We start from the raw sequence: 60,948 nt of genomic DNA, 5'->3' as shown, positions 1-60,948 counted from the left end.
GCTTGAGTGTCCCCAGGCAGGGCTGGGAGACCAAGAGGGGAACCTCTTCTCCCAGTGCTCGCTTTTGCCCAGGGAGATTCTAATGCAACACACTTCAGAAGGCTTCGGGAGGAGGGGAACTATGACCGTGGAACACACACTGAGAGTGCACAACTTCGGCAACAACCCCGTCCCTTGCGAGGATGGTCAGGAAAGGGAGGAGGAGGAGGCAGCAGCAGCAGCAGGAGGCGGCAGCGGCTGGAAAAAGCAGCTTTCCCCCCTCGGGTCCACTCTTCCCACCCCAACTTCCTCCCCTTCAGAGCTGAAGGACTTTAAAAAGCCGGCAGGAGAGGGAAGGGGTTTTTACCTGGGCTGAGGAGGTCAGCAGAGCAGGTGGCAAGTAAACACAGCCCGACCCCCCTGCAGCGTGAGGTAGAGAGTTGCACCCTAAGATAAAACACCGTTGTAAAGGAGCAGGGGAAGAAAGAAGGTAGCAACAAGAACCAGTGCCTGGGCCAGGGGCACGGCGTCACCTTTGGTATGTGGCAGAGATGGGGGTTAAAGGAAGAGCTCCCTCCCTCCCTCTCTCCTGCCACCTCTCCCGGCCTGAAGGCGAATCTCACTGCCTGGGGACCTCTGCTGCTAAGGAATGTGGCGCGGGGCAACCTGGGGAGGACTGCAGGAGCCCCATGGGAACTGCGCCCTGCTTCTGCCTCCTGTCCCCAAATCAGAGAGCAAATGGTGCCCTTGTGTTCCTCAAAAATAAAAAGGAGAAAAAGAAGCAGCTACGGTGCTGAAGGGCTGCCCTGAGTGACTGCGAGCTTGGCAGTGTCCCATGCTGGTTCAAATATGGACCCACCTGGGCCGCCCGCCCCCCCAGCCTGAAAGAACCCAGGTTGGCCCCCAAGCTGCTGCTGGAAAGAGGAGCAAGAGTCGCTCAGGGGCCCTGGAACGCGCTGCTGCTGCCGTGCAGGCATCAGTGGCGGCTGGAGACCAGCCCTTTGACCTTGGACATCTTCTTGGTTGGCGGCCTCTGCTCTGTGTGCGGGGGGCACTCCCGTTCTGCCAGCTGCTGCTCCATCTCCTGGGCTGAGGAGGAGGCAGTGGCTTTCAGCGTCTTCTTTATGTTTGTGACCTGCAGGGAAGGAGAGAGGCAGAGATAAGGTTTCTTTGCAAGCATGAAAAAGCGGGGCACCCGCATTCCTCTGAAGTGCTAGTGGAGGGCAGAAGTTTTCTTTCCCAAGACGAGGCATAGGAGGGGGCACATCTACCCTGGTGTCAAGGAGTGGCTGGATGAAGAAGAGTGGTGGGAGGCACCAGCCGGGGAACCCCAACCAATATCAGGGAAGTTGAAGTCCCCCATGATTACTATTTCTTTCCTTTTTGAATGTTTGGCTATCTGCTCTAGGAAGGCATCATCCAAGTCTTCAGTTTGCCTTGGCGGTCTATAGCAGACACCCAAAGCAAGGTCACTCCTGTTTCTCTCTCCTACAATTTTTACCCATATACAGGTACTCTCAATCTGCTTTTCATGTTCCAGGTCATGGATTTCTTCACAAGTGTACACATCCTTTTTGCTACTCCTCCTCCCTTCCCGTTTGGTCTATTCCTTTTGAAGAGATTATACCCCTCAATTCCTACATTCCAGTCATGAGTCTCATCTCAGCAGGTTTCATTAATGCCTACCAGGTCATATTTGCTGTCCTGTATTAAAAGCTCCCCCCTTCATGGATCAATGCCTTGTCGTGGCGAAGGGGCTTGAATAACTCGGAGAAGCTATGAGCTATGCCATGCAGGGCCACCCAAGATGGACAGGTCATAGTGGAGAGTTTTGACTAAACGTGATCCACCTGGAGAAGGAACTGGCAAGCCACTCCAGTATCCCTGCCAAGAAAACTCCATGGACAAAGACAACAGGCATATAAAAGTTATGACGCTGGAAGATGAGCCCCTCAGGTCGGAAGGCGTCCAACATGCTACTGAGGAAGAGCGGAGGACAAGTACAAGTAGATTCAGAGCTGATGAAGCGGCTGGGCCAAAGCCGAAAGGATGCTCAGTTGCGGATATGCCTGGAAGCGAAAGGAAAGTCCGATGCTGTAAAGAAAAATATTGCATAGGAACCTGGAATGTAAGAACCATGAGTGGAGGTAAGCTGGATGTGGTCAAAAATGAGATGACAAGAATAAATATTGACATCCTGGGCATCAGTGAACTAAAATGGAAGGGAATGGGCGAATTCAGTTCGGGTGACTATCATATCTACTACTGTGGGCAAGAATCCTGTAGCAGAAATGGAGTGGCCCTCATAGTCAACAAAAGAGTGGCAAAAGCTGTAATGGGATGCAATCTCAAAAATGACAGAATGATCTCGATACGAATCCAAGGCAGACCTTTTAACATCACAGTAATCCAAGTTTATGCACCAACTACCGGTGCTGAAGAAAGTGAAATTGACCAATTCTATGAAGACCTACAACAACTTCTAGAAATGACACCAAAGAAGGATGTTCTTCTCATTACAGGGGATTGGAATGCTAAAGTAGGGAATCAAGAGATAAAAGGAACAACTGGCAAGTTTGGCCTTGGAGTTCAAAATGAAGCAGGGCAAAGGCTAATAGAGTTCTGTCAAGAGAACAAGCTGGTCATCACAAACACTCTCTTCCAACAACACAAGAGACGACTCTACACATGGATATCACCAAATGGGCAGCATCGAAATCAGATTGATTATATTCTCTGCAGCCAAAGATGGAGAAGCTCTATACAGTCAGCAAAAACAAGACCTGGAGCTGACTGTAACTCAGATCATCAGCTTCTTATAGCAAAATTCCAGCTTAAACTGAAGAAAGTAGGAAAAAGCACTGGGCCAGTAAGATACAATCTGAATCAAATCCCTTATGAATACACAGTGGAAGTGAGGAACAGGTTTAAGGATTTAGATTTGGTGGACAGAGTGCCTGAAGAACTATGGATGGAGGCTCGTAACATTATACAGGAGGCAGCAACGAAAACCATCCCAAGGAAAAGGAAATGCAAGAAAGCAAAATGGCTATCCAACGAGGCCTTACAAATAGCGGAGGAGAGGAGGCAAGCAAAATGCAAGGGAGATAGGGAAAGATACAGGAAACTGAATGCAGATTTCCAAAAAACAGCAAGGAGAGACAAGAGGGTCTTCTTAAATGAGCAATGCAAAGAAATAGAGGAAAACAATAGAATGGGGAAAACCAGAGATCTGTTCAAGAAAATTGGAGATATGAAAGGAACATTTTGTACAAAGATTACCATAATCAAGGACAAAAGTGGTAAGGACCTAACAGAAGCAGAAGACATCAAGAAGAGGTGGCAGGAATACACAGAGGAATTATACCAGAAAGATATGGAGGTCTCGTACACCCCAGGTAGTGTGGTTGCTGACCTTGAGCCAGACATCTTGGAGAGTGAAGTCAAATGGGCCTTAGAAAGCACTGCTAATAACAAGGCCAGTGGAAGTGATGATATTCCAGCTGAACTATTTAAAATTTTAAAAGATGATGCTGTTAAGGTGCTACACCCAATATGCCAGCAAGTTTGGAAAACTCAGCAATGGCCAGAGGATTGGAGAAGATCAGTCTACATCCCAATTCCAAAGAAGGGCAGTGCCAAAGAATGCTGCAACTACCGCACAATTGCGCTCATTTCACACGCTAGCAAGGTTATGCTTAAAATTCTACAAGGCAGGCTTAGGCAGTATGTGGACCGAGAACTCCCAGAAGTGCAAGCTGGATTTCGAAAGGGCAGAGGAACCAGAGACCAAATAGCAAACATGCGCTGGATTATGGAGAAAGCTAGAGAGTTCCAGAAAAACGTCTACTTCTGCTTCATTGACTATGCAAAAGCCTTTGACTGTGTCGACCACAGCAAACTATGGCAAGTTCTTAAAGAAATGGGAGTGCCTGATCACCTCATCTGTCTCCTGAGAAATCTCTATGTGGGACAAGAAGCTACAGTTAGAACTGGATATGGAACAACTGAGTGGTTCAAAATTGGGAAAGGAGTACGACAAGGTTGTATATTGTCTCCCTGCTTATTTAACTTATATGCAGAATTCATCATGCGAAAGGCTGGACTAGATGAATCCCAAGCCGGAATTAAGATTGCCGGAAGAAATATCAACAACCTCAGATATGCAGATGACACAACCTTGATGGCAGAAAGCGAGGAGGAATTAAAGAACCTTTTAATGAGGGTGAAAGAGGAGAGCGCAAAATATGGTCTGAAGCTCAACATCAAAAAAACCAAGATCATGGCCACTGGTCCCATCACCTCCTGGCAAATAGAAGGGGAAGAAATGGAGGCAGTGAGAGATTTTACTTTCTTGGGCTCCTTGATCACTGCAGATGGTGACAGCAGTCACGAAATTAAAAGACGCCTGCTTCTTGGGAGAAAAGCAATGACAAACCTAGACAGCATCTTAAAAAGCAGAGACATCACTTTGCCGACAAAGGTCCGTATAGTTAAAGCTATGGTTTTCCCAGTAGTGATGTATGGAAGTGAGAGCTGGACCATAAAGAAGGCTGATCGTCGAAGAATTGATGCTTTTGAATTATGGTGCTGGAGGAGACTCTTGAGAGTCCCATGGACTGCTAGAAGATCAAACCTATCCATTCTTAAGGAAATCAGCCCTGAGTGCTCCCTGGAAGGACAGATCGTGAAGCTGAGGCTCCAATACTTTGGCCACCTCATGAGAAGAGAAGAATCCTTGGAAAAGACCCTGATGTTGGGAAAGATTGAGGGCACTAGGAGAAGGGGACGACAGAGGACGAGATGGTTGGACAGTGTTCTCGAAGCTACGAACATGAGTTTGACCAAACTGCGGGAGGCAGTGCAAGACAGGAGTGCCTGGCGTGCTATGGTCCATGGGGTCACGAAGAGTCGGACACGACTAAACGACTAAACAACAACAACAATTAAAAGCTCCAGTTCATCTTGTTTGTTTCCCATACTCTGTGCATTTGTGTAGAGACAACTGAAACCACGTGTAGAGACAACTGTTCCCTGCAGCCGCTTCCTTCCTGTAGTTTCTTGCCTTTTAGCAGGTTTCTGGAACACCAGCTCAGTTTCCTGTGCATCAATGAAGCTATTACCCCCCAGTGCCAGGTGCTTGTTCCCCCCCCAAAAAAAGATCTAGTTTAAAGCTCTCCTGATCAGATTCTCAAGACTCTTGGCAAACACATTATTGCCAATTGCTGTGAGGTGCGGCCCATCTCTCGCCAGAAGTCCTACATCAAGGAAGCGGAGACCATGATCCAAGAAGCCAAATCCTTCCTGACGACACCACCTGTACAGCCAGTGGTTTACCTCAAGCATTTTCCTCTCTCTTCTTGGGCCACGACCTTCAACAGGAAGGAGTGATGTCTCTTCAGCTCCCTGCCCAGCGTCTCATAATCCCTTGCTATGTGTTGCAGGCTGTGTGTGGCAGTATTATTTGTACCCACATGAATCAGAAAGAAGGGGTAGTAGTCAGTGGGCTTTAGAAGACTTGGCAACTTCTCCGTCACATCATGAATCTTTGCACCTGGAAGACAGCACACCTCCTGTGACATCCCGTTTCCTCCACACACTACTGCCTCTGTTCCCCTCGGTAGTATCATCCTGACTCGTCTCCTCCTCCTCTGGGGAGTAGCAGGAATCATTCTATGGGCTGTGCCTTCCAAAGGCTGCTTGGAGTGTTCTGAGGTCTGCTTCTGTTGTTCTCGAAGTCTTCCCCTCTTGTTTATTGGAGCTTATTTTGAAATTGTTGGGACAAGTTACAAAGCCTGGAAACTTATGGTTTGAGTACTTCCTACTCCTTCCTCCCAGCTCTCTGGGCTGCAATTCCCTATCTCTGGTGTCGTCTCCACAGAAGGTAGCAAGTATGTTATCAGCATACTCATCCAAGGTCAGTAGCCTTAGATCTGATGGGGTTAGATCAAGAACGGAAAAAGGCTCCTCCAAATCCATCTACCCCCGTCTTTCTCCTCGGGGTGGTGGTGGCAATAATCGTTCTGTGCACTGTACCTTTCACAGCCACCTTCTGAGTGTCTTCTGAGGTTGGCAACTGCTCTCCTAGCTCCTCTGTCCCAGAAACGGTGTCCAAGGTGAGAGTACAGAAGCGATTTTGCAACTCTAATGACAAAGTGTGGTTTGTGACTGTCCTACTTCTGTGTGTCGCATTCCTCCAAGGGTTAGACCAGGCATCCCCAAACTCGGCCCTCCAGATGTTTTTGGACTACAATTCCCACTGGTCCTGTTAGCTAGAGATCATGGGAGTTGTAGCCCCAAAACATCTAGAGAGCAGAGTTTGGGGGATGCCTGGGTTAGACCCTTGCTATGGGCAATCTTTCTCCACCCTGGGGGCACCCCATCTATCTTGGTGCAAACAGACTTGGTACACTCTGACCTGTGAATCTTTGCTGACGAAGAATTGTCGAAACAGGGCCTTGTCGTGATTTTTTACTGGAATTTATTTTTATTTGCCTACTATACTGGGATTGATTCCTATTTGAACTCTTCATCTCACAAATAAAACCTTGTGAAGATATATTTGAAATCCATTTTTCTTCTGGCCTGAGTTCTTGCAATTTACTGCTTATTTCTGAACTTTACCAAGAACTCCAATTTCTACTACACCTTCTCTTCCAGCAAGACAACCAGCTTGCACTTGCTACAAGTGTGCTGTTGCTTGTTCTCTGGCAGAATGACAAACATGGCACAGGTGTTACAGGTCACTGCAGCAGCTCCCTCACTCTCCAAGTCTCTGGTCCTACGCACACCACGAGACAGAACTCTTGGCCTCCCCTTTAAACTCCCCCGCTAAACGCCCTTGCAAATGCCCCTGTTTGCGAGCTCTGGTCACGAGCTCCCAGGATCTGCACTGAGCTAAGTTTATCAGGCGATATAGATGGACTGAATGACCAAATAATGTGAAAAATAAAGTGCTGAGAAAGGTTTGAGAGGAAGAACCTAAGAGGAGTGATTACGAATTGTTCCTTTTTAGGCAGTAGCATGCTGCCCTCTAGAGGCCAGAAGACTCACAGGAGCCATCCTGAGAAGAACTGACAAACTTCAGTATTGATTTTGAGCATTAGTTCCCACAAAGCTAAAGTACGGACATCCTCCAGGAGAAGATTCCACAGGAATAGTGAACGTTGCAGAGGAAAAGTCTCAACGTTCTTGCATTTACTCCAGCACGGTTAGAAACGAGGGCTGCTGCTTGCTGCTTGTCCTAGAGAATGGAGAAATTAATGGGGGGGGGGCCATTACCTACCTCTGTCTCTACCTGCTGCTGGGTTCGGTTGTGGTTCTCTTTGTACTGGTTGGCTCTAAGCACCTGCTGCTCAATTCCTAACAGAACTGCTTCGCACCCATCACACCTGTAAACACAATACTTGCGCAGTCAATGTCAGAAAGATGGCAGGAGGTGGGGCTCTGCCTAAACCGAAGAAAGAGTGGGAAAGTTGGGAAACCCTGCTGGGGGCAGCTTACCATTCATGGAGTGTTTTGATGATGTTGCTGATGTCCTTCCTCTGGATGTCCCTGCCAATGCAGAAGTCCACTTCCAGCATCTGGTTGCGCTGGTCCAGCTTCCCCTGGATGATGTCGGTGTAAACGGCCTCGATGATCAGGTCTTCCAGCTCCCGCAGGTTCCGCATCTCCAGGTCATTCAGCAACACCGAGTAAGGAATACACTGGGGGAGAGAAGGGAGCCCAGGTGAGAAGCTGCCACTTGGGGGCACAGACCAGCAGGAACACCCTGGAGCCTAGACCAAAACATGCTTTTGTTTATAGGTGCTCACTGTTTTATAGGATATCTGCCAACTTCACACTTAGAATAATAGAAATGTAGAGTTGGAATGTAGAAATCTCAAGTAAAGCATCCATAACAGATGGCCATCCAACGTCTAGCAGCTGAGATTATTAGAACTTAAGTTTCTTTTTTTAAAATTTTTAATTTTTTTTAGAACTTAAGTTTCTCAAATAACTTTAGCATGTCAAGGAGAGTTGTTGCGTGCATGGAGCAAGGTCTGCTTGTGTAATGGAACTACACCCCCCCCAAAAAAAATCTGTTCTGGAGGGTTAGGGAAAACCCCAAAGCAGGTTTAGGGGGTGAAGGGGAGAAATCTTGTTGCGTGAGCAGGCATCATTCCCCACATACACACCCCCATGCAGAGGTATGTTGAATTCACCCAGAGTATCTGAAGGACAGGGACGAAGGTCAAAAATGCTGGTACTGAGCCATCAGTGGCTAGCATGCAGGGGGGGGTTCCCCCAAAGGCAGAGGACATTTAAGAGGAAGGCCCAAGTTGAAAAGGTTTGAGAGAAACGGAACTAAAAGAACATGGCAGATGTTAGATATAACACAGCAAGGGCACATCATGCTTTACTGGGGAGCACCAGGGATTCAGAGGCAGTTTCCATTTTTACTCATGCGTTGCCAATCGGAAGACAAGCCCCATCCATGAAATGCATGAAGGGTGCGCTCTAATAGCAGTACTTGTGACACTACAGCCAGGCTTAGCCTGTTATTACTTGTTGTAACCTATCTGCCGAAGTCAATGGAAAAACTGCTCCAGTTCTTGCTATTTTCCAGAAATACCGAATGGGATACAGGGCTACTATTAAGAACTAAAGTTGACACAGATACCTAGCCATCCATGAGTTACGCCAGGGAGTTATGATTTGGGAGAGATGGCAAAGGATAAACGATCAAGCCATGTGATAAGTGATCAAAAGAAGCCAAAGTGATTCAGGCATAAATGTTTCAATTCAGCAGCTGCTCTCTCTACTTCCCCCAAAGCCTCCTGAAAGCACCAGGGATTCATGTCCCACAAGTCTATTCTATACCCTTTGCTTCTCAAGATCAACAGATGTCAAAAGTTCCCAAAAGGTTTGCCTTCAAATTGGCTGGTCTTAGGGCCAATACTTTACCTTCATTCTGGAAGCTAAGCTGACAATAGTTAAGTGCTTTAACTTGTTCTTCTGAGCCCCGGTTAGCTCTGGCAGGTTAGTCTTGTTTGCTGTCCAAGAAATCAAATTAAAGAAAAACTTCAGGTTATGTGCTTCAATTGAATTACTCAACCCTGCTGACTCCATTCACACAATTCTGAGCCACATTCTCTGCCACACCAAAGAATGCTCCCACTTCCCTATAGGCACTGGCAAATGGAGAAGCAGGGGGCAGTTATCAGAATACGAATCTCTGTAAAGCAGAGTCTGCATTTCCCAACCTGATAACCATCCTAAATGTTTATAATTGTAACTCCCATCAACTCAAACCAGAATGGCCAATGGTCAATGGAGTCCAAACCATCTAAAGGGGATCAAGTTGAGAAAGGCTGACATGGACTGTCATTTCACTGTATCTATAACCAAAAAGAGAAAACCAGAGCAATGTGGCTTTAACTCTCCTTAAATTGCAAGCAAGTGAAAACCTGCACAAGACAGAACTTTGTTCCAGCATCCACACATTTCTTTCATTTTTCAAAAAAACAAAGTGGTGGAACAAGCAGTAGGACATTGGGTATGAATTGCTTACCAGAATCCATGAATTTTGCACTGATATTACACAAGGTTTCTGAAGTTTCTAATCCCTCCATTGTGCTTCACCAATAAATCCATTTTAGATCACCATTCACGGTATTCCAGTGTTTAAATTACAAAATACCATGAGTAGGATATCCACCCTCACACAACCAATTGCCATAAGTTGGTTTGAGCATGTGAGAAGTGCGCAAGTATTGTGTGTTTTGCAAAGATTATCCCTTTAAACGATCTGATGTAGAATGTATGGCAACTTTAGAAGACTCAGGTGGTAAATTTTCGATGAGAACCAAGTTTAGGCACAACTTATTGACAAGGCAGATTTGGTAACAGGAAAGTTTCAAATCTCATTATTCTTACAATGTCCTTGAAATCTGCAAAGCGGGGGAGCTGGGAGACTTTTGGATAGAGAAGCAATGTGGCACTGGGAACCAGTGCAAGTCACAGCAAATCATTTCAGCTGGACTGATAAAGTAACTTCCTAGTTAACATTTGGAGCCACCCAAGTTCACATGCTCTGCTGGAGGAACTGGACACGGAGGAATGGGTTAATTTCTTTCAGGGGCAGAAATCACTCCAGGTATGAGATAAGTTAACCGGTGCAAGGTCAAGCAAGCCAGTTGTTATGGCAATGGCTCATTAGACAGTGAGCCTTGAGAAGTGAGTCTGTGTTATGTCTTGAATTGCTGGATCATCAGAAATACTTTGTATTTGTATGCATATATCTGCCGAAGTCAAAAACCAACAAGCTGTACGTATATATCAACATCCACTTTTTGGATCTTAAACTGCCTCCATGTGGTGACTGGAACTGGGGGCAACTTCTGCTACGTGGGTATCTCACCTCAGATTCCAAACATGCTCTGCATGCAGAAGATCTGAGGTTCAATTCCTGGCACACCCAGTTAGAAAGATCTCAGACAACAAGGCTTAGAAAGACCTCTGAGGACTTGCTGAACCCATAGTATGATGCATTAATGCAGCTTCACATGTTGCTATGTTTTTAGTGAAGAGCAGAATAAATTAATACTATTTATAAAGTGCCTGAAATGTTACATGCTGTACAATGGAATACTTCAGGGTCAACAGTGAAACTGGAAGGAAGGGTAAAATTAGTAGGAAGGGAAGGTGCAGGGCTCAGAAGAGATCACGAGGGAAGAGCAGAAAGAAGACAGAAAGGGGAGCAGAAATGGATGTGAAGGAAGAGGAAGGAATTGTGATAGAAACTGAACAGGACAACCTGAAGCACAGCTGCTGCTCTGCTCTTGGGCAATTAAAAGATCTGCAGTGCAGAGTAAGGAGTGCACACAATAAATGGTTTTAGAGATGAGCTCCATCTGAAAAGGACAGAAATTTTGTTGGAAGGAACTAAGGCAGACAGATCTGGCAGATTTTGAGATTTTCCATGAACTTGGCCAAGGAAGAAACTGGCGATGCCAGAAGCCAAGGAAGACACAATAGTGTTAAAATGCATTCTAGAATTGCAGCTGCCTCTTACCTATATAGTCCGGGTATGTTCCATAGGCAAAGAGATTCAACAGCTGAAAATAAGCAGCGTTGGGACCTTCAGCAAGCTGCATATGAAGAAAAAAGAAAGGAAGAGACCCATTACAGTAGAGTGCTATTGATCCCATGGCTAGTCAAGTATTAAGACTATTCCAAGGGTTATCAAATTACACTATTGCAAGCTTGCTTAAATCAAGGAGACAGCACTGGTCAAGGCCAGTTGTTTCAGCAATGGAGCTTCCTGTTTTCCAGGTTCAACCTTACATGTGGAAAATGGTACTGCTAAAGCAGCGTTCAGCAAAGTGGGTGCCCTCTAGAGGTTTGGACCACAACTCCCATCATCCCTGACCATTGGCCATGCTGGCTGGAACTGATGAATGATGTAGTCTGTGCTGCTGAAGACCGCCCTAAATAGAACAGATTCCATATTCATTGTTTCACAGAATCTTCTGGCACACAGACTGTGTCAACTTTGCAGGCTGTTGCATGTAAGCCAATATATGACCCAAGTACTTTGGCCAGGAACCCACAGCACCTTCCAATATACCACTTCTTGCCATTTTGTCAGGACCAAGAAACTATGGTTGATGGCTTCAGTACAAGTTAAGATGTTAAGCCATGGTTTGAAGTTGGGTTAATGCCCTGGCTTGTTCTGAAGCCGTAAACCATACAGCAGGCTTACATGTAATGTTAAACCATGATTTAGAACAGGCATCCCCAAACTTCGGCCATCCAGATGTTTTGGACTACAATTCCCATCTTCCCCAACCACTGGTCCTGTTAGCTAGGGATCATGGGAGTTGTAGGCCAAAAATCTGGAGGGTCGAGTTTGGGGATGCCTGATTTAGAACAATGAGCATGAGTTATATTGAGCACAAGAGAAGGCTTGAGCTCCCACACTCCACTCACCCACCTACCCAGTACAACCTGGAAAATTACCTGAGCAGTTTGCTTTCACTTTCCACAAAACTTGGTTTGTCATGACTTACAAACTAGAAATGGCAATTTAATTAAGCAAGCCAGCAGCATAATTTATGGTTTGAAACTCACCAGTCTCCAGGAAATCGGTCACACTCACCTCTTGCACATTTGTTAATTCCAGCAGCTCACCAAAGACATAAACCCCAGGGGCCTCAAGCACTTGGCTGATGAGGGCAGTCAGAGCTGTTCCACTGGTGCCTTTGGCTAATAAAATAAACTGCTCAAGGAGATTACAGGACGGTTTCTGTTCCCCTGCCATTCTAGATGGTTTTACCTTTCAAAGAGAAAAAGGGGATAAATCACTACTCAAGCACTGCTAAGAAATAATATGAGTGTGGCCAAGGTGGCAAATGTGTCTCAGTTTTGCTTCCTGCTAAAAAAAAAAGGTAATCCAACGGAAGTGAGAAGTTTACTAATGCACAAAGCAGCAGCACCTTAACCCCAAACACAACTGCGTACACGCTTGTGGAAGGTTGAGAAACAGTAGCTGAAGAGCATTGCTTTTTAAGGACACAACCTACATTACTCCAGTAGGAGAGTGGGTGAACCCTTGGGAAATATACCTCTAAGTCCAGAGAGCCGTGGAAACAATGCCAGAATTGTCATCAACATAAATGATTTCAGAATTGCTTCCAAATCCTGTTTCTGCATTTCAACTTTTAAAGTACGGCTGTGAACTTTCCCCTTGATTTTACTGTTCCATCTTTCTTTCATATGCTTTGTTTTTTGTTTTGTTTTTACAATCGAAGGGTATGAATTTCATTAAAACAAACAAACAAACAAATATTCGTATGCCCTCAGGGGAAGAGGTGAAAATTCCCTTTTGGGAGCATACAATGCTATCTTGGTTTTCAAATATAATCTGTTCTGGAAGTCCATTTGAGTTCCGAAAACTAGAGGCATTCTAAAACTGAGGTACCACTGTACGTACCGGTATTATAAATATGTGTGTGCATTACATATATGCAACACACACACACATTGTTTTTATTATATACTTTGTGGTTTTATTCTGTGAACCACCCTGAGATCTTTGGATGAAAGGCGAAATACACACTTAATAAACAACAACAATGCATACGCCCCCGCCCACTGCATATATATATATATATATATATATATATATATATATATTATGAAAGGCGGAATACGTGATAAATAACAATAACAATAATGTTGCATACGCCCCCTCCCACTGCATATATATTATAGGTCACACACAGGGGAGGGAAAATGGGAGAAAGGCGTTATTGCTATGCGCTTAACGGGACAGGGCGCTGCAGGGCGTTCTCCGGCAACGAATGACGGGAGGAGGGCCGGTGTGCCTGGGGGGCTCCCTCTCCCCCCGCACCTCCCCCCGCCCGGTGAGGGAGGCCGCCATCGCCTCTGCCGAGGGGGAAACCGGCCCCCCACCCCCACCGACCCAGCGGGGGCCACCCTCCTCCCCACGACCAGCCCCACAATCGCCGCCGCCGCCGCCCTGGCCACGGGGCCGTCTCCCCTGCCGCAGCCCCTACCTGGCAGCCTCCTCCTCGCTCGCTTCCTCCGCCCGTGCCGCACCTCAGGCCGCCATGACAGCGGCAGCGGCGGCGGCGGAGGAGTAGAAGGAGGCGGAGAGGGACCGGCAAGAGCGTCGCGCGCGTGCGCCGCCGCCTCCGCTCCGGCGGGGAACTGCCTCCCCCGCGAACGAAGGTTCCGCCTGGGGAGACTCAGCGCCGCCTCACATTAATAATAATAATAATAATAATAATAATAATAATAATAATAATAATAATAATAATTTTCAGTGTCAAAGCAACAAAAAATACAGAACAAGCGCACGAAACAAACCTCCCCCCACTATATATATATGTGTGTGTATGTATGTATATATGTATATGTATATATGTATACTGTATATGTAAAACTATAGTTATACCCAGCCCCTCTGGGCTGCTTCCATAATATTCATTATGATTATACATATTACTAGCACAGCCATCCCTGCCCGGGCCTCCTACCTTAACACTCTGCCGGAGTTTGCACCTCTTAAGACTGTATTTCAATAAGTAATATTAATGTGGTTTTAATAATAATAATAATAACAATACAGTAATTGGTATATTTATCATGCCACCACCAACCCTCATAAAAAAAAAACAGGCACCAGAGCAGTTCGCAGAAATCTGAAACAACATGCAACAATATATTAAGGAACCCTTCCCATATTACTTTTTAAAGGCTTTTGCACACGATAAAAGCACCTGTGACATAGCACAGATAAACCCAACGGAAGCAAAAATAAGGGGCGCTCAGCATTTGGTGGGGCTTATTCACTGGATAAATAGGTATAGGGTCGCGGCCTAGCAGCGCCATCCCTAACCATGAGTCCTGTTGAATTTCGTGGGGTTTGTTTCCAAATTAAGTGGGGCAAAGCACAGTCCTGTGGGAGGAGGGCATGTTGAAGCCAATAGTAAACTTCCAAGGAAAGGCATGCAACGAATCTTGCTGTGCAAATGCTCTTGGGAGACCCAGCGTGAGGCCTAAGCCCATTCACACCAGTGGATTTAGGAGCATGTTTTAGGGTATGGTTGTTGTTAGAAGAAAACCTTGAGTTACCAGGTTAGAAGCAGCTCCAAATTTCCTGATATTCAAAGACGGGCAGCATCCCATTCTCCCCCTTAACCCCTGTGGCTCAAATCACGGTCTGGTGATGTCCACAATGTTGCCAGCCTTAAAAGGCAGAGGACAGGGCACAACTAGCAGTGGGAAGGTCGAAAAAGAAGCTAAAATGTTGGTTTCAATGTATGGGGGGGGGAAGGGGGAAAACCGCTTCCACTTGTTGCAATGGTTCCTTAGAAATTTGCATTATAGCAATGATGTGCAGCAGGCGTTTCCCCCACTTTGGCTCACGTACAACCGCGTATAGGTGAAGCACCGGGAAATATATCTATTTAAACTGCAAAGCAGCCCCAAAAGAGCAGGAGAACTGCAAAAATGGTGCAAAAAGAGCGGGAAAGCAGCTAGCAATCTCAGGAGCCTTTGCACAGAACTTTCAGAGTGAGAAAGGAGGGTTGGAAGGAGCGATTGTGGAGGTAGTTGGCTGATTTTTGTGGATATTTGGTGGTGACTGGGAGTGGCTGCCGGGACCATATAACACATATAACGTGGGGGCCTTCTCGGTAGTGGCACCCACCCTGTGGAATGCCCTCCCACTAGAGGTCAAAGAGAACAATTACCAGACCTTTAGAAGGCATCTCAAGGCAGCCCTGTTTAGGGAAGCTTTTAATGTTTGATGGATTTCTGTATTTTAGAATTTCTGTTTTTTTGGAAGCCGCCCAGAGTGGCTGGGGGAACCCGGCCAGATGGGCGGGGTATAAATAATAAATTATTATTATTATTATTATAACACTGGTCCTGAAAGATCTACATTGACTCCCAGTATGTTTCCGAGCACAATTCAGAATGTTGGTGCTGACTTTTAAAGCCCTAAATGGTCTCGGCCCAGTATACCTAGAGGAGTGTCTCCACCACCATCATTCAGCCCGGACACTGAGGTCCAGCTCCAAGGGCCTTCTGGTGGTTCCCTCTCAGACCCTCCAAGTGTCCCTATTTTCCAGGGACAGTCCTAGATTTACAGAAGCTGTCCCAATTTCTGATTTGATCCCAGAATGTCCTGTTTTGCTTAGCACAGGGGTCGGCAATGTGCAGCCCACAAAGACCATTTCACCGGCCCACGAGCCGCCCCCGAACCGAGCCGCCCGCCCGGCAAGTCCCCCCTGCGCTGCGCTAAACCGACGCAGCACAGCGCGGGGCTTACCGAGCGGCGCTGAAAATCGTGTCTGCACATGCGCAGATACCGGAAATCGTGTCTCTGCATGCCCAGACACCGAAAATCGCTTCTGCGCAGGTGCAATTTTCATCACCTGGGCATGTGCAGAAGCCATTTCCGGAGCTGTGGACATGCGCAGACGCGATTTCCAGCGTCGTTCTGAGCTGGTCCGGCCCACAGACAATCTCTGTGGGAGTGATCCTATAGGGTGGCAATGACCAGGGCCAGAATAATCCTGGTCAGGCCACGCAGGCCCTAAGTAACCAGAGGGAATCCATTTTATGCAGCCAGTAGAATTCTATCTCTGTTTCAGCACAAGAGCAACATTTTGCACAAAGAGGCATCTAACCACACACAGCACTTCTAAGAAATTCTAGCTAAACCACACTTTGTTCCATCCTGTCTAGCATAAACCACAAGAGCACATCCTGTAGAAGCTTTGTAACTTACATTCTGAGGGGATGGGTGTGGGGAAGTTTTGTTATAAAAGCACTCTGTGTATGCCCATGGGTCGGGCAGAATGAGAAACTCATTCTCACTGCCACAATTTATTGCAATTGTCTGACAATTCTAATAAATGTTTTAATAAATCTGTTTTATAATATGTACAACTGCCTGAGATTTCGTCTGGTCAATTTGGGAAGCCAATCATCCGTATTACATTTCTGGTGTCCTTACAATCCAGCCCATGGCCGGTAAGCCTTGCCAACCCCTGGTTTAGGACATCCCTATTTTCGTCAGAGAAATGTTGGAGAATATGGAATTATCTGATCCCTGAGCCATCTGAAGGCAGCCCTGTATTTTTTAAATTGTTCAATATTTTGTTATATTTTTATATATGTTGGAAACCACCCAGAGTGGCTGGGGCAACCCAGTTAGATGGGTGGGGTATAAATAGTAAAATTATTTATTATAGAATAGGACATTCCTATTTTCATCAGAGAAATGTTGGAGGGTATGCCCTCAGAGCGAGAGGTGAGGTTACAGGGAACCAGGCAGAGGGCCTTCTCAGTAGTGGCGCCCGCACTGTGGCACACCCTCCCAGCAGATGTCAAGGAGATAAACAGCTGTGTGATTTTTAAAAGGCATCTGAAGGCAGCCCTGTTTAGGGAAGTTTTGACTATTTTTCGTTTGGAGCCGCCCAGAGTTGCTGGGGCAACCCAGTCAAATGTGCAGCATATAAATGTTGTTGTTGTTGTTGTTGTTGTTGTTGTTGTTGTTGTTGTTGTTGTTCATAGAATCATAGAGTTGGAAGAGACCACAAGGGCCATCCAGTCCAACCCCCTACCAAGCAGGAAACACCATCAAAGCATTCTTGACATATGCCTGTCAAGCCTCTGCTGAAAGACCTCCAAAGAAGGAGACTCCACCACACTCCTTGGTAGCAAATTCCACTGCCGAACAGCTCTTACTGTCAGGAAGTTCTTCCTAATGTTTAGGTGGAATCTTCTTTCTTGTAGTTTGAATCCATTGCTCCGTGTCCGCTTCTCTGGAGCAGCAGAAAACAACCTTTCTCCCTCCTCTATATGACATCCTTTTATATATTTGAACATGGCTATCATATCACCCCTTAACCTTCTCTTCTCCAGGCTAAACATGCCCAGCTCCCTGAGCCGTTCCAGGCCTTTGACCATTTTGGTTGCCCTCTTCTGGACACGTTCCAGCTTGTCAGTATCCTTCTTGAACTGCAGTGCCCAGAACTGGACACAGTACTCCAGGTGAGGTCTGACCAGAGCAGAATATAGTGGTACTATTACTTCCCTTGATCTAGATCAGGGGTCCCCAAACTACGGCCCCCGGGCCGGATGCGGCCCAATCGGCCTTCCAATCCGGCCCGCGACGACCCCCGCCGCCCGCTGCCGCCGCCCGCTCTCACAGCGCGCGGCGCAGCGACGATCTAAAAAATCGCCGAAAATCCTTTGTGCGCATGCGTATGGGCCTCTCCTGACCCGGAAGAGGTCATTTCTGGTGCACTTCCGGGTCAGGGGAGGCCCATACGCATGCGCACAAGCGATTTTCTCCCCGCACGGGCGCGTGTGCGCATGCGCACGGGCGCGCACTCCCCTGCCCTCCGGCCCACCGCGCGGTCGGCGCGGCGGGCACCGGCCCGCCGCACGGTAAGTCTGGGGACCCCTGATCTAGATGCTATACTTCTATTGATGCAGCCCAGAATTGCATTGGCTTTTTTAGCTGCTGCATCACACTGTTGACTCATGTCAAGTTTGTGGTCTTCCAAGACTCCTAGATCCTTTTCACATGTACTGCTCTCAAGCCAGGTGTCTCCCATCCTGTATTTGTGCCTTTCATTATTATTTTTTTGCCCAAGTGTAGTACTTTACATTTCTCCTTGTTAAAATTCATCTTGTTTGCTTTGGCCCAGTTGTCTAATCTGTTAAGGTCATTTTGAAGTGTGATCCTGTCCTCTGGGGTATTAGCCACCCCTCCCAATTTGGTGTCATCTGCAAACTTGCTCAGGATGCCCTCAAGCCCATCATCGTTGTTGTTGCTGTTGCTGTTGTTGTTGTTGTTGTTGTTGTTGTGCAGCAACCAAAAAGAGCAGTATCAAACTCTTAAGGGCGACTCCTGTCCTATGTTCAGGGAAGATTGATTGCAGAGCCAACAGGGGGTCTGGTGGTGCAGGACAGTATCCCAGCAGGAAAGAAGATTAAGCTCTCCCTTAGTTCATCCTGCACATGGGATTAGGCAGGAGAGAGGGGACCACCTTGTCCTTTTAACTCGGGCAGCAAAGTGTCTTGGCCTGGGCCCTGCCCTGCCTTGATCCCTTTAATTTCAGAGAACAGCTTCTGTCCTATCCTACAGATAAGCACCCTCTGAGGAGTTCCAGGGCTTCTAAGGTTACCTCGCTCAGTAAAAAGATGGATGCTCATCGACCAGCAGTTGCAAGACAAAAACAAGCATTGATAGTCTCTCAGAGATGATATTGAAGTATCTCTGCTTTGTTACAGCTCCCTCAGCTCTTGAAGACTGTCTGCTTTTAATGACCTGCTAACAGGGTAAATGGGTAAAAACATCAGGGGGCCAACAAGCCTGTTTTCTATGTGAGAAATGGAATTCTGGCTTGCTTGAAGGGCAAAAACTCAATATCCTTCAATTTGAATTGTGCCAGGACTTTTTTTTGGTTAAAAAAATAGGTATATTATCATTTTTTATATAAATAAATCAAGTACAAGTGTTGATTGTACAATTCTATAATTCTGTGAAAGAACAAATCAAACGGGGTGTGAGGTACGGCTTGATTCCATGTATATTAGGAGAAATTCACCAATGAATTTTCAGAGAATCATAGAATTGTAGGGTTGGAAGGCACACCAAGGGGCATCTAGTCCAACTCCCTGCAATGCAGGGGGGGAATAAAAGATTAGTTGTGTTGAACTTGTGGAAATGTGAAGAGCTGAAACTTCAGATTGGAAAAAAGAGAAACTGAGAGAAACCCGTGTATGGATTCTCCCATTCCTAAATTGGGTATAGAGGAGAAAACTGTAAGATTAGACCTGAACGCTTATGAGAAGCAAAAAGCACAGCCTGTGATGGTTTCATCGGAACCCGGCTGTATGGCAACAATTTCTGGTGATCATTTCACTCCGGGTTACTACCGTAAGATGGCTTGTATTAACACAAATAAGGTAAGAAAGCACTTCTCCATTTTGCCCCAAAGGAATCTTATTGAACTTCTCAATTTGCTGGTTGACATTTAGCTGCTTTGTCCAAGAGTCTCACTGAACTCACTTCTAAGGAAGGGAGCTTTAGTCCACTGAAGCCTCTTCTATACTGTACAGTACTGTATATAAAACATAAATTTGCTAGCCTGTTCCGATGCCACAGGACTGCTCTTTTTGCTGTCATTGGACACCGCAACCCACAATAAGGTTTCCTTCGGCAAGCCACTCACTACAGTCGCCTCATCTGCAATATGGGGACAATACTGGCAGCCTACTATACAGAACCTTTTAATGAGGGTGAAAGAGGAGAGCGCAAAATATGGTCTGAAGCTCAACATCAAAAAAAAAAACAAGATCATGGCCACTGGTCCCATCACCTCCTGGCAAATAGAAGGGGAAGAAATGAAGGCAGTGAGAGATTTTACTTTCTTAGGCTCCTTGATCACTGCAGATGGTGACAGCAGTCACGAAATTAAAAGACGCCTGCTTCTTCGGAGAAAAGCAATGACAAACCTAGATAGCATCTTAAAAAGCAGAGACATCACCTTGCCTACAAAGGTCCGTATAGTTAAAGCTATGGTTTTCCCAGTAGTGATGTATGGAAGTGAGAGCTGGACCATAAAGAAGGCTGATCGCCAAAGAATTGATGCTTTTGAATTATGGTGCTGGAGGAGACTCTTGAGAGTCCCATGGACTGCAAGAAGATAAAACCTATCCATTCTGAAGGAGATCAGCCCCCAGTGCTCACTGGAAGGACAGATCCTGAAGCTGAGGCTCCAATACTTTGGCCACCTCATGAGAAGAGAAGACTCCCTGGAAAAGACCCTGATGTTGGGAAAGATTGAGGGCACTAGGAGAAGGGGACGACAGAGGACAAGATGGTTGGACAGTGTTCTTGAAGCTACGAACATGAGTTTGACCAAACTGCAGGAGGCAGTGCCAGACAGGAGTGCCTGGCGTGCTCTGGTCCAAGGGGTCACAAAGAGTCGGACACGACTAAACGACTAAACAACACTATACAGGGTTGTTGTTGTAAAGATTCCATCAAAATATATTGGAAAGTGCCTCACTTCAGAAACATTATATAAATGCCAAGTATTATTATACCTGAGTCTTGCGTACAGCCTGATATTTCATCAAAAGCTACCTTACGAAACGGCAGTGATTGCCTGAATGTTTATTCCCATTGCCATTACCTGTTTAAAACAGCAGTTCTCAAAGGGTTTGGTGTGCCAGCCTGCTGTGTCAGGAGAGGATGGCAAGTGCGGAGGGAAAGATTCAAGGACAATCAAAGAAGCATCTAAACATTTAAGAGTGGTATAGTCAAATAAAATGTTTTTTATTTGCAAAATATGTATAGATATTTTTTTCAAAATGAGAGCAAGAGAGCATGAAGCCGTGATATTGAGGACAATCCTAGTTTTGATCCGGAATCACCGTTCGAACAAAGTGCTGGAGAAAACTTGTTCATACCGGTAATTATATTTTGGTAATGATTCATGTTATGATGTAGCTGCATTGCTTTGTATTTTCTGGATTTCCCACGATCATATTAAAAAGCAGTTGTGTTCTATGTTATAAATCAACGACAGATACACACACACACACACACACACACACACACATATATATATATATATATATATATATATATATATATATATATATATATGTATATATATATATATGTATATACACACACACACACACACACACACACACACACTATATATATGTATATAGTGGCAGGAGTAAATTTTTATTCTGAAAAGCATGGCCCAGGGAAAAAGTGTGGGAACCCCTGATTTGAAAGAAAAGGAACCCACACAGGACTGGATCAACACTCTCTCACAACTACCGTAAAGCCACCCCGTGCGTCAGGCGATGAGCGCGTAACGTGTGAAGGATCCCCGCACGTCTAGCGCGACCCGCATCTTCGGAGACGCAGGTCTAGCCGCCAGGGGGTGCTCTTCACCCAAAGGCGGCCACTTTCCCCGCGGGAGGGACGGCGCGCCCGCCTTCCGGCTAAGATTGTCCTGCGGCGACACCCGTCTTCTCCCGCCGCCAGGGGGGCAGTCAGTCAGTCAGGCGTCCCTGCCTTAGCGACCAGCGGCGAGGGAGGCGGGGGCACCGCCGCCGCTAAGCCCGCGGATTGGTCGCCGGCGTTGCCAGCCGCGCGGGAGGGCGGGGGACGAGAGCCGGCGGGCGGCGATTGGCTGGCTGGGCCGGGCCAGCCGGGACCAAACCGGGTTGGTTGGTTGATTGGTCTGTCTGGGTTTAGCGGCGGGCGCAGCGGGGTCCGGGCCGGCGCGCTCTCGCCTCCTTCCGACGCCCCCGCCCAGGTCCGTGAGGGAGCGAGAGCGGGAGCTCAAGGCCGGGCCGGGGGGCGCCCAGCCCAGCCGCGAGGAGCGGGACCATGTCGGGCCAGGAGGAGGAGCGGGCCAAGGAAATCCTGAGGGGGTTCAAGCTGTATCCGGCCTGGCTTGTCGGCGCCCTTGAGGGGCGGGGGACGGGGACGGGGAAGGAGGGTAATTACGGTAGAGAGATTGCGGGGCGCGCGCCAGACGGGCACATACGGTAATGGCTAAATATTATAGGCGATTTTAGCGCGGGGAGGCGAAAAGCAATGCATCCATTAGGACGTGATATTCGGACGGAGCGTCAAGAGTTGTAACTACGGTGTGTGCAGATTCTTGCGTTGGAGGGGGTTGGACTAGATGACCGCTGGGGTCCCAGTCAATTCTGCAGCCCTGTGTCTGGTACGACAAACTGGTGGAGAATGATACCCATAGATGGGGTGGTGTGCTTGCACCTCTAGGCACGGGATGTGCACTTGCAGGATTTATTTGGCTGGGGTGGGGGGAGCGGGATGTGTAAGTGTTCCCTTGTGGGCAAGTATTGGGATGAATGTGCCTTGCCTGTTGGAGGTGTTCAGTGAGTCAGTGGAATACACTTGGGTGTGATTTCAGGCGTTTCTGGCATGGGGAGAGCGCCAGTAGCCGGTTTTGTGTCTTTGGGGGTGTTTGGGAAGGGTCTTGTGTCTGCAGCAAGCCTTCCTCCTTATGTACTCTTTATGGGAAATGTGAAATAGGGACTTTCCTTCTGTTACAGATGATCCTCGGTTTTAGTCTGCTGGAAAGGGGTCTGCGGTAAGTTTCAGAAGCACATTGACATGTCTGTTTGTGGCTTGGCGCCAGCGGGCCCTGGAGCTTGGCAAGTTTGCAAGGCTTCCATATAGGAGAAGAACTGGAGAGCTGGAAAGAGCCAGAAGCTGTGGCTCCGGCCCTATCCCCCTCCATTGCAAGATTTTATAGATGGGAGCCTCTGCGGGATTAACCCACATAATCCAGATCATAGTGTGCCAAGAGCAGGAATGGGTGCATTGCAGGAAAGGGCTTCCAGAGCACTTGAGCAAATGGGCCCAACTCAGCCTGATCTGAGAGGTGGTAATTAGATTACCCAGCAATTTGTCGCTTCAAATGACAGCTGTCTTGGGCTGCGGTTCTAGGTATGATTACTTAAGAGTAAGCTCCATCAAACTCACAGGAATGGACTTCTGAGTAAGTGTGCCTAGGTATGACCTATTAGTAGCTATGGCCACTTCTCTCCCTGCCCTCTGTTTCTTTACCATCCTATACCTATGAGAGAGAGAAATGCAGAAAGCATGCCTACAACATTCTGCATGACCATCAGCTTACTGCCAGAGTTTGCAAAGTGCTGTGCACTTCGTCGCAGGCACACCTTTATCTGCCTCCCACCTAGCACCATATATATATATATAATATGTTCTTATTAAAAGATTTTTCTTGGGCAACAATAGACCATGCACCGTCTCTCTTTTCAAGTCATAGAATCATTCAAGCAGATCAGTCATTTTCAGAGTGAGAGGCTAATGCTACAGGCAGCATGGGTCTGAGGGGAAGAAAGAGGGAAAATTCATTCTTTTACATGGTATATGAACAAAACTTTTGTGTCAGCGTCGCATACACAGGTACCTTATTTTTGCTGGCGATGCGAAAATCCGGAGGGCCCAGAAGAAGGTTATACCCAGTCCTTTTTTCTGGCTGTACAGTGGTACCTCTACTTACGAATTTAATGCATTCTGAACGCACATTCATAAGTCGAAAAAAATTGTAAGTCGAATTCCTTAGGAATGCATTGGGAGAAAAAAATCGTAAGTCGAAGCAACCCTATCTAAAAATTCGTAAGTAGAAAAAATCCTATCCAAACAGCATCCAAGATGGCGGACGGAGCTCCATTCGTAAGTAGAAACATTCGTAAGTTGAGTCATTCGTAAGTAGAGGTACCACTGTACTAGCACCTTCCCCCCCCCATAAAATGTTAAAACTCTTACGCTTACTGTAACAACTTCATGATAAGAGCCAACACCTCCCCCCACCCCCCGAAAAACGGGAGCACTGGTTACGGCTAGCGCCAAGTGTGATATTGGGTATCAAGTAGGTGGGTGCAGCCAAAAGGAGAGAACTGGTGGGCCTGGTTAGGCCTGCAGGCAAAAGCTTCTCCCTTCCTGCTGTCTTTGGTGCCACTTGTTTTGAATGGTGGTGGTATAAAGCAATAAAACTTTCAGCTCAAGGAGGTGCCATGCATTAGAACTGAGTGTCTGTAGTTTGTAGAAGGAGGCATTTGTGGGGATCAGTCCTTCGTCTTCCAATGGGAACTCTGGCCAGTAAGGTTTGTGTTGCCAAGAATGCAAACCTTTTTGGTTTGCTTTTGAGTATGAACACTGCACATTTGGGCAGCCTGGGGACTGTTATCACACACAACGTGGGCTCAAATGATCTTACTAAACTGCAGGAAGTTTCAAACACAGGCTTCCTGGCTGAAGCAGAGCCTCCTCTGAGGACTCCTGTACTTGATGGTATGCTTTGCACAACCTGTGTTCTAGCCCAATTGTGTTTGTGGCGGTCTGTTTTTGTTTGTTGTTCACAATTGGAAAAAGGACAGGTGGAGGAGTGGAATGGTTCTTCTCTAGGGCAGAGGTCAGTATCCATAGGGAGTGACTTAGTAACGCTGGGTAAATAACTTTCATGAGAAACTCTTGCAGCCTTTCTCTAATGTCTCTAAGAGCTTTCATGCACTCCCAGCTGGCAAAGGCACATTTCATTGCAACTGCTCTTGAAATTACCCTGACTTTTCAATAGTTATTTCACTTTGCAGTATATATGGGGTTATTGGTTTTTTTTTCTTTTTTAGGAACTTGGTTGGATGCATGGTCAGCTAGGCTTCTAAATAGCCGTCTACCTGGTCACCTATGATGAGTTAGAATTTCTTCCAGGTGACCAAGAAGTAAAACTCTGCAAAAGATCTTCAGTTGATGGACCAGTATACTGGCCAGTTGATGGACTTGTATAATGTCAGGGCAATTTAGTAACTCTGTGAAATTCACCTGCAAGGCCAGACCTCAGTTTTTAGCAGAAGTGGCTCATTATTTTTCTTCTGGTTATGAGAACTAGCTTGTAGAGGAAAAAGCTGCAACTTGCCATGTAGGCCCCAGGATACTACATGAGAGTCTGCATCATAGTTACCAATTTCTTGAGCCCTTGTTTCCTGATGTTTTTCAGAGCTAGGGAGGTATGGGCAAGATAGAGAAGATTCATAGTCAGCAAGAACTGAAGGCTTGATGAAAGTTTAAAGACCACATTTTGAGTTCCTTGCCAGCAAGGTGTCCTTTGAAAATAGTGCCAGGAAACCTTCTTTATCTGGGCACTGAGAGAAGTTTCTCACATCCATCACACACCCTCCTAACAGTGAGAGCTTGCTAACGTTAAAGCCTTACTTTGTAAGTTTCCTGATGTGATTCCTCCTCTGTAATTTTTGTATTTGTGCTGTGGCTTTTCCATGTCAGGATTGGTGTCCTTGCAATGTGCTCACCTTGGTCCTTTTGGCTTCGATGGAGCTGTCCAACAAAGCTGTTTCTGATAGGAAGCCTCTGAATCTGACGCTGTCCTCTTGGAAAACAAGCCATGCCCTGAGAGAAGAGATAACGCTAAGGCTGTTCACCGAGCTTTCACATTCTCCCTTGCCTTAGATCAGCGGTGGGCACTTGTGTCCCCTCTGCAGTTGCTGGACATCAACTCCCATCCCCCCCTCACCCTTGGCCATGCTAGCTGGGCCGGGAGTTGGTGCCCAGCAACTTTTGGAAGGCCATGGGTTGCTCACCTCTACCTTAAATCTTTGTGCTTGTCCATCCATCCTTTTCCATCCTTTCCCCCTTTTTGGTGCTAGAGCTCGTTGCTCTGAAATGTGAAATTGCAAGCAGGCAGAGTAGCACTAAACAGCAGCATGCCACACATCTGACATAAGAGCTTCCAGGTCACATGTCCAAGCAGACAAGTTCCAAGCAGTTATGAGCCTTGACAATTCTCTCTTCCTCTAGAAATTAAGTGGTGTCAGCCACCCTTGATTTTTTCCCCCTCTCTCACCCAATTTCTTTGGAAGCAAGTGATGTTAGCGAGGAAAGGATAAGCTTGAGAGGGGAAGAATTCTTTTCTTTTCCCCTCTGCCCCCAGTGGAGGCTTTTTCAAAGCAGGAGGTTTTGGGAATGTTGGGTGGGAGACTTCAAAGAGAGCCTATTATTATACTACCCTCCCAGCTCTGGGATTTCCAGAACTCCTCTTTGTGTAGTAGCTGATGCCACAGTTCTCTAAACTTTCTCGCAGTTGCTTCTATTTACTTCTGCATTGCTCAGGAAGTTTTCTTTCAAGACATGATGAATATAGACATAGCTGAGGGAATACACTCTGGCTCAGTCATGTTGGACAGTGATTTCCTTCCTGTAACGGTATTAATGCAGGGATGTTCTGTGGGAATAAACCTTGGGCCTGAATAGTTTGGTCCAGACTCCATGGATTTAAATATTCACTTAATGGGATTTGTGTATGTGGTGTTTTGGGGTCTGCTTGGAAGATGTGAGTTCAGAAGAGTTGAGGACAGTTTGGTCGTGTGCTTTTGTTCAGGATCCTGATCCTGAGTATGGGAGCCTTTCAGTGGGGTTGGAGATGGGGGCTAAAGGGTGGAGATAAAAATTATGTAAAATAATATAGTTGTGTGGTCATTTGCTTGTTCACCAGCCTGTGGGCAACTCTTCTGAACTCATGTTGTCCCACTGCCACATGCACAACTTAACCCACAAAAGTGTGCCTGCTGAGAGTAGATCCATGCATGGGATGATGCCCTGGTGTGTGTTAGGTCCAAATAAACAGCTGCGTGTGAATCAGAATTTGCTCCTTTTTAAAAGGAAGCAAAGAACTTGCCAATAGGTCAGATTGTGGGTTGGTAGCTGTTCAAGTGAGGATTCCTACAGCCAGCTCATACTTGATTGCTATCTTACTTAGGGTTGCCATATTTCAAAAAGTGAAAGTCCGGGCACAAAGAATCTCAAAAAAAGAAAGCAAAGCAAAGCAAAATCTAGACTTCCAACATGGATATACGGCTGGATTTTCCCAGACATTTCAGTGATTTCAGCCTGGACGTTGCTTCCAACTATGTCTGTGCAAGCTAGGTGAGCAGGCTGCCCTAGGTCGAGTTCTCTCACCTTGTGGAAACTCAGTTCTCTGTATGGTTCTGCCAAGTGACCTGAAGAATCTGATTGTGCACCTGGTTGAGATTTCTGATAAAATGACTCTCTGTAGCCACCTTAAATTTCTTCCTGCTGACCAATCTCCCCTGCAAAATGTGGGTCAAATTGTCACTCCTACATACAGCTGGTGTTCTATGGATGGTGGTGCTTGGGATGCCTTCTGTAAGATACACAAGTTGCCCCTATAGCCACCTGGCCAATGCGTCATCCCCATATTTCTATTTTCTACTGTGTATACTAGCTTTAATATTGGGCTTTTGAGTGTTTCAAGTGCATCATGCAGACTATATTAGGTAAGCTTTACAACACGCCTATAAGGTAGGCTGATATTATCCCCATATTGCAATTAGATGGTGAGCCTGATCAATTGTGACTTGCTGATTTGTTAATGGTGGAGTCAAGATTCAAAGTACAGTTTCTGGATCCACAGGTCAGCCTCTTAAGGCCAAAATGGGAAGTGTTGGCAGCAGACTCATATAGCAGAATTTGGTTGCTGCTGAGAATCCCTACAAAGTGAAAAGTGGGGTTGAAAGTGCAGTGTGAGAAGCTGGGAAGATCAGTTCTGTGCCTTCCCCCTGAAGCTGCCTCTCCTCAGCCTCTTTCCCCCAATGCTGGAAGTAGCCCCCGCTGGAAGAAAACCAAAGTGGAAGAAGCCGTGCTGGGAGTAAAATAACATGATTGTGTTTTTCAGTTCCTCAAGCACAGTAGAAGGGAGACAGAGGCACCAGTGGGTATGTTCCCAATGCTTTCTGGGAGTGAGGGCAAGAGAGAGACATTTATCAAAGGACTTACATATGTGCTTCTTAGACTGCCGATGAGCTACAAGAGAAGTCGCCTCAATCCAAGCCGTCTTCCAAGGATTCCTTGATGAAGAGACTGAGATTCTCAAAATGCATTTGGGAACTTAACCACTCATACAGGTGTCATCTTTTTTAAAATATGGCTCTTTTCCACAGCTGTTTTTGATCTGCTTTTATCTCCTTTAACTCCATCACCACCACCATGGATGTTTGTGCACACATACCTGGAATTTTGGCACAATCGAAGTTGGATCATATGCTCACCAGCTCACATTGAATTCTGTGATAACATATATATGTGTGTGTGTGTGTGTGTGTGTGTGTGTGTGTGTGTGTGTGTGTGTATGTATATATATATATATATATATATATATATATATATATATATATATATATATGGCATGTGTTAGTGAGCGCTGATTATCATGTTTAGCTTGTCTGTCAACTTTCAGCAGTGTAGGTCTTGAATTTTTAGGCACAAAATTTGGGATTCACTATTCACCAAGACTATAACATCCTTATGGATGTAAGGAGCTGCCTGATATGGATCCAAGGTTTTAGGCAGAGGTCTTCAGACTAGTACTGAGACCGGGGGATTGAACCTTGAATCATCTGCCTGTGAAGTGTGTGCACCCTTTACTGAGCTATGGTCCTTCCTCATTTCATCTTCTGTGTCTGTACCCTGAACAAAAAGCTTCAGTCTTATACAGTCATACCTTGGTTCTCGAACTTAATCCGTTCTGGGAGTCCATTTGACTCCCGAAACCGTTCAAAAACCAAGGCACAGCTTCCGATTGATTGGCTGTAGGAACTTCCATTCAGCTCAAGCCATTTGACCTGTTTCTGAATATATGGGTTGTGTGATAAGTGAATGTTTGTTTGAATAGGGTGCTCTGGCTTGTGACTGCTGTATGCAATATGCCTGTGAGACAGCAAAAACTATTTGAAATTTTGGAAAGCTTTTAGGTAGAGCAGGCAGAACCTTGGCACATTGTGGGGAGTGCAGTGGAAAAGAATGGGAGTTGTATGGTTCACCACCACCACCCTGTGGAGGAGGGAGGGTTGAATCTGTGCAGGATTGGACTTTTTAAGTGAACAGTGCCCCCTCCTTTGAAAAGCAGAGGATTCAGCTATGGTTGAATTTCGAGGCAAGCCCTTGCCAAAGAGCAGCTCATAGGAAAGCTGAGCTTTTAATCTGACATAAGTCTTCCACTAAAGTGCCCGACGGAAATGCTTCTGATGATTGCTATGAGCATACGCTTGGTAAATAAAGCAGATAATGCCGTTTCCCAAAATATTAGCAAAAACTGGATTAAGCAGATTCTGCCGACTCCTCGCTCCCAAGGACACAGAGTTGCTCACTTGAGTCGCTTGAGGAGGTTTAAGGCCATGCAGGGAATGCCGAAGGCAGGCAAAGAAATGGCTGCATGACCAGTAGTTGCCAGCTTGGACCAGGGAGCTTTGAACTTTGTACAGTGGAACCTCGGTTTATGAACACCTCGGTTTATGAATTTTCGGTTTATGAACGCCGCGGACCCATCTGGAACGGATTAATTCACTTTCCATTACTTTTAATGGGAAAGTTCGCTTCAGTTTATGAACGCTTCAGTTTATGAACAGACTTCCGGAACCAATTACACCCATGTTTCAGTTTATGAACGCTTCAGTTTAAGTACTTCGCGGACCCGTCTAGAACGGATTAATCCACTTTCCATTACTTTCAATGGGAAAGTTCGCTTCAGTTTATGAACGGTTACTCCGCGGACCGTCTGGAACGGATTAATCCACTTTCCATTACTTTCAATGGGAAAGTTCGCTTCAGTTTATGAACGCTTCAGTTTATGAACAGACTTCCGGAACCAATTGTGTTCATAAACCGAGGTACCACTGTACTTTGGCAGCTGGGGTTGGATGCTGGAATGGCATTCCATTTCTACATGTGGCCCATGCAGCGTGGTTCTGTGGCCACCGAGACAGAGGTCCCCACTTTGTGTCTTTTAGCCCTTTCATGCTTCTCACCTGGCCACAGGAGAAATCCCCTTCCTAATGGTTCCAGGATCTTTTGACCTGCCTCTTCTACCCCACATACTGTTGTATTGGGTCCTACAATCACTTCTTTTGCCCCACCCCCCACCCCATTCCTGAAAATTAAGCTGTGCCCACAGTGGTTGGGGTATGAGACACATTTCCTGCTCTAGCTGGTGTGCTGCTTGGAGAGAGGGCAGCAGTGCAGGGGAGCGGACAACCCCCATGCACGAACTCTTTGCAAGGCTACGTTTGCTTCTTGATGTAGAGCAAAACCTCCGGTGCCCTGAGCAGACAGGCTGCTTCATCCTAAAGCCATCCCTGCGTCTGCTTGGGTGCGGGAGAGACGGATGCAGGCTAATACCTTTGAGGTGCTGCAAACCGCTTCAGACATGTGCACCATAATGTGTTGATATTGATCGCAGTTGTACTAGAAGGTGTAAATAATATTTTCCAAAGTGCACTTCAAAATGAGCATGTTTGCTGTTTGAATGACTACTAAATAGAATCTGTGTTGTCAGGGGAAAGGGGACATGAATAACTCTGAAGGTAAAGCTGAATAGCATTTGCTCGGTTGGAGTACTTTGCAATTCTCTGTGGAATGAAGGTGGACAGATGGCTTGTGTAAGGAGTGTAAGTGAGCTCTCCAATTACTCCCACCTGCAATTTTCAAGCTCTTTAAATTGATCTTCTGGGGGTGGGTGAGGGTAGAGTGACAGAGCACTCGGGTGGGGGGCTAAACGGTAATACAGGGATAGAGCACCTGTGGTCCAGCAACATCTACCAAACCTGACAATTCACCATGCTGGCTAGGGCTTATGCGAGTTGTAATAGAACAATATCTGGAGGGCCACAGGGCCCCCACCCTCATATTTCCATTTGTGGCTAGCATTTGCACACGGCAAGCCTTTTCCCTCTGTGGATGAGACTTGGAGCAAGCCAGGGAGAGCTGGGGCGTGAGATCTTGCCAGCGTCTTCGTCACTCCCCTCTGTGCTCCTTCTCCTGCAGAATGAGGCTTTTCTTCTCTAGCTCCTGGCTTCTCAAGGGGGCTGTTGGCAGAGGGGGACTCTCTGCGCTCTTGTTTCCTTCACAACTCTCAGTCTGTAGTATGTGGAACAAACGGCCATGCTGTTCAGGAATGTGTAAGGCAGCAGGCTTGGCACAGCACCAGAAACGGCTGATATGGGCTGGTTCATAAATAAGTACTACAGTGTGCAGTCGCTTTCTTGGGAGCAGTCTCGCACTTGACGTATTGTTTTGCCTCTCGCAGAAATGCTTAGCACCTGCAGCTTTAACCTTGCAAGTGCTGAATGTCTCTGTGTGTGTCGTTAGTTCTAAGGGCAGGATGAGCCTGCCTTGATTGTGAATGGCTTACTACAGCAATACCTGGGAGATGCCCCATTCCCCCTGGACATTGTAGAAACAGTGTCATCTTAGCTAAGGCTGACTACAGCGCAAGTGCCGTGTGCCATTTTGAAGGCAGAGCGGAGAAAACCTTCACTGTCTGTTTCTGAAGTGTCAGTTCTAACTTCTGAATGGCTCGTCCCACAAACAAAGGTTGGAGGAACGCACCTTGCTTTTGAGCCTTCGGTGACCAACAACATTCTGGCACCAGTTAGTTCCCAGCATGTCTTTCTCCCATTTGCTCTGTGCCTACTCTGCTCAGGGACCATTCTCTCAGTCTCTGACTTCCTGTCTCTTCCTCCCTTGCAGATGGCTGTTATCGCTCTGTGATCAGCAGAAACGATCAGCTTCTTAACTTTCAGAAGCCCCTTTCCAGTGTGTTGCAGATGGCAGGCTTAGACCTCAAGGTGTCATTCCAATCCATGGAATTTATTATTCCATCTAACAGAATATTGGCACCCGAGTCTCCTAGGGCTGCTGCTTTGGCCAATGACAAGGAGCAGCGTTAAAGAAAAAGGAACGTCCGCTTAAATGTTTCACTAGAGCACAGCTGCTAATGATAGAGGAAAGGATTGGTTAGGCCAGGCATCCCCAAACTTCGGCCCTCCAGATGTTTTGGACTACAATTCCCATCATCCCTGACCACTGGTCCTGTTAGCTAGGGATCATGGGAGTTGTAGGCCAAAACATCTGGAGGTCCGCAGTTTGGGGGTGCCTGGGTTAGGCCTTGCTTAACAAAGACTGAGGTGGTTGTGTTGATGAAAAGCATTTTAGTTTTCAGGTGGAAATGGAGCACATAGATTCAGCTCCTCCTCCACATGCATACCTCCAGTAGCTGCAAGCAAGACTCTAGTCCAGTGCCGAAGTGGTTGTTTTGGTGGGAGAGAAGGTGCCATACGGTGATGTCTGGCAGTGAAAGTTTAAATTGGGGGCAAAACACTGCCAAGGCTTCAGAAAATGAGCTTCAGGTTAGCTTGATATGAGGACTGATGCGGGGCATGTGCAGACAGCTGTTTAGTGTGGTTCGGTGTCTCTGGCACCCACAGTCCAGCTAGTCAGTTCTGGGATTCTACTGCCCACTGGAACAGGACAGCTTGTGCAGGTCTCTTCTGGGCAAATGCACTTTCCTCTCCCTGGACTGCTGCTTACGATTCCCTGTTTCTGAAATTTGATTCACATACTGCTATGCTGGGTGTTGGGTGTTGTGCTAGCCACCATTAGGACTTCCTGTTTGCCAGCAGTGTACTTTAGCATGCACAAATCTGGACTCCTTATCACTCCTAACTCATACCTAGGTATCTATAAACACAGAGTATTGATGAGTTAAATGGAAATAGCCTAGGTAAACAAGGCCTGAGACAGGGAAGGGTTTTTTTGGTGCAGTTCTGGGGGGCTATGCAGGCTTCCTTTAGTGCCACATGTATGCTTTTGAAGTTGTATGTAAAATTAAGAGTAGTATGCCCTAAGACAAGCATAAAGGTAAAGGGACCCCTGACCATTAGGTCCAGTCGTGACCGACTCTGGGGTTGCGCGCTCATCTCGCATTATTGGCCGAGGGAGCTGGCGTGCAGCTTCCAGGTCATGTGGCCAGCATGACTAAGCCGCTTCTGGCAAACCAGAGCAGCACATGGAAACGCTGTTTACCTTCCCGCTGTAGCGGTTCCTATTTATCTACTTGCATTTTGACGTGCTTTCGAACTGCTAGGTTGGCAGGAAGGACAAGCATAGAGCAGCTGTAATAGTGAGCCTTCATCCACCAAATATCCTGCCTTGCAGGAAGAGTTTTCTGATGCTTTCTCACAGAAGACTCAGATACCACTCAGATGATCTGTGCTTTCAAAGACCATGGGTTTTGGCCTAAGGGAGTGAGGGGTTAAATTTCACATAGAATTTACTTTCTAGTTCCCCCCTAACTCCTCAGGACTGACTAGACCAGGCACCGCCAAACTGCGGCCCTCCAGATGTTTTGGCCTACAACTCCCATGATTCCTAGCAAAGAGGACCAGTGTTCAGGGATGATGGGAATTGTAGTCCAAAACATCTGGAGGGCCAAAGTTTGGGGATGCCTGGACTAGACCCTCTGATACCAGAGCAGTTGAGTCAGTGGCAGCAGGTGGGCCTGCAACATCAGATGCAGAGCCCAGGAGTTGACGCCTTTGCGAGAAGAACTCAAGCTCACTGTCACACCACAACAGATCAGGCCATGGCACCAGGGCTTACAGAATGCATCTGCCACTGAACTACAGCCCATAAAAATAAATGAAGTAACTCGGTTACTTTCCCATAGTATTTTAATACTTTTAAGTGCAAAGCATGCACAGCCATGCTGTACGGACGGTCCAGGTTGATGTTCTTCCTTGGGAATGTTGGGCAGTAATGCTGAGAGAGGCAGCTTGCCGTGCCTTGCTGCTTCATCAGCAAATAGGGGCCCATTGCAGCATTGGCATAGGTTTCCCAGGGAGTGCTTGCCTCAGTCCTGATCAGAATTTTTATTTTGCTCATTAGATGCTGCAGCAGCCCAGGGCTCAGTGTGAGTCCACTGTGAAATTTCAATAAGTTTAAATGTGTACGGACAGGAGGCCCATCTGCATTCTCTGGGCTTGCCTGGTATCCAGATTTATTGTGAGTAATTGATCGAAGGTGCATGTTAAATGTGTGTACATTTCATCCTCTTGGAACGATCCTTTTAATACACTGCTTTAGCAGGATAAAGTGTCGAACTTCAACCACTCTGCATTGCTAAATGTGTTCATGTAAATGGCTAGTCTGTTTCTGGGAATGGGGTGTGAGGAGAGAGAGAGAGAGAGAGAGAGAGAGAGAGAGAGAGAGAGAGAGAGAGAGAGAGAGAGAGAGAGAGAGAAACATCACAGCTGGGCGAAGGAAGTGTGCAACAGTTCAGATTCTGCTCAGTGTGCAAATGCCGACCCACACAGGCTTATTAGTATCCCTGCCGCAGTATTACCACTCCTTTTGACATGTTGCCAGAAGGGTATCCCTGCTTTTGTGGAGGGGAAAAGCAATTCCAGCTGTCAGGAGCTCACATTTTAAACTGCTTGCTTCAGCATTTGGCTGTGTAAGATAACACCCATTTCTGCCTAGTGATGCGGTGGCTCTCTGGCTCATGTTTACCCATATTATTTTTTATGATGCAGATCCTCCCTTCTCTGGCACCTATCGCCATGGTAGCAGTGTGCCACTTGGTAAGTGGCATGAGCAGCTCTCCCTGGTGAGACTGGCGTTCTGCCATGCTTTCTCTCCCAGGTGCCCTGAGGATGCCTGGCAGAGAGGGTGCCGATATCTTTGCTTTGCTGTTCAGGAGCAGGGGAGTCGCTGCTTCTGGAGAGGAAGATCCTGCTGAGTGTCTGCCAGCAGATCCAAAGTTGTTCATGTGTGCCGTGCGATAAGAACAAAAGGATGAGGAATGGCACGTAATGGTCTGCCTCTTCTGGGGAAGATTGTGTTTTGATCCTGGATGTGGAACCTAGGAAGCTGCCTTGGGTTGAGTCAGACTATTGGTCCATCCAGCTCTGTTCTGTCCACACTGACTGGCAGCGGCTTTTCTGGGGTTTGGACAGGACGTCTCCTAGCCCTGCCTGCAGATGCTGGGGATTGAACTGCGATCCTTTTGCACCCAAAGCATGGGCTGCACTATTGAGTCACAACACTTCCTCGAAGGGCTCAGGACCAGCTTGTATTTTCCCTGTTGACATAGGGCCCAGTCCAGATAAGCGCTGCTACCAAACGGAAATCTCTTTGTGTTTTCTAAAAACAGCAAAGGGTCTTGTGGCGCTTCACGGACTGACAGGTTCATCGTGGCGTACATTTTTGTGGACTGGAGTCCACTTCATCAGGTGCACGAAGCATTCTCTGCAGTTGGCTGGCTAATACATCACACATGTGTAGAATGAGAAAAGAACCAGCAGCAGTGGCCTCCCTTTCGATGGCCTTTCCGGGAAAGATCGGAAGCTGCAGTCGCAGAGTGTACAAGATCAGAATACTGACCTCTTCACAACAGCAGTCATTGGTGATAATGCTATCGTTATAGCCATGCTTTTGATAATTTAAAAGCTGCAATGTGAAGGAAATGCCTCCTTCAATAAAGCCTGAACTGAATAAATCTGATTTTCCGATAATCATTAGCACGGACTAACGGGAAATAGAATATTTAAGTGTGTGAGAGAGTGTGCACGCACCGGCTGAGGACAGCGCTTCATGCATCTGGTGAAGTTTCTAGCCCACAGAAGCTTATGTGACACCAAATCTGTTAATATTGAAAAGTGCCACAACTCTGTTGCAGCAAGACCAACACAGAGTGCTGCGCAGTTGTCTTTCTGGAATCGGCCTCGTGTTTTCTAGCATCTTACGGGCTAGCATCAGCCACAACCTGGCAGGTCATATAAGCTGCATTTACCTTTAATAATGATGATAATTTTTATTATTTATACCCTGCCCATCTGACTGGGTTTCCCCAACCAGTCTGGGAGGCTTTGTGGTAAAAAATACTTTGTCCACAAGTCCCTTTGCTAGGAAAGGAAGGGAAATGCTCTTTAGTGGGAAGCAATGAAGATTTCCTCATTCAAAATTGTTTCCCCCTCCCCAATGGATTTGATATACTGTACTGTATAACCATACCCAAGAATACATGTTCTGTACCTTGAGGCTAGAAGGTGCCAGCTTCGTTATACAGTCTGCTTTCTGAAAAGTGATTGTATTGAGTGGGGAAAATCTATGCTACACCTGACTGGAGAATAGAGAGTTGAGAAGTTGCCTATGTTTCTTCAAGGCTTAGCTAGATAACTTGCTGTTTTGGCACAGTATTTCTGTCTGCGGCAAACTGCACAACACCATGTGTTTGACTGCATTATAAAATGTCCCTGCATGTGCACATACACATCATTGCTATCACTTTCTAATAGTTCTGTTGGAGCAAAAAGCCCTTCCTTCCATGTAAATGGCCCCTGAGAAAGAGCATAGTGTCTTTCATTCCTGACAAATGCTAAACACCCCACCCCTCTTTCTGGTCAGGCTGTAGCCTTTGAACCCCTCTGGAGGGAAGCGGGCAAATGAGCCAGCTAGGATAGCTGCAACTTTCTGGAGTAGCTCTCTTGGCTTCAGCTGGGTTCCTGGAGAAACTCCTCAGTGTCCTTGTTCTGCCAGAGTCTCTGATTTTTGTTCTCTGGTGCCAGGAACGTCGAGGTTTTGAAATGGATTGGAAGCAGCCTTGGAAAATCTCTGTGGCAATGCAGGGAGGAAATGCTGAGAAGCCAGGCCCAAGCAGCTCAGGGTTGGACCTTTGCCTTTGCCTCAAGAAGAGGACCAGGGTGAGGGTACAAAGCTGGGCATGCCGTTGAGTGCATGATGCAAGAAATGAGCAGGGGAAAACTGCAAGGAAGAGAGTAATGGTGAATTGAATGCATAGCTGAGGTTGGAAACCAGGCTCCTTGACGTTGGAGACTGCCACTAAGGAAATGGACTATATTACGCTCAAAATTCTGAGGCTGGTGTCTTAAGACTTTGAAGCAACTTTTTCCTACTCTTACGTCATCTTTCCACTTCACATATGCAAGGCTGGAAAAATCCCAGTCACCCAGTCACCTAGGCTTCTTGCAAACGTTTTTGATTCTCTCTCTCTCCCTCCCAGCTCTGCTACTTTGCATGTTGTGTTTTCCCAATATTCATCTAAGATGGGTTGTGCCAGGATTAACAGGGGCTGGCTGGGAAACTGTGGCTTCTATTTTGGCTGAGCGCTAAGAGTATGCAGCTTGACTCCGGCCAGGATACAGAGAACTGTGAATCTCCTCCTCTGAATCCTTTGAGAGGGTTTTAAGCTGCCTTCCTTTCTGACATGGAAGTCCTTTCAACGTGGAACTTGGACCCCAGAGGGCATGAAATTTGGCCAGTGGCTTTGGACCAGTCGCTGAGTGGGGAGCGCTCTCTTGAGCTCCTAGGAAGGAGGGCAGGTGTTGATGAAGAAGTGCAATGGGGAATTGCTTTAAAAGACAGGTGGTGAATCTAAAAACCCTACATTGCTTGCGTTGGGTGCCTGCTTCGGCTCTGTGAGTTCTCTGCTGAAATGAAATCATGGTCTTCAGTAAAGAGCATGAACACCAACAGCTATTTTGTGCTTAACATCCCTTTCCTCCCTCAATCATGATCATGACCCAGTCCAAAGCGTAGCACTGAGAGAGCGCTTTAGGTCTCCCTCTTTGTTACACCGTGGGGTCCTACAAGAAACTACTCTATCCACAATGCTATTTAATATCTACAGGAAGCCGCTGGGAGTGGCCATTAGGAATTTTGGGACGTGCTGCTGTCAGCTGGCTGATGACACACAGCTCTGCTTCAGCAACAGCAGCTTGATGGACCCTTTTTGGGACTCCTGGGCTTCCATAGACTCTGGAGACATCCTGAGTGCTGAGGTCTCATTCTGCCTGGGCCTGTTGCCCTTTTGTGACAATCATTCTGTCAATAATACATTCCTTTCCTTGGGTTTATCACTCAAGCTCTAGGGGTGTCTTTATGCAGAATTGGTGATGCTGCAGATATCTCAGGCTAAAGTGTCTGATGGGAGTTGCGCTCTTAGCTGAGCCCTCATTTCGCCCTAGAGTGGGAAATGGAAGAAAATAAGCAATTAAAGGACAATGGATGCGTCTAGAGCAGTTCCAATTCCCTCCTGAAATCCATCTGTTGCAGCATTCGCTGTTGCTCTCTGCTTGGCCTCCCGTTACAGTCTAATAAATGTTAGTGGTTTAATAGTGATGGCTGCAGAAATTGTTGTGCAGGGTAGGGGACTTGGTACAAATGCATTGCAAGCTCGAAGCATATTTTTTTCCTCCTCTTCCATCCAACTCCCTGGGCTGTCTGGGGGGGAAATATGTGACACTTCAGACTTAAATGCAAAAAGGGAGTGGCTGTTAATGTTTACAGGACTCGTGTGATATCTGCTTTTTCCAGCTAGTCTGTTAATCTGCCAGCACATTGGAGATGCAGTTGTGCTCTCTTGAGCCTAAGTAGACCAGTGTTTCCCAAACTTGGGACTCAGCTGTTTTCTCAATGCCTCCTCCCTGACCTGTGTTTTTTACTTCCCAGGCAGGGAGGAGAGATGGAGGGCCCTGTATCTGAAAAAGCACCTTGGAGAGGACGGTTTGGAGCTGGGAAAGGGTTAAGCAGTCTATCCCCACTTGCCATACTTGTGGTCAGACAAGGCCTGTCCATGCTGCTTCTGGGCTTAAATTAACACAGTGGAAAGAATTGTAGAGCGCTGCAGAATGTGACTTTGAGTCTTAGAAGAGCAGGGAAAGTTTCAAGTTGTTGGGGATGGGCTTTGAGTGATTGGCTTAGCTCCTTGTTCCTAACCTATGGAGTGTGGAGGGGGGAGGAGTCAGAATACGTTATGCAAAGCAGTGCCAAATTGCAGTAAATAAATAAGCATGCTTGCTCAGTTTGGATTGCAGAATTAAGCTCTTCTTACCTCAGAATTTGGCCTGTCTGGATGCAGAGCTGAATGTGGGTTGCAACAAAACCTTAGCTGTCCTGCGTTAAATGGAGACGTAGGAACGGAGGCTTCCTATCCCAGGAAAAAAAGGTTCTTTCACAAAGTAAGAGAAAGTTTGTACTTCTGAATCAATTTACTACACGTACAGAATAAAATATCTGAACATTTGAAAGGTACCTTACCCTAGCCTCCCTGCTGGTTAGCAGCGTCTTCCCAACAACTTTGGCAGGGGTGTTTCCTGCTGCTGGCTCCAGGGATCTCTAGAGATGCCTGGGATTGAATGTGGGACCTCCTGCAGGGCCCACGTCACATGCTGTGTCCCTGAGCTGTGTCCCCCTTGGCAAGTTTTCTGGTGTCGCTTCCAGATCCCCTTCGGCCAGAGAGAACATGGGCTTTGAACCCATGGCTGCAAACATCTTCCTTTTTGACGGTGAGGATGTTGCCAAAACTTAGGCCATCAGTGATCTTGTGTGGTGGCTGCGTTGGTGTTCTCTGCTTGCCTTTCGCTTTCCCACTGGGGTCCTGCGTGATGACTTTTAGGAACAATCAAAGAATCTGTTCATTTCTTTAGCTTTTAATGGGAATCCAGCGCTGCTGCAGAATGGTTTTGACTGTTTTCTTTGTTTAAACTTAGCTGTGTTTCATATTGATTTCATGCCTTTCTGCTGTTGGCTACCTTGGGAGTCCATGTGATTGAAAGGTGGGGGGGGCAGATTTTACAATAATAGGAGTGTGCACAAACCAAGTTAAATGTCAGCCCTGGAAGGGCCCTGCAATGAGCCATGGCTGATTTGGGAGGCAGGAGAATTCCCCTGCCTTATGCTGCTCATCGCAGTCTGTGCTTGAGGAATTGGAGGTTACTTGACCTTTGTCTGCAGCCAGACACCTTTTCTGGGTTGAATGTTGCATTTGCCCTGTGGTCTCTTCCTCCCCTGATGGCTCCAGTTCCCAGGTTTGTCTTCTTTCTCCACTCTCAGGTGCAAATTTCCTCCTCCTCCTCCAAACTCCTCTGACAGTCTTCCTTCAAATACCCATGCTAACATGGCCTCAGTGACTTAATGATACTTAATGCTCTCTGGATTCTGCCTGCAGGTCCTTGCTGCTCTTCTTGAGATAAGAATCTATTTTTAAAGACAGCCTTTCTCTAGCTCAGGTAGAAGACTGGCTAAACCAATTAAACACATTAGGAGATAACCATGCATGTGGCTCTGGTTCAAGATGTCTGATTTCTGCAGGACATGTTTCAGTTGCCGACCTTCTTCCTTGTTACTTAGGCAGCTAACTAGATCTGCTAGGTGTCACCTGCTCTGCTTGTCATTCCTCCTCACCTGCTTCTGACAATTTCCCCCTCCGCGTATTGTTCCTGGTCAGTTGTATGTACACAAGGCCCATTTTGCTCATGCTCTTCTCGACTGCTGTTTTCTTCTCTTCCTTTTTCTAAAAAAGAATTGCAGCCATTGAAAGACGTTTCTGCTGCCAAAGAGAGAAGCAGCCTGTATAACAAGCTCTGTGGTGTAAATCCTCTTCACCAAACTCTGGTGCTTCCCTAAACAGCAGCCTTCTGCTGAACCTTTGGGAGTAGGAACTGGGAGGTTGCAAGTTCGGTGCTGGAGCCCATGCCTCGTACATGGAAGATCCGAGGTCCGCTCTCTTGATACCTCCAGCTAAAAAGATTGCAGGTTTTGGAGAGTGGTTGCAGTCAGAGTTGAATTGTATTTGTCTTAAATAGTTGAACTTGGACCCAGGTGGCGCTGTGGGCTAAACCACTGAGCCTAGGGCTTGCTGATCAGAAGGTTGGCGGTTCGAATCCCTGTGACGGGGTGAGCTCCCGTTGTTTGGTCCCAGCTCCTGCCAACCTAGCAGTTCAAAAGCACATCAAAATGCAAGTAGATAAATAGGAACCGCTATAGCGGGAAGGTAAACGGCGTTTCCATGTGCTGCTCTGGTTTGCCAGAAGCGGCTTTGTCATGCTGCCCACATGACTTGGAAGCTATACGCCGGCTCCCTCGGCCAATAATGCGAGATGAGCGCGCAACCCCAGAGTCGGTCACGACTGGACCTAATGGTCAGGGGTCCCTTTACCTTTAGTATAAGGTGGCTTCATAGAAATACTTTAAAAAATAATTCAAAAAGCAGCTTGTAATTGGAGCAACAGGAATGCTGTTCGGTTTCCCTCAGCTGCTGTGAGAGAGCACTCTCAAAAAGTCAAAGCACCCATGATTTCTTGTGTAGAGAAGGACTGTTCTCAGAGTTAGAGCACATGGTTTGCATGCAGAAGGTCCCATATTCACTTCTGGCATCTCCAGTTTGAAAATAAGAACCGGGCAGCCAGCATGGGGCCGTTTTCTTCTCTGAACCCCATGCCAAAAAAGAAAATACTGGATTAGATGGATATGGGAGCCTGACATAAGGAAGTTTCCTTTGTTCATGGGAGCTGAATGTTGCTGTTCATTTTCAGTTTTGGTCTATTTGATTCTTGGTGCCACAGGAGGCCTTTGTCCCTAGAATAAGGGCGTGATCGGTATCGTTCCGAAATGCTGCTGCTTTTTCCCTTAATTGCCTTGCAAACAGAAATTGGATGAATCTCCGTGATGCAGAAACAGGGAAAATTCTCTGGCAAGGAACAGAAGACCTCTCCGTCCCTGGAGTAGAGCACGAAGGTACTGTTGAGCCTTGGTGTGTGACTGGACTTCCTGGTGGTTTGTGCATGAAGGATCCTGAAATACTGAGCAGATTCAGCACTGTTTGATGGGGTGCTGTCTAGCGCTGGGCGATATCTGGTTTTCAATATAAAGCTATATCACCAGCTAAATACCACAATCTCTTAATATATCGTGATATATATCTGCGGCGGAGGGCCTTAAAATATAAGGAAGTAGTAGATTTAATAAAAACATTAAATAAACTTCCATACACCATACTTTTCCGTGTATAAGACTAGGGTTTTTTAATTTAAAAATTATGTTCAAAATTGTGGGTCATCTTATACACGGATACAATTTAGATTGGCTTGCCATCTAAATTTTTGACTCCCAAAAGGTGAGGTACACTGTCATTCAGTAAGATATTTCCAGGATGATGCAGTTCTCGAGGAAGGTTGTACAGTATATCTAGGAACACACACCAACTTTGGCTTTAAGTGTGAAGCAATCCTAAGTGTTCGCTCTTGCTTTGTGAGCTTAGCCAGTGTTGGCGGACTCAGGAAATTCTAGCTGGTTAAAAAGGGAGGAAAAGGGTAGACCCTCCGCTGCTTGAGAAATCCCACCCCTGCCGCTACTTTGAAAGGGGGGGGATTGGCTCCTTCTGTTCTCTGGGGTCTTTTTGTCCCTTCCTACTGCACGAGCATTTTGTGCTTTGCTAAGGATATTTGTGGACATGTCTAGAAATGTGAGGCCAGATTTGGGGGGGGGGCGGCAATGCACTGGCAAGCCATTAATCTGGCTTTTTACTCTCCCCCCCCCCAAGATACACTTTAGCAGATCCCTTGGCCTTTTTATGCAGTGCTTTTTGCGGAAAATCACTGTTCCTAACCTTAATAACTTAAAAGCGGATCTGATACCTCCTGAATCATGCCTCAGTTGGAAAGGCTAAAAGAAGTCATTAACGCCTCCCCCCCCCCCCTGCCCCAGGGAATGGATTCAGCCACAAAGATAACTCAGTAATACCTTTTGCACATGCTGGCTTCTTGTCTTTGGAATCATGGGAATGCTCTCCCTTTTGGAACTTTGTAGTAACATTCCCCTCCCTCTTTACACTGTCAGAATCCCAGTTGGTGCAGTGTTCATCATTGAAACCCTCCTGACCCTCAATGGCCTGGGTCTGATTGGTGGCGTCACAAGGCTCTCCGAGTCACAAAGCTTTAAGCACACTTTGTGTGCTGATTCGCAAGGCTTGGGTCTGTTCTTTCAGCATGTGCCGAGTATGGAAAGCCTGGTTTGGGGTCCCAGACCCATGTACCCCGAAAAAGATGCAGGTTCAGTTGTTAAAAGACACAGGGACCTATAAGCAGCTTACTTCATGGAAGCGCTTTTTGTGGAGGGAATCCCTGCAACAAGGGCCCTGAAGTGACCCTTGGAACAGTGGTTGCACTCATATCTGCCCTCAGGGAACCCCTTCTGCATCCATTTCTCTGACATGACGCTGCCGCCTTTAAAGGAGGGGTCTAGAGAGTGTGCACTTTCGAGAGGTTCGCTGTGCAGGCCTTTGGGGGCTCCTGTTTCCCCATATGAGCCAAGAAAGGGCCCCTGGAACAGGCATGAGCAGCCTTCAGCCTTGCAGGTTCCAATTTGGGTTTTACTAGGCCCCTGAAGTCCACCGCCCATGTGCAAATCAGCCATGGAGAAAGGAAAAGGACTAGATGGAGACAAGGCTGGAACTATGGTACCCCTTAAGCAACTAGAAGTCAGAAATGAACGGCACCTATTTCAGAAGTCCACCTGCAGATGCCGATTTGCCTCCTGCCCTCTCCGTTTCCTGGGATACGCTCAGTATCTCCCCTGTGGCCACATGCTTCGGGGGGAGAGCCATGACAGGTCAGCTGCCGGTCAGAGAAGTCTGTGTCAGCAATGGGCTAATATCTCATTCATAAGTTTCCAAGGGGCCTTGAGGTTGCTGCAAACACCCTTTGAAAACCATGGTCTTAGGAGAAAATTATGTGGTGCAGCCAGGCCAAAAAGTGTCTAGTAGCGCCTGCCCTGTTTAGAGCTGGGCTATACGTTGGTAAAGTGTCTGAAACCAGTATGTATGGCGTTCAGGTCGCAATACCAGTATCAGACATTTTGAGCTGGCAACACATCATGGTGGCCAGGGAGCTTCCTGCCGCCCCAGCTGAGCAGTTTAAGGAAGCCTCGTGTAAGCCAGAGAGATATTAGGGCTTGCTCAGTAGGGCTGGGGGATGTTATCTCGGCTGCTTCTTCCTCCCCTAAGCGGCCAAGATACATTCCGGACATTGTAATATATCAGCATATTATGGTATTTAGCTGCTGACATATCACAATGTTGAAAACCAGATAACGCTCAGCCCTAGCCCTGATTCTCTCGTGTATGTAGTGTAAGCCCAGCCAGCTTGACCAACATACTGCATTTAGTCATTTATGACACATCAGTCATTTATGGCGTTTAGTCATTTATGGTTCCTTTCTTGGTCACTTTCCTGATGCAGAAGATCAGATGAGTGGTCTGTTCTGAAAGTGATTGAGGTTACAGCAGGGGTGGGTAGGCGCAAAAGAAGCCCAGGGCTCCTGTACCTTTAACTGCTTAAAAAAGAAGACAAAAAAAACCCTCTCCTTGCCTACACAACTATTAAAGGTGTAAAAGCCCAGGCCTTTTTTGCATCAGACTGCCCCAGTCACAACCCGTTGCATGTGTTTGCTTCACAAAAGTCGGACATGTATTTTTCCTCCTCTTTTTGGACCTCAGTGCCTTTGGCAACAGCAGGGTTTGTCCTACTACTCAGAATGATAATCTGATTCCCCCCTTTCTCTCTGCTAGCTCGAGTTCCTAAGAAAATTCTGAAATGCAAGGCTGTATCTCGGGAGCTAAACTTTTCCTCGACTGAGCAGATGGAGAAATTCCGACTGGAACAGAAAGTGTATTTCAAAGGACAGTGTCTAGAAGGTAATGTTCTGTTCTGTAGGTAGCTGTAGGTGATGTCTAACAATGTGGAGGGGAAAGCAGATCTTAGATTGGGTGAAATGGTTCTCTGAAACAGATAAAGCTTATGACCTGTAGGATAGAAGTCCAGATTTGCTTCCCAGTCTGTTGCTTAGGTGGGTGATAACTGGGGTGAGGGGAGGCAAGAGAGAGAGAGGGGGGGGGAATTAGAGCATCCATCTGAAATAACTGTCCCCTTCTTCCCTTTACAGAATGGTTCTTTGAGTTTGGCTTTGTGATTCCCAACTCAACAAACACTTGGCAGTCCTTGATAGAGGCCGCACCTGAGTCACAGATGATGACCGCTAATGTTCTATCGTGAGTTGTCACATATATCCAGTGCCATTTTTCTTGAAAAAGAGATGCCGGAACTCACCGTGAACACTTTCCTCCCTCTCTTAGAATGGCAGTGGCGCCCACCTGAGAGGTGCTGGCTGAGTTCCGGCGAGTTCCAGCTGGAACCCCCCCCCCCCACATATAACACACACTGCAGAAATATAGATCCAAGGGCTGCCTGGAGTGTGGAGCGGGCTGGACTGACAAAGCATGTGCGATGTCAAATTCAGTGGTGCCAGTGTAAAGCTATTCTGCGGCCAAAGGGGTCAGAATTATGCTCCAGACAATTGACACCTCAGTGCCCTGTGCAGCAGAAGAATTGGCTTCTGCAGAGCCTTGGGAGAGATCTGTGCACCCTGAACCGCCCACTAGAACTCTCACTCATGTGGCGTCTTGAGAGTTCAGGCGTTGCTCTCGCACTTCCAATCATAGAGTTCTTTTGAGGCCTGCAAACCTGCTTCTTATTCAGTGAGCCTGGCTTGGTCTAAGATACCTTTGACACTTCCTGTGTTCTGCAGTGGGATGTGTGCACCTTCAGAAGGCTTCCACCTGCCCCAATTAGCCCTCCCTCGCCTGAAGGGCCCCAGAAGCAGGTGTTGCTTAGTCTCCAAAAATATTTCAAAGCATTTATCACCACATGCCATTTTTTCTTTTCTTTTCAACATACAAAACCTCTTCTTGACTTCCCACCCCTCCTTTCCCGATGTTTTACTCCTTTTTATTAGCTGTTTTATAGCACATAGATGGGACGCGGGTGGCGTTGTGATCTAAGCCACTGAGCCTCTTGGGCTTGCTGATCAGAAGGTCGGCGGTTCGAATCCCTGCAACGGGGTGAGCTCCTGTGGCTCCGTCCCAGCTTCTGCCAACCTAGCAGTTTGAAAGCACGCCAGTGCAAGTAGACAAATAGGTACTGCTGCGATGGGAAGGTAAACGGCATTTCCGTGCACTCTTGTTTCCATCATGGTGTTCAGTTGCGCCAGAAGTGGTTTAGTCCTGCTGGCCACATGACCCGGAAAGCTGTCTGTGGACAAACGGCGGCTCCCTCGGCCAGAAAAGTGAGATGAGCGCCGCAACCCCAGTCGCCTTTGACTGGACTTAACCGTCCAGGGGTCCTTTACCTTTATCTATAGCACACGTTTTTATTGTCTGAACCCCCACTGCATCAATAACCCACTGCTTATATTTCAAATCCTGCCTACGACTTCATATAAGGGTGACAATTTGATAGATAATCCATCATTGGTCTCCATTCTTCCTTAAACACTTCATCCTTATGTCCTCTTAATTTGGCAGTTCATTTCACCATTTCAGCATAGTCCATCAGTTTCATAAGCCAATTCCTCTAGATTTCAGTTTTAAGAGCGGCCCTTTGGTTCTCCGCATCTTGTTCTCCCATGACCCCTCTCCCCCTTTCTCTCTTTGCAGTGGGAACGTTATCATAGAAACCAAGTTTTACGACGACGACCTCCTCGTCAGCACGTCAAGAGTAAGACTGTTCTACGTTTGAAAGAAGGCCCCGGCAGGGTTTAGTTCTCTCCCCTCTCACCTGGTTCCTGGTGCCGAATCCCCAGCCCACACCCAAAGAAGTGTCCCGTGGAAGAATCTCTGTGTGTGTGTGTCTCTCTTCCCGTAGGCGCTCAACCCGGGGACCAGCTCGGTGCAAGTTGCAACCTTGGCCCATTCTCTCTGCTCTTCTGCCTGGATGAGGCCGAGCCACAACACGGCATGTCACCATCTGCTCAGAATGGGGTGGGGGGTAGAGGAGGGATTGAGGACTCTGTTTCATTAGAGACCCAAATGGGCATGAAGGATCAAGACTGTAAATTATGTTTAGGTTTTTTAAAAATCCTTTGTACGTCTCTGTATCTTAGTACCCAAGCTTCCCCTCCTTGGCAGGCTGGAAAAACGCTTAGTTCTCCATTGTTCTGTTTGTCGGTTCGGTTTTAAGTTAACTCTCTCGCTCCTTCTCCCTTCGTATCTCTCTGTCTCTGTCTTCTTCTCTTTCTTAATTCATTCCATCTCTTTATTTCTACATAGGGGGGCCCAAACATCGTCACGACCCTCCCCCACCCTGTTGCTCCTTAAACTTGTAAAATAGACTGATATTATTACATAATGTAATTAAAATAAAACATTTCTGAATTAAAAAGCAAACATTCCTACCACTCAGAGGTCCAGGCGAGATTTTAATCCTCTCTGGCTCATCCCCTCCTTGACAAAAACTATTTGCAGGCCAGAGACTGGCATGGTGCAGGGTGTGAATGGAGGGGGTTTTTTCTCTGCTTAGATGAGCGGGGAGGCTTGCAAAGGAAGGATAACCGCTCCTTCATATACCAGAGAGGTTGAAGATGGGTTGCAGAGCACCTGCCTTGCATCCAGAAGCCCCCAGGTTCAATCCCTGGCTGCGTCTCCAAGTAGGGATGGGAAAAGACTCCCTGGATTGCTGCTGCCAGTCAGTGCCGAGGACATAGAACTAGTTACACCAGCGGCCTGGCTTCTGTTGGGTAGCTTGCTCTGTCAGCGGAAGGCTGGCCATCGCTTGACCTCAGTGCCTTGGAGAACTTTCCACCTGCGAAGGTGGGTGCATATTGGGACACATTGCCTAGAGCATAGAAAGAAACAGGACAGGTAGAGCAAACATATTAGGTCTGTCTTTGGCAGCCTGGGCCCTCCAGAGACTTATGGGCCACAATTCCCAACAGGAGTTGAGGGCCGCCAAGTGCTGTGGAGCAACAATTTGGTACAGCCCTTGAACTCAGGCTTCTCAGCTTGAAGTTAAGTGCTTTTGCTTTTCTATCCCAGCAGGAAGGCATCCAGGTAAGATGTAAGGTGGACCGTTGCTCCTTTCTGAAGGACAAGCCATGCTCAGGGCAGGAAGTTGGGAGCCCTAATGGCCACAGCTTGTTCTTCCTTTTCCTTTTGGAAATACCACTGCCTTGCCCACAGACCTCACCTCCCTTCGTGTTCTGTAGGCCCTAGGCAGCTTTCTAAAAGGGGCAAGAAGGGTGGCACGCTGGTATCAGTTGCGCTGGTAACTTAAGTACAAGCACATTTCTTTATCTGAAAACTTTCTATGACCCATTGGTAGAGCCATTTGTCTCTTGCATCTCTCATCTCTACGTAAACTTGGCGCATTGCCCTCTTTCCCGGAATCTCACCTGCTTCAGAGAGAATGTAGAATTCTTCGGCGCTGGGGAAGGCTGGCTAGAAAGGGGACGGATCAGAGCTTTGCCTTTTGCAGACACACTTGGACAGGCTGTGGAACGAGGGGCTGGTTGTTGGCGTGTGAACTCCCCAGGGCCATTAATTAACATTTTTGTGGCACACCAGAAGTTCAGCTACTGGCACACGCTTTAACCAGTTGTTACCCTGCTTCCCCCCCCCCCCTTTAGCATTAAACACTTTTTTTTAAAAAAAACCAGTCGAAACAATAAAATTGAAGTAGTAAGACAAACATGTTGCCAACTCTTAACTCCTCCAGCTGCCTTTCTCCCCCCCCCCATCTCAGGTGGTGGAACAAGAAACAGGCTCAGCTGTGCTGTGCTGGGGGAAAGGCGTCTTACTCTAGAGGTGCTCCAAATAGCTTAAGTGCTCAAGTGGGTGGAGGGGGCAGGCGCAGCTGCGGCAGGAGCGCTGCCGCCAGGTCAGAGCGCCTAGGGAAAACATGCAGGGGAAGGTTATTCTTTTGAGACCTGCAAGAGCAGAATAGCCACCTGTCACAGTGGCCGAGAGAGGTACCCCAATGAGAAACCCAAAAAGTGCAACAGCCCTGTCCCCTGATAGCATCGAGCACTGAGACCATAAACACACTGAGACCCATTGCACAGAGCGTATCTCCAAGGGCCCCCGTTGCAGAAATGAAGGCAGGGGGGTCTTGCATAGCAGCGGTTGTGTCTTTGTGGTGCATTGTGTGCCCTCAGCCTTCTGAAGCCTGAGTATCCCACCACAGCGAGGCGGGCTCCTCTGTGGCTTTCTAGAGGTGGCTACGTAACTCTCCCCTGCTCTCGTCGGTTCCTATAGAAACTGCTTCCCCGGGCGACTTGCCTCCTTAGAGGGCTGCTGCCTTAGTTCCACGCTGTTGCCATGGCGCTGCCGTTGCAACAGTCCCATCGGAGATTCAGGCGGGAGCAGCTGTTTGTGGGCCTGGGTCACTGGGTGAGTTCCAGAAATAACACCCGTGTGCATGTACAGAGGGGGCAGCTAGGGCAGTTGCCTCCATTAAGCCCTCGTGAGTTACCTTCCCTGCGGCATCTAAGTGGCCAGTGTTGGAAAGACAGAGCTGGACCACGTGGTCTGGCTGATCCAGCAAAAGCAAGGAAGATAGACAGAAAAGCGATCAGGACGTTTGCGACCGGCCTTGCGTTCTTCCATTGAGAAATGGAATTTGGACCCCACCAGCTGCCACACCAAGCCCTACGTGGTCTATGCTCCAAATTTCAGAATTTTAGAGCAGTCTTAGTTAATCTGGAATGACTTCTACCCATTCACAGGCATCTTGACTTGCTAGGAGCAGAACCCACAAGAGTCATAAAGGCCGTTAAACCGCCTCTGGCTGTCCGGCACTTGCCTTCCTGAGCATCCTTGCCTCTTGCTGTCTCCTCGGCTCAGGCCACAGCAGGCGGAAATCTCCCAACCCAGCTGGCTGCCATTGGCTTAGCTGCTGTGATGTCACAGAAATGCTGTTCTGCCTTGGGTCAGGCAGCTTAGCAGGACTTGAGACAGAATTCCAAGTTGCCTCAACAAGTAGCACCATATGTTTTGGGTCAGATCAATCAAGGGGCAGGGCAGGGGGGTTGGAGCCATTATCTTCAATAACCACACTATTGTGATGTTTAAGGCAACTTTACTTGGTTATAGCAGGGGGGAAACTCACAAAAGTGGAGTTTCCAGGACTAAAAACTGCACAGGCTGATATAAAGGCAGTCCTTCACCTTAGCTTTATACCTGTGCTATCCATCAATGCACACATTACAATTTCCGCTACATGCCCTTTTGAATAAAACAGGATGCTTGCTGTTGATGGGTGAACGCGGCCTCAAATGTGGTGGCACCTGCTGAACTCCGAAGGTGAAATAAAAGCCCCCCAGCTTTTCTTTGATATAACTTGGAAGCCTAATAATACAGTTCTCTCTGGGTGAGGCGAATAGCCCAGGCAGGTAATGAGCTGGTGGAGCCACTTTTTCCCAGTCTGTGTCTGAGTGCCCGCCTCCTGTCCCCCACAAACAGTACTTCTGCCTTGTCAGGATTCAACCTCAGTCTGTTAGCCGCCATCCATCCTCCCACCGCCTCCAGGCACTCACACAGGACCTTCACCGCCTTCACTGGTTCTGATTTGAAAGAGAGGTAGACAGTTTAGTAGTAGTAGTACAACTCATGCAACACATTGGTCACCAACGTGTTGCATTTGTACTACTACTTTTGCTAGCAGCACAGGTTGCATTTTTCTAGTAACAGCAGTTTGGCTTCACCTGCAGAGGCACACTCCATTGTCTCAATCCACACCCCACAACAATTGGCTGAGAAAAGCCTTGTTGCACCATGTCACAGGGTCTGCTATAACACTCTCCTGGCTCCTCCCTCTAGATGATTCTGCAAAGTCCAGGCAGGGTATGCAAGGAAGGAAGAAAGAATCCCTCGCAGGTAGCTCAGTTGCACAGCATCTTTCTTGCAGAAGGTCCTTCTGACATTTCCAGGTTGGGCTGGGAGAAAACTGATGTCTGAAATTCCAAAGAGCCGCTGGGCTGTTGATCCTTCCTGTGCCGTTCCCTCTCCCAACGACTGGAATAGAGGCGTCTGTCTCTGAATACAGAGAGTCCATTTAGCTATCCTGGCCATTAGCCCCCAATAGTTTGTTTCTTTTACATACGTTTGTCTAATAAAAGGCATCCGCTGCTGCCACCTTTTGGACTCGGAGTAATTTTTAAAACCTAAATCCACTAAATGTGACTTTAGGAGGAAAAACACACAGCAAATCTGCTACAGCCTTTTTTTAAAAAGTCGAATAAGCCCACAACTATGAACGTTTGCGAGAGGCAGCAAACCTTTTACTAGGACACAGAAAGAAGTCAGAAAGCATCACAAACTGGGCAGCGCACAAGGTAATTGTCACCCAGGTTGATAATATCGATCTGCTTTGCAGGGTGGTTGCTAAGAGAGGACTAACCTGCCTTGAACCTCTTTATTTTAAACGAATGCCAGGCAGGGTCTGGTGGGAGCATGGCAGCCATGCAGGCTCAACCTCAGCCAGCGTCCCCTCTTGACCTGCTCTTTTAATCTCTCTGTTTCTCCACTCTGTGTGTACCTTCAACCCCTGAGAAGCATCTCGCTTCTCAGCCAAGCCAATGAAATTATTGCAGTTGGGGCGAAATGGGGTGGCCTTTTCCTCCTTTAAACTCCTTCACTGGGACTTTCAAGGCTGTCAGGAACAGTATCTTTCAGCCATCAAAAGCCTGATTGAACAGGATTTTTTTTAAATTAATCATAGAATCACAAGGTTTGAAAGGACCCAAAGGGCCATCTAGACCAACCCCCTGCAATGCAAGGATCGTTTCCTCTGGTTTATAATGAAGGAGGCAGACAACAAGGAAGGAAGGCCTCCAATAGGGAACCACCACCGAGAAGGTCTTGCAGTGAGTGAGCTCATCAAGTTGTCTTAAGTTTTCACAGCGTGATTTGCAAAGAGCAGCAAGGCAGGTAGGTAGGTGGTAAGGCTGCTGCCCACCTGTTCTGCCTCCCCTGTGCTAAGACAGGGAATTGGGGCTCTCCTTTAACTCTGCCAGCCACTTGTCCTCACCCCCTGGCTGCTTCTCCTTGCTGTGTAATGTCATGGCAATGGACTCTGTCCCTTGGACACGTCATTTCCGTGTGTCTCTGCTGCCCTCTCGTGGCATCTGGGGAAATAGCTTGTGCCCAAAGAATCCTAGAATTGTAGAGTTGGAAAGGACCCCGAGGGTCATCTAGTCCAACCCCTCCCCCCGCAATGCAGGAATCTCAGCTAAAGCATCCATGGCAGATGGCCATCCTGCCTCTGCTTAAAAACCTCTAAGAAAGGAGAGTCCACCACCTCTTGAGGGAGACCATTCCATTGCTGAACAGCTCTTACTGTCAGAAATTTCTTCCTGGTGTTTAGTCGGAATCTATTTTCTTGTAGCTTGAAGCCACTTGCTGCATCCTTCATGTGGAGGATACAGTAGAACCTCAGCTTCGGGGTGTGAGAGCAGCAAACCTGGAAGTATTTTTCTGGGTTTCGCCGCCCGCACATGTGCAGAAGCGCTCTACACACTGTGCGCATGCGCAGAACAGGCACCTCCGGTTGCGGAAACCTCAGGATCCAACCGGAGCTCTGGACAGATCCCGTTCACAACCGGAGGTACCACTGTATTTAAAGATGGCTCTCATATCACCTCTCAGTCTCCAGGCTAAACATCCCCAGCTCCTTCAACCGTTCCTCATCAGGCTTGCTTCCCAGGCCCTTGATCATCTTGGTCCCCCTCTTCTGGACACCTTCCAGCTTGTCAATATCCTTCTTAAATGGAGGTACCCAGAACTGGACACAGGATTCCATGTGGGGTCTAACCAAGGCAGAATAGAGTGGGTTGCTGGCCTTTGGTTGCATAATGGTGGCAACCGTCTGCAACAATTAAACCTTTGAAGACGGGATTGCTGCCATGTGGGTAGAGTCCTCATGGGCCAGTCCAGCCTTCCCCAAGCTGGTGCCCTCCAGGTGAGTCCAAAACACCTGGAGAGTGCCAGCTTGGGAAAGTCTTCTCTAGAGCCATTAGGAACCATCGCTCTTGCCTTCTCCTCCGCTTCCAGTCTTCTTATGCTGCTCTTTCGGACAGCAGGCAGCAAACACCACGCATCAACACCCAGAGAAACTTCGCCCCAAGCCACGAGGATCTGCCGGCTGGCAGCCTGCCCACCCCAGGCCTGTCTTACTAGATCAATCTCAAGTTGGTTAAATTGTGCCTCCTAATGAACTTAATGATCCACAAGTGCGAGGATCTATGCTGAACAAAAGGTGCCAGCCTTTCCTACAGGGCACATTACTTCCGCAGCCATTGTTGCTACGGTTGCCAGTTGGCAAACTGCAACGCAGAGAGTGCTGGCAAGGAGAGGCACCCAAGGGGAAAATCTGCACCTGTGGGACATCGGCTTGGCAGGCTCAGCCGAGCCATGCCAAGGCTCTGTCCCAGAGCCTATTGCCAGTCTTAGGACTCGCCTGTGGAACAGACCATCATAGTCCAAGGGTCATCCAGTCCAACCCCAGGCCGTCCCTGACAGGTGGCCATCTGACTTCTGCTTGACAACTTCCAAGGAAGGAGAGTCCACCACCTCCCAAGGGAGACAGTTCCACTGCTGAACAGCTCTCAATGTTAGAAAATTTCTCGTGATGTTTAGTCGGAATCTCCTTTCTTTGTCACTGCCATGTGTTCGAGTCCCACCCACCAGAGCGGGAGAAAAGAAGCTTGCTCCCTCTTCCATGTGACAGCCCTTGAGATATTTGGAGCATCTGCTTTGCATTCACCGGGCAGGTGTGGAGGACTCCCTGGTCCTGAATGGGGTAACTGTGCCCTTGATGGACCAGGTGCGCAGCCTGGGAGTCATCTTAGACTCACAGCTGTCCATGGAGGCACAGGTCAATTCTGTGTCCGGGGCAGCTGTCTATCAGCTCCATCTGGTACGCAGGCTGAGACCCTACCTGCTTGCAGACTGTCTAGCCAGAGTGGTGCATGCTCGAGTTATCTCTCGCTTGGACTACTGCAATGCGCTCTACGTGGGGCTACCTTTGAAGGTGACCCGGAAACTACAACTAACCCAGAATGTGGCAGCTAGACTGGTGACTGGGAGCGGCCGCCGAGACCACATAACACCAGTCCTGAAAGACCTACATTGGCTCCTAGTACGTTTCCGAGCACAATTCAAAGTGTTGGTGCTGACCTTTAAAGCCCTAAACGGCCTCGGTCCGGTATACCTGAAGGAGCGTCTCCTCCCCCATCGTTCTGCTGAGGTCCAGCGCCGAGGACATTCTGGCGGTTCCCTCGCTACGAGAAGCCAAGTTACAGGGAACCAGGCAGAGGGCCTTCTCGGTAGTGGCACCCGCCCTGTGGAATGCCCTCCCACTAGAGGTCAAAGAGAACAACAATTACCAGACCTTTAGAAGGCATCTCAAGGCAGCCCTGTTTAGGGAAGCTTTTAATGTCTGATGGATTTCTGTATTTTAATATTTTGTTGGAAGCCGCCCAGAGTGGCTGGGGGAATCCGGCCAGATGGGCAGAGTATAAATATATTATTATTATTATTATTATTATTATTATTATTATTATTATTCAGAAGATCCCAGGTTTAATCCCCGGTTGGCCTGAGCGAGTTACCCTGCCTGAAGCCCGAGGGAGCTGCTGCCAGTCAGTGTAGACAATACTGAGCTAGATGGATCAATGGCCTGACTTAGGATGCATCTAAACTTAAAACACACTGACACCCCCTGCTAATAATCCTTTGGGGGTTGGAGGCATGGAACGTGCCTGGCTTTAGCAGAAGGCAGCTTCCGATCTTCCTAATCGGTTCTCCCACTTCCTGCTTTTTTTTTTTTAATCAGATGAATTCTATTTACTTGCAATTCCTCCATTGTAGTGGGTTGGACTAGATGAGCCTTTGGGTCCCTTCAAACCCTACATTTTAATGATTCTGTGATCTCACGCTCTCCCACACGTGGCCAAACATAGATGGTGCTGCGACAGAAGCATTTCCGTCTCCGGTTCCCAGTGGACTCTGAGCAGGAGGAAATTCCTGGAAACGAAACGATGGGCCTTTTAGGTCTAAAGAGACAAGCCCTCCAGTGGCTACGTGATGAGCTCAACCCATTCATCTTCCACTGGCTATTATAACGTAGCTTGCACCATCTAAAACTAATCCCCCCTCTGCTCATGTAAAGGACTACAACATTTGTTCACCTATTTATTAGTGTGTACAAGGGGATAGGTCCTTGCCCCGAGGAGCTTGCAATCTGCAACTGAACAGAGGCAAATGGAGGAAGCCCCTTTTCACCTTTATAGGGGACCTGGAAGTTTTCACTACGACCAGAGGCTCTGTCTTCACCCCGCAAGGGGAGAGCCGCCATTGCTTCTTTGTCCCAGCATGCCTTGCTGCAAACTCATATCTTTTTTTTTTTGCAACAAAAGCAAATTCTAACCTAGCCTAATTAGCTCTACAGAAAGAAAAAGGCTTCCCCTACACTCACATCTTAAGGCAGCTCTAAATTGCAGACTTCGGCTTTTCATCCAGTGCATAAGCAGGGGTCTTTAGCATATGTGCCGGCGGGGTGCAAAGATCCCCCAGCACCCCCAAGTCTGAGAAGCGCCGCCGTTGTGAATGACAAGCGCCACCGCTAGCATGACGTATCTTTGGTAAAAGAGCGCACAAAGTCGAAAGTCCTTTAGTGAAACAGTGGGTATACATTTCGGTAATACCTAGGTATATATGCATTTTGTTTTTCTAGCTTGATCAAAATTATTTATATTTCATAACAGGTAAATAGTTAAGAGCTTAGGCAGCCTCAGCGGCAGATGCCTGGCGCTCCCCAGAATTCGGCGCCCGAGTGCCTGTACCCCTTGCACCCCCGGGTAAAGACGGCCCTGCCCAATGGTTTGGGGTGGTGGGCATTGTAGCCAGCAACAATTTCTCTAGCTGAGAAACTGGGAGAGTAGAGTTTAACTTCTCTTGGAGCATGTGAGATCTCCCCACCTTTAAGCACACATGATTGGCAGATAATATGCAGCCTTAAAAAAATTTCAAGTTAGTCCCAGTCATTTATCATTTTCACCACCCTTCCCCTCCAACTGGTCCCAACCCACCCAATTGTACAGATCACAGCAGCCTCCTCTGCAGCTTTTAAGGTCGGATCCAATGGACATAATTAATCTGGAGAAAGGTGACTGAGGACACAACTTGAGATGTTGGTGACAGGGCCCAACAAAAGCTAGGCGGATTCCCTCTTGGCGGGCAGCAATAGGGAAAATCACCAGAAGCCTGGAAAAAACAAAGCCAAACTGTCAGTGGTCAGCTGTCTTATATCAGGTCAAGCATCTTGTCCATCTAGCCCCAAACTTCCTTCTCTGGCTGGCAGCCACTCTGTAAAGGTCACCAAGCAGACACTCCCAGCCTTGTTACGTGACATTCCTTAGGACATTTCGCTGTCGCTCTTTTGAGGTGGGATTCGGTCGCATACTGGCCAATTCAGATGGTGCGATTATAGTTGATTGGGAGGTTGATTGTGTAGCAAACCAAAATATCCGACTTTATTTGCGGCAAGGAAAGGAATGGGGAAACCTCACTGGAAAATGTGAGATGATGATGATGATGATAATTTGTTATTTATACCCCGCCCATCTGGCTGGGTTTCCCCAGCCACTCTGGGCGGCTTACAACAGAATATTAAAATACAATACAGTGGTAGCTCGGTTTACAAACACAATTGGTTCCGGAAGTCTGTATTTAACCTGAAGCGTACTTAACCTGAAGCGAACTTTCCCATTGAAAGTAATGGAAAGTGGATTAATCCGTTCCAGACAGGTCCGCGGAGTACTTAAACTGAAAATACTCAAACCGAGGTGAACTTAAACCGAGGTATGACTGTAATCTATTAAACATTAAAAGCTTCCCTAAACAGGGCTGCCTTCAGATGTCTTCTAAAAGTCTGGTAGTTGTTTTCCTCTTTGACATCTGGTGAGAGAGCGTTCCACAGGGCGGGCGCCACCATCGAGAAGGCCCTCTGCCTAGTTCCCTGTAACTTGGCTTCTCGCAGCGAGGGAACCGGCAGAAAGCCCTCAGCACTGGACCTCAGTGTTCGGGCAGAATGATGGGGGTGGTGACGCTCCTTCAGGTATACTGGACAGAGGCCGTTTAGGGCTTTAAAGGTCAGCGCCAACCCTTTGAATTGTGCTCGGAAATGTACTGGGAGCCAATGTAGATCTTTCAAGACTGGTGTTATGTGGTCTTGGCAGCCGCTCCAAGTCTAGCTGCCCCATTCTGGGTTAGTTGTAGTTTCCAAGTCACCTTCAAAGGTAGCCCCACATAGAGCGCATTGCAGTAGTCCAAGCGAGAGATAACTAGATCATGCACCACTCTGGCGAGACAGTCTGCGGGCAGGTAGGGTCTCAGCCTGCGTATCAGATGGAGCTGATAGACAGCTGCCCCGGACACAGAATTGACCTGCGCCTCCATGGACAGCTGTGTGTCCAAAATGACTCCCAGGCTGCGCACCTGGTCCTCTTGCTGGATACAAAATCATCTGACCTCCCAGTAAATCAGTTGGAACAAGTGCTTGTTTAGGTAGCAAACATTGTCTAACCTCCCTGCAAACAATCAGGATGAATGCTCAGTAAACAGGTCACCTGGAAGCAGTTTACAGAGAGATGTGATGGCTAGAAACTGGGGTCTTCTGTGTTGGCAAAGCAGGTGCCAAACCATTGGACATTTGCGGGGGATGGCAGGGAGGGGAGAGAAGATGATTTCAGCAGCTTGGGAGAATATCAGCTAGATCTGGCAGGGGGAAAATTGGAAAGGTCTTTATCCTAGAGCGGAACAGGTAGGTCGTTGCCTGCAGACTGCCAGTATGTTACACCAGGGATTCAAGTGCATACCAGAACTTAGAGCACAGTTTCCCAAACTTTCTCCAGCTGTTTTTGGACTACAACTCCCATCATCCCTGCGAGCAAGGGATGATGGGAGTTGTAGTCCAAAAACAGCTGGCGTCCCAAGTTTGGGGAACTCTGCTCTAAAGTGACAGATCTACTTTTTAAAGGACCCTTTTGTGACTAGGAAAGTGACAGGAAAAGGCACTGAAAATCTTGGAATGGATGAATGGTTAACGGGAAGATATGTAAACACCCCCGGAAGCAAAAGGGATGAGTGCAGCCTGGAATCCGGATCACAGTGTCCTGGGGCCGTCCAGGACACAAACCAGAACAAAAGCTCAGAAAGGTCCAGTCGAACCGCCATGTAAGCTTTGTGCCAACAAATCAGGACGAACGCTCCCCAATCAGGTTACCTGTCCTGGAGGAACCGAAAGTGCGAAAGCAGCGCCTTGGTTTATAGTCGGAGGTTGTCCTCCTGCAGGTCTCATTTCAGACACCAGAGGGCGCCCTCTATTCATAAATCCAGCAGGCGGCGATTTCAATGTTCTCATTTAAATCAGGGATTCCCAAACTTTTTCGGGCAGTGGCTACCCTATAAAAAGCATTATTCGGAATACAAGTTTGCACAACCTAAGATACATATATTTAGGCGCCTTGCAAAAATGTTTCTCTGTTACCAGGCCTTTGGTTGATTAACATTATTTGGACTTTAAAATATGTTTGTGGGAATGGGAGAGGGGGGTGCTGAGTTTTTTTTTTTAATGCATGTTATGGTCTCACTTTGTATTTTTATGCCGCAAATCTTCTGTTGGGCTCTTCGGATGAAGGGCAGTAGACAAATTGTTGTTGTGGTGGTGGTCAATCTGGCTTCCGGGTGGATTTTCCCCCTGTAAGCTCAACAACTTCACCCTCGCAAAAAGTCAATAACTTGGTCTGGATTTTCACTTTTATTAATAATAATAATTATTATTATTTCATAAAACAATAAAATTCAAAACAGTAGCAATTAATTGCACGTTTATTCAAAATCTAGTGAAAACTAGTTTAATGGTTTCAACAAAACTGATGGACTTGCTCCATTGATAGCAGCTTTTCAAAGTTTTTATGCAAAAGAATAAACAAACACACACCTGACATCAGAAAGAGCAACCAACATGTGAGATAATTCTTTGGTTGCTGGACTTGCCTATTCTTGAGCAACTTTGCTATTCTTGAGCAACAGGCCTTCAAAGGAAGACCCCCACTGTGAAACAACTTAATTAAATTTGATTCTATCACCTGTGGCACAAATAGAGATAAGGGGTGTGTGTGTGTGTGTGTGTGTGTGTGTGTGTGTGTGTGTGTATATATATATATACACTCCACTGCAGATGTGAATCAGCAAATCAATGCCAGGATGTCAGAGTTTCTGCTACTGGAAATCTTGCTGGTCTGAGCAGTCTCTCTGTGCCTGCAGATAGTCCCAATCCCTGGATAGGGCTGGGAATGTCCAGTGCTTGAAGCCCTGGAGAGCCTCTGCCAGCCAGTGAGAGCAATAATGGGTTTTAGATGAAGCCAGTCTCTGACACCTTCCATTGCTCTTTCCCGGAATTCTTCTCCTTTGGTGATCCCTCATAGCTAAGTAAGATTGTCTTCCATAAACACGGTTTTAACAATGAGTCCATAAGTGACTGTGGAGGCCAATTCTGGATCCACACGTCCTTCCATGGGGGAGACATAGGTTTCCGGATGGGAGTTAATCACGGAGTGGATTTGCCAAGTGTGCCTTCCTCTTAGCACGTTTCTCCCTTGCGTCCTGAGTTCGAGTTTCTTCAAAGCCCATCCAGTAGCACCTTAGAGACCAACTAAGTTTGTCATTGGTATGAGCTTTCGTGTGCTAATGGAAGGAATTTTTCAAGTTTATTTTTATTTCGTTTCGACTACGGCAGACCAACATGGCTACCTCCCTGCAACTTCAAACCCCAGGACACCTTTGGTAAAGGCTGTTCTCCAATGGGAGCACTCGCAGGCAAGTGTTTCCCAAATGTTGGTGTTTATACTACATTTTTAAAAATTGGAATATTGTAGCTCAGCGCGCAAGCTGGGCCCAGTCTCTTCTCTGTGCAGCCGAACGCACCCTGTCCGTGTTTTCTGCAGGTCTCTCACGTCAGATCTGGGCCACCAACGCTGCAGAAGAAAGAGCAGCTGGCCTGATGTGCGCCAGCTGAAGGAGAAGGCCCAGCCCTTTTCTGCCATAATTGGGAGCGTTTGTTTCCAGCTGCGCATGAAGCTTCCTCTTCCTCTTTGTTCTCTCCGCCATCTGCAGGGGGAATTCCTCCCTAACCTAGCAGTTGCTCTCATCTGATCGGAGGCTCCGAAGGTGGAACATAGCTGCCAAGTTTTCCCTTTTCTCGCAAGGAAGCCTATTCAGCATAATGGAAAATCCCTTTAAAAAGGGGATAACTTGGCAGCTATGAGGTGGAACAACTTGGCAGGCTTCCCCCCCCCCCAACCTGGCACCCTCCAGGTGTCTCGGACTACAAATCCCATCAGCCCCCCCCCCAGGCGGCTGTTGGAGAAAGGCTGAGCTCTCCCCCATTGACCCAGCAGGGCTGCAGAAAACACCGTCCGTGTGACAAGCACATTTCAAGCAAACCCTTCCCCTTTAAATCAAGGAAGGGTAATTATAGTTTGTTAAGGCTGCTGGGAACTGTAGCGCCACGAGGGGCAAACTATATCATTGCTATTTATTGCTGGATGTCTTACCCGCCCTTAATCAGAGGGTCCCAGGGCACATTGCAACCGTTTAAATTTCAGAATTAAAAACAGTTAAAGCATGTTAGGCTACCATTTCCATCCCAGCTGCTTCTAATAAGATCTGTGACTTGTAAGAACTGGTGCCTAAGCTTGCATTCCCCCCCCCTCTCCTTATTCCTTTTGCCTTATGTGTTGTGTCTTTAGGGGACCGGCTGTTTGCTCACGACAGGATACTTTGAAGAGAGGGGTTGTGCTTTGAATGGATGCTGTTGGCCACTGCAGGAGAGTTTTTCCTTGAAGCTGCAGAGACACCGTAGCTCAGTTGGCAGAGCATGAGACTCTTAAATCTCAGGGCTGTGGGTTCAAGTCTCACCTTGGGCAAAATATCCCTGCACTGCAGGGGGTTGGACTAGATGACCCTCATGCAGCGCTCAACATGAGCCAGGCACCAGTTGCATTTTACGATGAGTGACGACGAAATTTGATCCCAGAAGTTCCCACTTTTCCTTGTGATGTCCCTATTTTCATTGGAGAAATGTTGAAAGGGATGGGGTTTTCCGACCCCCTGAGCCGCCTGAAGGCAATCCTGTATAGGGAAGGTTTTCTTTCTTTTGTTTTTCAAGCTTTTAATGTTTTATTATGTTTTTATATATGTTGGAAGCTGCCCTGAGGAGTGGGGCAACCCAGTCAGATGTGTGGGGTATAAATCGTAAAATTATCCTTATGGAATGGGATGCCCCTATTTTCCT

General features: G+C 47.4%; 2 protein-coding genes across 2 annotated transcripts; one reads left to right on the top strand and one right to left on the bottom strand.

Annotated features, from left to right (window-relative positions):
* Positions 1–819: 819 nt before the first annotated feature.
* On the bottom strand, positions 820–13,672 carry COPS7B (COP9 signalosome subunit 7B). The gene is made up of 7 exons (XM_035133885.2): positions 13,542–13,672; positions 12,122–12,298; positions 11,036–11,111; positions 8,926–9,014; positions 7,483–7,685; positions 7,265–7,370; positions 820–1,114 (listed from the first exon to the last, which is right to left on the bottom strand). The coding sequence occupies exons 2-7, from the start codon at positions 12,281–12,283 to the stop codon at positions 956–958; spliced, it is 795 nt and encodes a 264-aa protein (XP_034989776.1). The 5' UTR covers positions 12,284–12,298; positions 13,542–13,672; the 3' UTR covers positions 820–955.
* An 8,118-nt stretch (positions 13,673–21,790) lies between these two features.
* PDE6D (phosphodiesterase 6D) lies at positions 21,791–49,170 on the top strand. The gene is made up of 5 exons (XM_035133466.2): positions 21,791–21,984; positions 41,412–41,500; positions 44,331–44,456; positions 44,705–44,810; positions 46,254–49,170. Exons 1-5 carry the CDS (start codon positions 21,932–21,934, stop codon positions 46,333–46,335), a joined length of 456 nt encoding a protein of 151 aa, XP_034989357.1. The 5' UTR covers positions 21,791–21,931; the 3' UTR covers positions 46,336–49,170.
* The last annotated feature ends 11,778 nt before the right edge of the window (positions 49,171–60,948 follow it).

Source organism: Zootoca vivipara, chromosome 5, assembly GCF_963506605.1.
Source record: "Zootoca vivipara chromosome 5, rZooViv1.1, whole genome shotgun sequence".
NCBI classification, from domain to species: Eukaryota; Metazoa; Chordata; class Lepidosauria; order Squamata; family Lacertidae; genus Zootoca; species Zootoca vivipara.
The sequence above is the reverse complement of the archived record's forward strand: the minus strand, read 5'-3'. Positions and strand labels throughout refer to the sequence as shown.

What these genes read in the sequence shown, in the direction of transcription:
- COPS7B (XM_035133885.2), bottom strand. Translation starts at nt 12,283, where the DNA reads ATGGCAGGGGAACAGAAACCGTCCTGTAATCTCCTTGAGCAGTTTATT. An exon ending in GCTTAGCTTCCAGAATGAAG is followed by an intron (nt 7,686 to 8,925) that starts GTAAAGTATTGG and finishes TCTCTCCCCCAG; the next exon opens with TGTATTCCTTACTCGGTGTT. An exon ending in AGCAGCAGGTAGAGACAGAG is followed by an intron (nt 1,115 to 7,264) that starts GTAGGTAATGGC and finishes CCTTCCCTGCAG; the next exon opens with GTCACAAACATAAAGAAGAC.
- PDE6D (XM_035133466.2), top strand. Translation starts at nt 21,932, where the DNA reads ATGTCGGGCCAGGAGGAGGAGCGGGCCAAGGAAATCCTGAGGGGGTTC. An exon ending in ATCCTGAGGGGGTTCAAGCT is followed by an intron (nt 21,985 to 41,411) that starts GTATCCGGCCTG and finishes CCTTGCAAACAG; the next exon opens with AAATTGGATGAATCTCCGTG. An exon ending in CAAAGGACAGTGTCTAGAAG is followed by an intron (nt 44,457 to 44,704) that starts GTAATGTTCTGT and finishes TTCCCTTTACAG; the next exon opens with AATGGTTCTTTGAGTTTGGC.